The 72,089-nt window shown below is 31.4% G+C and overlaps 4 protein-coding genes and 1 long non-coding RNA gene across 6 annotated transcripts in view; 1 reads left to right on the top strand and 4 right to left on the bottom strand.

Annotated features, from left to right (window-relative positions):
• Positions 1 to 17,174: 17,174 nt before the first annotated feature.
• LOC122601074 lies at positions 17,175 to 18,042 on the bottom strand. Its single transcript, XM_043773848.1, has 2 exons — positions 17,858 to 18,042; positions 17,175 to 17,595 (listed from the first exon to the last, which is right to left on the bottom strand). Exons 1-2 carry the CDS (start codon positions 18,040 to 18,042, stop codon positions 17,175 to 17,177), a joined length of 606 nt encoding a protein of 201 aa, XP_043629783.1.
• Positions 18,043 to 19,336: 1,294 nt separating this feature from the next.
• LOC122601075 (glutamate receptor 2.8-like) lies at positions 19,337 to 22,970 on the bottom strand. The gene is made up of 5 exons (XM_043773849.1): positions 22,783 to 22,970; positions 22,291 to 22,562; positions 21,858 to 22,173; positions 21,361 to 21,737; positions 19,337 to 19,630 (listed from the first exon to the last, which is right to left on the bottom strand). Exons 1-5 carry the CDS (start codon positions 22,934 to 22,936, stop codon positions 19,337 to 19,339), a joined length of 1,413 nt encoding a protein of 470 aa, XP_043629784.1. The 5' UTR covers positions 22,937 to 22,970.
• Positions 22,971 to 38,237: 15,267 nt separating this feature from the next.
• Positions 38,238 to 42,854, top strand: LOC122598915. Of its 2 annotated transcripts, none has more exons than XR_006323778.1 (6): positions 38,238 to 38,483; positions 39,471 to 39,617; positions 40,111 to 40,551; positions 40,629 to 40,698; positions 41,382 to 41,482; positions 42,644 to 42,854. It is a non-coding gene; the product is annotated as an uncharacterized LOC122598915 (long non-coding RNA). The 2 variants fall into 2 exon arrangements; XR_006323779.1 differs by lacking the exon at positions 42,644 to 42,854 and adding an exon at positions 41,904 to 42,237.
• On the bottom strand, positions 41,773 to 45,328 carry LOC122598914 (glutamate receptor 2.8-like). Its single transcript, XM_043771393.1, has 5 exons — positions 44,933 to 45,328; positions 44,242 to 44,510; positions 43,092 to 43,407; positions 42,598 to 42,968; positions 41,773 to 42,137 (listed from the first exon to the last, which is right to left on the bottom strand). Exons 1-5 carry the CDS (start codon positions 45,078 to 45,080, stop codon positions 41,844 to 41,846), a joined length of 1,398 nt encoding a protein of 465 aa, XP_043627328.1. The 5' UTR covers positions 45,081 to 45,328; the 3' UTR covers positions 41,773 to 41,843.
• A 25,718-nt stretch (positions 45,329 to 71,046) lies between these two features.
• Positions 71,047 to 72,089, bottom strand: part of LOC122601076 (glutamate receptor 2.8-like) — a 3,883-nt gene continuing 2,840 nt past the window's right edge. The window contains exon 6 of the mRNA XM_043773850.1: positions 71,047 to 71,113. Coding sequence (XP_043629785.1) covers positions 71,047 to 71,113 — 67 coding nt within the window. The remainder of the gene's footprint in view (positions 71,114 to 72,089) is intronic.

The following is a 72,089-nucleotide window of genomic DNA, read 5'->3' on the forward strand; positions in this document are numbered from 1 at the left end:
GAGAAGCAGCAACGAAGTTTTTTTTAAGGTTTAGTCAACCATGTACAAATTTAAAAAGTTTGTTGGTAATACACATCAAAATTCGAGCTTAATGGACAACCATGTACAAAAGTAAAAGTAAGTTAGTCATTTAATGATTAATCCCTATAAAAATGTATTTTCTTTTACCACCCTTGATTTCATTCTTTGCAAATCTTGCTTCAACCTCCTGTACTTCCCGTTTATCCATAAGCATTCCCTCAAGTATTTTTCAACCTCAATATACGAAGCCTACAAAATTAAACACATTGAGTTAGTTCGACATAATATTTAACAAAGGATTAAACTTGCACATTATATTTAACAAATACTAGTTCGACATGATATAGTAATGGGAAATAACCATTAGCACGTATACTTTGTATGTTAGACAGTCGAAATGTTTATGCATGCTAATCAAGGATTTACTTGTTCACATGTAGCTTAGCTAGTTCTTTCGGCTCCGCTGCTTCTTCATCTTGTTCTTGGACTTTCTTATTTCCTTTAAAGTGGGAATTTCTGATGCGATAATAGCAACTATCATCACAATCCCAATGAATATTAATAATCCGAGAAAACTTTGAACATCAAGACTTTGTGGAAGATCACTATTAGGTTGTGATTCATCAGGAGTGGATATTCCAAGATACTTTTTCTTCATATCTATCATAATATCACTTTCGGTGACATTGATGACTGCCTCGGAAAAGATTTTTAATAGAGGTGATTCATGGGCGAATGCCTGACATCGATATGTAACACATGAAGTTAGTTAAGGTTGTTATTTCATGATGGTGTGCGTAAGAGTGGAAATCAATTTAAAGTAAAATTATCTATCTAATCATTGTAGAAAAAAAAAATTTTTGTCCCTAAAGCCACTAAAAGTTGCCAAATGTGTAAATTAACTGCTCAATAACTTTCTTTTTGATAAAAGCCATTGAACTCATTTCTATCGAATTGACATGGTGTTTGTTTTAAATCTTAATTATCTTGATGAGAAAATATCCCAATGTAAAAAGTTATTAAGGTCGATCTATTTGTTTTAGGCTTTTTTTTAGAACGACAAAATATCATATTTTTATTCTTGGCTTACTCAAATGCCTGAGATGAAACTGCTACTCTTTAGCCTGCATGTGATTTACTTTTGACTAAGCATGAATTCCTCTATTAAGTGTCATAAAACCACTACATATACCAGCCACATAGGTATAAACTGGAAATGGCGATTCCGCTTTGGCTTCATGTCATAGTCTAGATTTGACAATCTTGAGTATACTAAGTTTACAAATTATTATATTGACCATACCAAAATTACAAACACTATTAAAGTGTAAGGCTAAACCCAAAAAATTCCAGATTATGAAAGTACTTAACATCATCTCTCAAAGCATAAAAAAATGAGATAAAGATGAAAAAACTTTGAAAGAGATAAAAGAATGGACTTACAAATGCAATTCCGGATTCCTGATTAATAGGTCCATATTTCGTGTAGCCAGACCCATACTTGGAAAGGAAGAGATCAATGTAAGGGAGCTCATCATATACAACATTTACGCTATGATTGGATAGTGCAATTTTGTACTCTTTATAACCATTGAGCGATCGTAGCTTGTTTTGATTAATATTGTGTCGTTCAATAATAAGATCTTTAATAAATGACCCGTCTGGATATCCTACATTTTCAACGCTTGTAGGTAATTTGGGACGCAATTGATTAAGTGTCAACCATGAGGATAAAGTGGCTGTAAAAACTTGAAATACTATGAATATCATACAAAACCACATAACTAGAACCACTTTCGAGCATTTGTTAAATATCTTTCCTGCAAAATGAATGAAAAAAATTAACTTTCTTAGTGCTTTCCAGTATGTCTCCTTAAATTCAAATGTATTGTTTAAGCAAGAACTAATATAATAAAAAACTATATTACCTAAACTAGAAGATGGTTACATGAATTTTACGCTAAATTGAAACAAAATTACACACTAATTAACCTTTGTGATTCCTTCAAATCAGGGGTTTAATGATATTCCAGTTGTGATACTTTTAAACATAAATACCGATTAACCTTTGATCGTCTTTAATATTTGGAACTTTAAGAATTTGGTATCTAGGGTTACGGGTGAAAAGGGAATGGGTGGAATACTCCCCACGTCTCTCTGCTCTTAATTATATTCCTAGCTATTATCTTCAAAAAGATGGAAATCTATGGAAAAAATTATATAGATAAAGCAATTATTTGGAAAGATTTTATTTAAATTTAGTAACTATAAGATTGATAAAACTTTTGGAATCTATGGAATAAGAACATTGAAAAGAAGCATTCAACTATTAATGTATCTTGATCTTAATATGAGTAGTACCTTCTTCGAAGAAGAATGTCGAAATAGGAAACCACATGATCATGATGAGGTGCCTATAGAACGGGCTAGCAAATTTAGGGTTCCCAGCTCGGTATTCTAAAATGGCAAGCGTGATTCCGAATAAGATAAACGCACAAGCTAGTGTGATCCATAGTCTGTTGGTAAATGGTCTTAAGAAGGTCTTGAACGTTTGGTGTGATTCTTGTGTAGCATCCACCAGCATATAAACTTCAGAGCTTAGATAGGGAGGTGTAAATGAAACATATTGAGCTCTATTTCCCCGTATAGTGGAATCACCTCCTACGGCCTCGCAAGGCTATAACATATAAAACTAATCATTAGATATTTGAGCTTATAAACTTCTATCATATCACATGGTGCTACAACAAAATCATTATTTTCCGCATTTATATATGCGGACAATGCAGTTCACCCTTTCAGGTATATAAAAAAAAACATCAATTGTGCATTTAAGAGCTATTTGGTTCATAGATCTCAATAATCTAAGGCTATGGTATATATTATATGTGAATTTAAACCGTTTTCTTACTCATACTTGGGTATTGGTTCTCTTAGAAAACCAAATGCACAAATTATCTACGGTGTTTCCTATCAACCGGCACATCGATTATGCTCATATAATTTGGACCAACCTTATCAAACTTATCAACAAGAAACGCAATTACACCAAATACATCCCTTATGCTCATTTTCTTTCCATCCTCATTAATCAATATCTTACTAACCAATCCACGTATCCACCAAATTAATCAATTACACTTGCAAATGAACCACTGTGATTCTAAGCACAATAAAAATATGGGCATTCATATCACGCTAACTTCAATACTACTTAACCAACACAAATTCAATTCCACCAAAACGACTTCGATCGATCCACAGTGACCTTGCGCAATCGAGAATTGGTTACTTGTATGGATCCTGAATAATCACAACCCCTTCCCCCACGAGCGCATAACATATCTAGTGAGAGGTCTCGTATGCAAGAGTCTAAACAAAAATCTACGTCAATTCACACTAAAAGGGGAGATTGTTAAGAAATATTGATGTGTTGAATTGTAAGTTATGTAGATTCTAGAGGGATTATTATTTAAACCCAATTCTTGGGTTTGTAAATCCCAAAGATTGGCTGTGATGTAATCTTTGCAATCATTTATAAAAAAAATATTCTTTTTCCTGATATTCTATTTTCAATTCCTTAGACTATTAGGAATGAGGCATTATTTGCCAATTGGACGCCGAAAAAATGATGTGAAACGCAGGCCACATCACCCCGTGAGGCATTCCGGCCAATAAAAAAGCCTCCCCCGCATCATATATTAGACGCACGTCTAGTGTTTCTTTTTTGGAGCCAAACGGGTATTTCAAGGGGGTAACGGCTAGCAGTGATACAAATACATACATGTATACATACCTGATAATGCTCCAACGAGATAAATAGAAGAAGACGAAGGAAATTAGACAATTGAGTAAATTGAATGTTTAGTGTTCACGTGATTCACTTATTACTTATAACTAGTTATGTTCGTTGTTCTAGGAAATATAATGTTGTTTTTAAAAATCGTATACATAAGATACATTCGTTTCTTGATTAAACGTGTTTCTGAAAGTATATTGTCGTGTACAAATATATGATATAATAAACATTTACGTTATCAAATCTATGAATAGTTGAAGAAAAAACCGAATGTTAATTATATATGAACTATATATGACTAATTGAAAAAAGTGACAAAACAGGATAAACATATATGAAAACACATTAAAATTATAGTATTATATGTGAAATATAAAAAGAAATAAAAAGTACAATATAAATCATTATAAAAATAAAAGACAAATAAACCCGAATACCATTATATATATATATATATATATTAGAAAAGAATAAACGAATTTTTTTACTGGAAACAATAATATTTATTGAAAAAGGAGAAAGTCAAAGCCATTACACCCGTCTTATGGTATCTGCCCAACCTTCAATCTGCCTAAGGGGTGGTGTAGCCGGCGGCATGCCAACTTCATTGGCTGATGTTGACACCCACCCTACCTTATCCCCTTAAGCCTAATGAGAGTTTAAAAAGTGATTTTGGTTGAGTTAATTAAGTATAAGAGAGATAAATCAGTTTTTTTAATTAATAGTGTTAGTGAGTTGAGTTTTGAATGAGAATGATCTTAAGATATCAAGTTTGAAAAATCTCAACTCTTAGGGCGCAATTTGTTCACAGATTCTGATGGAATCTGTTGGAATTGAAATTGAATTCCATTCCATAATATGTTTGGTTGTCAAAAGAGGATGGAATTTTATTCCATTGGAATGTAAACATTACAACAATTGACAAAATCTCCATTCCTTGGGGTTATTGGATGAAATTTGATTTTTTCATTCTCTTAAATTTTAAGAAAACAAAAAACATTATATCAAATTCCATTTCTTCGGAATCTAATTCTGATGACAAACTTCATTCCTTACAAAAACATTTTGTGAACCAAACGCGCTCTTAGATTATTCATTACCGAGGGTAATGATCCAAAGACAATCATTGAATTTTCCAACTTAAGTACTTGAGGGATCTAATCCCACATAAATACCCATTTAAATTTGTTTATAATATTTTGTTGTTATGTCCTTTTATACCATTTTACCCTTTTAAGCTCCAATTTAACTACTTTGTTTAACCCATCTAAGATAATATAAGTTTCAATTACCTACTATATGCTCGAGCTTTTAATTAGTTTTATGAAACATATCCTTAGTTAACAAGAATAATCTTATGTTATGTTGGTTTGTGTGAGTTTGCACGTTTGCTTGTACACATATTAGACCATCTCTAATGATTTAAAATAAACAAATCATTGAAAATCCTTATAAATTGTTAGATATCCAATATCCTTACCACTAAAATAAATTCTTAACCAAAGATTTTTATGAAGAATTCCTTAGCCAGGAATGTGATCCTTAGAAATCCTTACCCTTTTTTCTTTTGTATATGAATTATACGTGGTGATGTGAAAAATATAAATATGTTTGTATGAATGTAGGTAAAATAAAGAATTTAAAAATTTATAAGGATATGACATCAAAAGATGGTGTGACGTACATCTAAAGATTACAAAGGATGTACCTACGATTAGAAATAGTCTAAGAGAATTATACCTTGTCTTTGATATGCTTTAGAAGATCATTATAGGTGCCATTCATCTGCCCTTTGTCATTGGTAAAGGGTTCGAAAATAGTTTGGATATTGAAGGGTAATTTCTGCAGTGCATAACAAAATATCGCTATCGAGAATCCTCCTTCGACTTCATTATCATCATTGACGTTAACAAACTCGCTCCAACCTGTCCTTTTTGGAACCCACACAACTAATGTTTCACATGGGCTTTTCCCTCGCTTTGTAATGTTCCAGTTTGGCCCTATGATATCTTCAATATGCAATCATATATCAACACTTATTATAGTTAGTATTGAACTAGAAATAAACACCCGCGCGTTGCCGCGGAGCTTTTATAGTAACGTCGTGGACAATGATTCATTAAGCTTAAACACGTTGCCGCAAATCGATTATATTATACACACCTGGCGGCGAAACTCAAGTAGATTATCTTTTAAGATGACAATGTTTTGGTACAAATTTAATAAAGTCACCAACAAACATTTGTTTGACATTGTAACAATAAAACATTTTATTGATAGGCTAAAATGTAAAAGATAAAAACTTTAGGAGGTTAAAAGGTAAAGACGTAAAAGTTGATGGGCTAAACTGTAAAAGGAAAAAAAATTGGGGGTTAAAAAGTAAAAAGAAAACTTTAGGAAGTTAAAATGTAAAGTAGTAAAAGGTGATGGGCTTATAAATGGGGGTTAAAAAGTAAAGAGAAAACTTTAGGGAGTTAAAATGTAAAATAGTAAAAGGTGATGGGCTTAAATGTAAAAGGTAAAATCTTTAGGGGGTTAAAAGGTAAAGAGTTCACAGTTGCATGCATATATAGTTGTACCATGTGCATAGAAACTTGTAAAAAACTAGTTGGTTTTTAGTATATATATAAATACGTAATAAAAGAATTAAAGAAAGGGTTTTCGTTAAGGTGCATTAATTAGTTGTACACTTATCATAAAATTCAGGGGTGGACTTTTAATATGAAAATGTACAATCTTTTTATGCACGTTATGTAAAGCTCTAAGGGTTTTGTTTATCATTTTCCTTAAAGAAATAGTAACAGAGGAAAATCTCAATCAGTTGGTCTCAATTGAACAATTATATAGCTTTCAATATTTCTAAATTAATTAAGAGGGTGTTTAGGATTGTTTTTTAAAGTAATTATCTGATTATTACGTTTGTAAAACGCAAATAATCATAAAAATATTTTGTATAAAAAAGTGATTATTTGCTATAAAAACGCAGTTTTAGATAAACATGTAGATGCTTGCTTTTTCAAAACGTAATTTTAAAAACGCATAATCTATTTTTAAAACGCAAAATTTGTTTTGCAATCACATTACCAAACACCCCCTAAATCAGCACATGTCATTATTGAAAAACGGGTAAATCGGCGGGAATCCCTTAGTCCTGTGTACCAAATTTGATACCAACACTATCCCGTTAGTTCTATTAGGTGAAGAAATCCACCACATATGATCGGGTTTTTTGGACCAAGGCCATTATTGATTAGCACCTCTGAGGACCCACCATAAAACAGGCAGGTAACCAACTTCTTAAAGAAAACTTGGTTAATAAATCCACCGCCACAAATGTGGGAAGTAGGATGTGATCTCAGGTGTATCCTCCCAAGGTCAAAAACTTTACCAATGAGTCACTTACATATCATTATTGCATTTACAATTTTGTTTTTTTTGTTTTCTATCTTCAATTTATAATTTTTAATATTTTTAAAAATAACATATATAAAAAGTTCCAATAATTTACGCTTTTAGCTTTTATGCCATTGATGGATAATAAAGAAGTTGTAAAAAAAAATCCCTTAAGAAGTAGAGTTCAAATCATGACAATGTATGTATTATGGAGTATGTAGTTCTTTTGTTAAAAAAAAAAGAAATTAACTAATTAACACAATCTATCGTACAAAGATAATTAAATACAAAATATAAATATAAATAGATCGATAAGTTATCAAAATCGACAATGTTATCAATTTCTTTAATAAGTTTATTATTAACTGAATATCTACCGTAGTTTGCAAAAAATAAACATATACTAAGTTAGATAAAGTGGTCTGTTCATAATATTATAAGTTAGAGGTCACGTGTTCTAATCTTGTCTTTGTGTTTTTAATTTACTAGTTAAAATTGATAAAAACTTAAATGACAGCAAATGAAGTGACACAAAAATTAAAAGATATAGATAGTCTTTGTGTTTTTAACTTACTAGTTAAAATTGATAAAAACTTAATGATGACATTAAAAACTTAAATGATGACATGGCAAATGAAGTGACACAAAAGTTAAAAGATATAGATTTAATTGTCAATATATTTTAAAAAACTAATTGATAAAAACTGACATGGCAAATGAAGTGTCACAAACACTAAAAGATATAGATTTAATTGTCAATATATTTTTAAAAACTACCAAATTTACCACAAAATGACACATAAGCGAAAGGCTGAATTGACAAGCAAACAAAATAACTATTTTAACCTTAATTTATTACTCCCTCCGTCCTATTTTAAATGTCATAATTTGACTTTTCAGGTCTTTTTTCTCAAATTTTGACCGTAAATATCTTTGTTTGTGTTATATATTAGTTGATGTAATTTATATCAATGAAAATATGTTTAAAACTCAATCCATCCATATAGTTTTTATCAAGTGTTATAAAATACAAACAAAAATATTTACGGTCAAAATTGAAAGCAGAAGACTTGACAAGTTAAATTTGAATAATTAAAATGGGACGGAGGAAATATCATTTAGTTATATCATGAAATACAATATTAATTAGATCTTTGACAAATATTTTTATGATACATATACATCAATACTAGGCTATTATCTTGGGACAATATACATAAATTGTATAAAGTTTTAGGTATGAAAATGATAATAACAACATTAGGAGTTGTAACATACAACTTACTACATGCTTAAAATTTTATACATTATATATATTAAAAACTACCTTATGAATTTTCTAACACCAAAATATAAATTTAGTAATGTATCAAATTAGTTTTTATATAACAACTAACAAAACCCTTAAATCCATAGCTACGATTTTCTTTTCTCAACCTTAAAAATCAATAACTAAGATTGGTTCTCACATTCCTTAAAAAATTGGGGTTCTCAAAGTTACTCACCTGCACAAACATCTGCACGACCGTTGATATTAACTCGTTCTTGGATAGAGCGTCTTCTATGGCTGAATTTATATGGGGTGGAGGCCTTTACAAACACACAAAGAAAGAAAACAAAGAACACCAGGAGATAGAAACGACCTTGGTACTTCATTGTTAACATCTGCAAGAATATCCTTATTGAGAATGAGTGGGATATACAAGGCGAAATAGGTTGACTTGGTACAAAGTGATTGTATAACTTTCAAGCGAGATATTTCCTTGAGGTTTCCCCAATGTTAGATATTTGAATTTTTCAAATTAAAAGAAAATTATACGGATGTTCCCTATGGTTTAATCTAATATTACTATTTTGTCCATAATGTTTAAAAATCGTACCGAACGTTTATAAGTTATGCATTTTCCACTCGAACCGTCCCTCACCCAAAAATCCCTTTACAACACATAGGGATGAAAGTGCATACGGCTCGAGGGGAAAAGCCTATCTTGAGAACAGTCAGAGTGAAAGATAGATGAGGGGCGATCCTAGCTAGTAAAAAAGTGCATACTTTTGGGAGGTTTGGTGTAGTTTGCTAACAGTAGGACGAAACTATTAATATTGAACAAACCACGTACAGAGGCTATCTGCGTAATTTGCTCTTAGCTAGATAGTTAGATTACTATGAGATATTTCCTATAAATTTCCACAACGTTGACATTTGAAATGCGAAAATTAATATATCTTTTATATCTTAACTTCTGTCTAGTTTTGTCACTTAATTTTCTAAGCCGTCCAGGAAAAATCAATATTTTCAAAATTGTCTTGAAGCAAATGTCATGTTTGGATTGGTGGCAAATACTTCCGGATTGTGATGTCTGGCGTCGTAACTAAGAAGCCAGAACATACAAAGCAAGCAATAAAGAAATAATAAGGAATGATTCCATGGTGATATCAAGTTATCAACTCTGTCGTTGTTATCATATTTGTCAAACTCATATAAGTCACAAGTCAAGTCTAACAAAATGAAAATGAAGCGATTCACCTAACACTCGACTTTGCTCCAGACTCGTCCGATTCAGTGTGAATCCGACTCAGTGGGTCGCATTCCGACTCGCAAATTAAAAATTTATTTCTTTTCATTTTTAAACATAATTTTTTATATGCCTATAAATTTAATTTTATGTCAATAGTATCGTTTTATTTTTAACTTAATATATAATTACTATATAATGTTTGTACCATAAAAATTTAGAAGTTGTCATGAAAATATATGTTATCTGATATTTAGACTCTTAAGATTTGATTTTGAGTGACGAGTCAAAAAAAAAGTATTCAAATCGAGTCGAGGACTATGAGTCGATAGCTATAGTCGTCGTTAACTATGGTTGTTATCGATGTAAATAGCATAAACCATCATTTGATCCTCTCTGCTTATGTATTTCGAAATCACCTAACTTCTTCCCTGATGAAATCACTACAAGAAAATTGAGCAAATATAACAAAGAAAAAATGTCACAAATGGTCCCTGTGGTTTGTCATATTCGCATTTTGTCCATTCTGTTTTTTTTTCGTTGCAAACGGTCCTTGTATTTTCTTTTTTCATTGTCAGGAGTCCCTGACACTAACTTCTGTTAATTTAAACCGTTATCGAAGGGCATTTTTGTCTTTTTATATATATAACACCTTACCCTTATCTTCTTCTTCCTTCGTCTAACAGCCATCAACAACAATTGAATAAACGTAATCAACCAAGCAATAATAGTAAATTTCTATTTATAAAAATTCTATAAATAATCATAAAATCAAAATCACCAACATGTTGTTAGTTGGGTTCATGCCCCCACCGAAGCAAAAATAAAAATAAACTATTGGAGGTATATTTGTTTTTGGTGTTGCACAGCTCAAACGAAAATATAGAGGAAATAATGAATATGTACACACGCGCACATACCATGAAAACCACCACCGAGTTTATCACTCTTCACAAACAATCCATCGCCGCCATCATGTCTACCAACACTACCCACCACCACGACCTCTACCTCTTCATTCTCCTATCCTATTTTCCTTAGCCACAAGTGAGATCAAAAACCCCCCAAAGTTTATTCACTATATACTAATACTATATGATCACATATTTGATTTCTTAATGTTTTGATCTAGACTTGAGTTTGTTGTTATTGTTGTTGAAAAATAATTCTTGATTTGATTTAATTTGAGTTTTATTTTTGGAGGTTGTGAGGATAAATTTTGTGGGTTTTTTTAGATTGCAGGGATAGATTTGATTGGGTTTCTTTGATTTCAATTTTAATGAGTTTGTTGCCAGCTAGTGTATGATTGTGGGGATAGATTTGTATGCATGTATATAAGTGAGCATAGAGAGATATAGATACATATGCTATGTATATATTTATAAATTGATTATTGATTATTATTACAAATAGTCCCTACAATTGGTAAATAGACGATTATGCCCTCAAGTTATATGCACGTGATGAGTTTAAACGTTCAAAACTAACAGAAGTTAGTGTTAGGGACTGTTGGCAATGAAAATAGAAAATACAAGGATCATTTGCAATGGAAAAAAAACACAGGGGGTAAAATGCGAATATAACAAACTACAGGGACTATTTGTGACATGTTTTTAGGGAGGACATAACGTCCTTGCTAAAAACCTCCAAAAGACAAAAAATCTAGTATGTATTGAATTTTTAGTTTGACCAACTCTTTTACGAGGACCGTCCTCGCTAGATGTAAATTTTATTAAAGTGTCAACCATCCAATAACATAGATATTTTGACCATATAAGCTGTTACGTATAAGTTATTGATTTGACACGTATAAGTTATTGATTTGTAAATCCCGGTTACATCCAATAAACAAGATTTGAAAGCTCATTACATTACATAGACAAAAAATATCTATATTTGACCAACTCTTTTACTTGACAAATCTATGTAAATTTTTAGTTTGACCAACTTTCAAAACTTTATATTGATCCATACTCCATAAACTAACATAATGTAACTAATTATGATTATTTAAGTGTTTAACAACACACCGATCCTCTAACATTTGTGAATTTTGACCTATTTGACTATGTTTGACTTTTGTTGACTATGTGATTAATTGTAACACTCGTGGTGTTGGACCCATTGACTTTCGTTATTTATTTATGTAACATTTGCTTTCCTTTTCGAATTCATCTTTCATGTGTATAACTCGTGTTATTAATAGTAGTCTAAAGTTGACAAAAATGGACATAATAAGGCTACATATTTGGGGTAATAGTCTATAAGTGACGAAAGTGAGAAATGGACAGAATAAGAGTACATACCTAGAGTAGTAGTCTAAAAACGAAGAAAGTGGGGAAATAGACAGAAATAGACTACTTACATGGGTAATAGTCTAAAACAGTCAAAAAAGAAAAAGTGGACAAAAAGAGACTACTTACCTAGTGTAATAGTCTAAAAGTGTTAGAATCGAAAATAGACTCGTTGGAGACAAAAAGAGATTATTTACATAAGGTAATAGTGTAGCATTTGTCATTTTGACCCGCTTACTTATCGTGATTATGTTGTTAGACTTGGATGAATTTATGTCCCGAAAATGAATATTTTATGAATTTAGGACGTGTTTTATGCTAGTTGACGTTTTATTACGGTGTTAAGTCGGTAAATGACGTAAAGTGACGTTTAAATCAACTAGAATTGTAATCGGGTGATCCATGGGTCAACCCATGACCCATGAACCATCACATTTGACCCAACCCTATCCAAACCCCACCCAATCCAACTCTTCCCTCATCTCATCCACTCCTTTCATTTCATCCCTCTCTCTCACACATTGAATGCAAGACCCAACATACTATCTCACTCTCTCTCTAACAAGTCATCATCAATAAATGTTATTCAAGCTAGATTAGTCTTAATTTCATCATCATTATCATCATTTAATCATTATACCAAGTATTTGAAGGTCAAAGTCCAACAAATCCTTCCATATAGCTCAAATTCGGGTTTGACTCTTTGAAGGTAACTTTGGTAAGTAAAACTCATCTCAAATCCACCATTTTATGTTTATAATCATGTTTCAAGTCTAACCTAAACAACCCTTAGTCAATTTTCGGTTTAAAAGCTTAACAGGTCGATTTTAAGGTTTACAACTTGGATAATTTAGGTCAAAATCGGATTTGAGGCGTAATTGAAGTTATGGAATGATTTTAAAGTATGGGTTAGTTTCATATACATTACTTATGTCAAATTATGCTTAAAACATGTCTTAACACTCTTCAAATCGATTTCTTGGTCGAATTAGGGTTTTGTGAGGTCAAAATGGGTCAAGAATGATTCTTGAGTTTAAAGTGATCTTATGGAACGAAATTATGAAAGGGGTTATGTTTGTTATGTTCAATCATGTTGATTATATGTCGAATTGAGTCTTGAATCTCACAAAATAGGATTTCAAGTGTCAAATTAAGGTTTGGATGTTCTTGGTCAATTTTAACTTTTTAGTCAAACCATTCATGTTGTTGTATGTAAGAAAAGAGGTGATCCACGGGCGAATGCCTGAGATCAATATTTGACACAAAATGTTAGATAGGGCTTTAATTTAAGTGTGAGAATTTACTAAGAGTAGAATTATCGATTTAACCATATAGAATTTTTGTTTACCCTTATTCTTTTTTTTTTTAAATCCACCGTAGCAAGTTGATCAAACGAGTCTCGAATCATGAACGTATGAACGTATATTAATATGTACGTATGTATAACTATAGGATGTGAACGTGTGACGAATATATTACGCTTGTAGCTCAATCTTAACTTGTCATAGCCGCTCAAGGTGAGTTTCGTAGCCCCTACATTTACTTTATTTGGTGTGAAAAGTGTACTCGTTGTTAAACGGTTGTCGGTTGATACAACTTGTTGTGATATGAATTGAGACGTTAGATACCTAGTTGTTTGATTTTGATACGTGTTATGTGACGCTTACTTGTGACGTTTATAGTTGTGATGTATGACATATGATATACTATTATGTATTGACGTGATGGTGCATTGACGAATCCACACCCAGTATGATCATGGCCACTTTATTATGATGTTATACTTGTGACGTATAACGTATATTATATATTATTATGTATTGACGTGACGGTGGATTGACGTATGAATCCACACCCGACATGATCATACTCGGGAAAGGGTCTTTGAGCCCATATTATGACGTTTATTGTATTGTCTTGTATTGACGTGACGTGATTAGGTATTCTAATCCTCATCTATCGATGACGGTTGATATCCCGACACTTGATTTTCATTACTCAAACCTACGAATTCACCAACTTTATGTTGACACATTTTAGTACACTTTTCAAGTGAACAGGTTAACCAAAGACGTGTTGGATGATTTGATTGCTTTGATGCATGCTAGGTTTGGACTTGGACTATTCTTGGATCCGTGATTCATAGTTCCCGCTTATGGGTTATGCTTAGGATCATTTACCATCTTTTGAACTATTGTTTTGTAAACGTTTGATGGGCGTGCTCCTTATGCATTATTCTTGATCCGGTACTTGTATTTGAATGATTGTGTGGATTGTCGAATCCTTTTATGCATTTAGACTTGTCTCTACTTAATTTTCATGTCGTGTTGTGCTTAGTATGTAACCCTCGTGTTTCCGCCTTGACGGGGTGTTATAGATTCGTTCTTATTTTAAAAGTGTTCTCACCGGAGTTTTACCCTATATATAGGGTGATCATCAAATGAGAACTAGATTAAAATAAGAACACTTAAAAACTGCATTTTGATGCATTAAGAGTCCATAAAACTAACATAGTGTACAACTAATTATCATTATTTAAGTGTTTAACAACACATTGGCATGTCAAAATCAAGAAAATCATGCTTTTTTTTTGTGCATCAATTTTGGATGCATATTCTTCAAAATGATGCATCCAACAAAAAACTTGATTTTTTCGATTTTGACGGCTCAATGTGTTGTTAAACAATTAAGTAATAATAATTAGTTCTGGATTATGTTAGTTTTATGGACTTTTAATGCATCAAAATGATGTTTTTAAGTGTTCTCACCGGAGTGTTACCCTATATATATGCATTATATATATAGGAAAAGTGAGTAAGAGATCACTACAAAAAATAGGCCTTCAGCGACTGAAAAATAGAGACTGTTTTTCCTGTTTTTTAGAGGCTGATACTTTCTACGACTAAGCTGTAGTAACTGAATAATCAACAACGACTGATTTTTCAGTCTTTGAAGGCCTGCTTTTTTGTAGTGCGATTCTTACACACTAAAACACCCAATTTGGGTGAAAGACCCATCACATGCTAATTATTTAAATAAATAATTGGGCCCCAATGTTTTTTTATGTATTAAAAAAATAATATGTAAAGAGTTTTTCCACCCAAGGATGCGTAACAACCACAAATTGGTTTTTCAGCGACAAATTTGGGTTCACCCTCATTACTTATTTATACACTCAAATTTCAATTTTAGAAAACTTATTCTCAAAAACTCATATTTCTACTCCAGAAAGTATTTTGCTTATATTATGATTTGAACCAAATGCCTTTAAATTTCAAGTCACTTTAAATACCAATCTATTAATGGTTGTTAAGATTGTCACTACTTACTATGGACTACGGAGTATATTAATTCACTACTTGTAGCCCAGCAACCATAAGCTCATTTCTTTATTTCGTTTCAATATTTTTGTTTGTTAAATTGTTATGCATGCCAGTTTGCCGCACATCACATAAAAAATAAAATTAAAAAAAAAAAAAAAAAAACCACACCTTTTGATGATTTTTGTTTCCTTTTGGGCTTTTGGCTACACACCATAAGAACCCTTAATTTCATATTTTCATAGTGACCGGCCAAGAGTAGCAAATAAGGAAATCACAGACTAACGTTATCGTATCTAACAGCAATACTTTTTTAACGAGAAAATCTGCATTAACTCTATCCTAAATTCAAAACCAACCATTTTCTTTAACTTAAAATTAGGATTTAATCTTTGATTTAAAGATATGTTGGGGTTGAGGATTGAAAGAAGACAGTTCCATTACCCATTCATTATTCTTGCTTACTGGGTAATATCTTCTACTGTATTTACATTTTTCATCTTTATAAACATTATTTGTGACAACTATATTATTGTTGTTCTTAAGGATTGTGAGAAGCCGATTTATGGTTGCTTAGGTTTGTTTATTTTGTGTGAAGCATTAGGTTTATTTTAACTTAACTTTTTTACTAGATTTTAGACCCGTAAACGAGTTTTACAATATTATCAATATAATCATTAGCAATGGTTGTTAAGAACAATAAAAATAGTAGTTGATTCGTGAAATTTTTTAATGGTTTTGTGTGCTGTGATTTTATTTGTCGAGTTCGGTTTATATAAAAAGAATATGTATCCTTAGTGTAGTCTAATTATAATTACTAATAACAACAATAATTACAATTAATAATACAAAATAAAATATTGATATAAAAATTATTTGTATTAACTTAAATGTTATAATCTCTCTAATTTTTAGCTATATTTTGTTATTAGATAGACATTATGCAATAAAATATTAATTATTTTTAGATTGGCTTAAAGTGTAAATTGGTGATGGAAAACAAAAGGTGTAAATTAATTTAGACATGTGTTGATTTAATTATTTTGGAGAAATTGAGGGTTGTGATTGGTCAATTGAGGTTAGGTCAGTTGCCTTTTAGTATTTATAGAGATTGAGATAGGTGTGGATCGACTATTATAATGGATTTATGTTATTTTAATTATAGAGCTCTCTAATCTAATATCTAATAGGAGGAAAAACTCCTAATAATCTGCCTAAAGGCGCGATAACATATTAGTAGAAATCTGTCCCATGTTTCCCGAACCTGAGTTTTCTAAATCTAAATTGTCACAGAAAAACTTACTTAATATTAAGCATCAATATGTGGTAGGGTGATGGATTAGTTAATTTTAGTTGATTGATTGATGGATTATAATAGGGAAGTGATAAACGTACCACCGTTTTTGATTCATCTGCCACAATGTACAAGTTTTATAACTGATTGTATAAGTCAGTAATGCATACTAATGGTAAATATATTAAATTTTGTGGTACAAATATCAACTCCCTTACACATAGTTTTTGACTTTTTAAGTCAATGTTTGGTTAGTCATTATTAGGGTACTAGGAGTGGTTGGAAAGATTTTATCAACCCTCTTAAATCTAATCAATAATATCCATCCACCTCACTTTACCTTTTCAACCCTCTCACTCAACCCTTTCAACATTTTTTAGTGGCATTCCATAAAATGTTCAACCCTCCCAACTTTTTTTTTCTTTTTTAAATATATCAAATATATAACATTTTATTATTAAAACACAACATATTAATAATAAAAACACAATACTACATTTAAACAACTAAAAAAAAAACACTTCAACATACTAAAACATACTAAATTAAACTTTCAATCGGTGTTGGTTGAAAAGCCGGGTTATCGAGGTATGCCAAATCTAGACCCGATACATGCTCTGTAAGATCATACCGGAGACGATGATAGACGTTTTCGTCATGCAACTCCAGTAAAACACTAGGATCATACACTATCGGTGTCGGTTGGTCCATTATATGAACCGGTGAAATTGCCCTCCCGTCATCCTTAATGATCATGTTGTGCAATATACAACACGCTTCGACGACTTTGCCAATCTTGTCTAAATCGTAAAAACGAATCGGACCCTCCAAAATCTTCCATTTTCCCTTAAGAACACCAAAAACACTTTCAATATCTTTTGTTGCCGCTTTTTGTACTCTCTTGAACTTCTTTTCTTTTGGATCGACAGGGTGTAGATAAGCTTTAACAAACGTAGACCACCTAGGATAAATCCCATCAGTTAGCAAATAGTCACGTTTGTAATAGCGACCGCGAACAATGAATGATGAGTTTGGAGTCGTCCCATTTCGAACCGTGTCATACAAAGGCGACTAATTACACATTAATATTGTTATTTGACTCGGGAGGACCAAAAAACGAATGCCATATCCATTAATCTTGTGAAGCGACAGCCTCAATCATGATCGTATGGACTTTATGATCCCCACGTGTGTATTGCCCTTTCAAACTCCTTGGACAATACCTCCATTCGACATGCGTACAATCAAGACTACCAAGCATCCCGGGAAGATGATGTCGCGCTTCATGCGCCTGTTGGATCATAGCTATGTCATGGGACGTCGGCCTACGTAAAAACTCGCGCCCATATATATTAATGACCGCATCACAAAAGTTGATAAGACATTCGCGTGACGTGCGATCGGCCATACGTAAATACTCATCGAAGTTATCCGATGGTTCACCGGTCGAGAGTTGCTTGATTGCCGACGTGCATTTCTATATCGGCGAGAAACCTTGTCTATTCCTTGCGTCCGTATGTTGTTGAAAATACGGGTATTGAGCTTCAATGTCACCAACAATCTTTAAAAACAACCGTTTACTCATGCGATAACGATGACGAAAGAAGCGTTCGCCGAATTTTGGCGGTTCCGCGAAATAATCACGCATTAACTTTTCATGGGCTTTTTCTCGATGTCGCTCGATGTATGCGCGGGTGTCATTAGAGGAACCCGAGCCTTCTAGCTCTTCCACCGCCGCTAACGCGTCTTTAAAATATAAAAACGAACTACCCGTTGATAAGTCGGGTAGCATAGGCGGGAGGATGATTTCGTTGGATGAAGATGAAGTAGACATTTTTATTATGTGAAAGTGTATGTGTTTTTGTTGAATATATTGTTGTTGTGTTTGAAATGGAAGAAGAATTGGTTAAATAAAGCTAAAAGGGGGAAAAAAAAATTTGTTTAATCAAAGCTTCAAACGGCTATATTGTTTGACCAAATACCCCACCCCAACGTTCCAATTTGCACGCTCCTTCCCATTTTCAATTTTATGAAGCCCGGTTTGTGAAACCTTCTTCCAGCCCTCCAGCCCAGCCCGCTAACACATGGATTGGTGAAACCGGCGGTTTGGGCCCAAGCTGCTTCAACCCGTTCTCTCACTCCGTATGCCCTTAGGATCAACATTGTGGGTAGATGTACGTCATTTGCAATTCCCTCATTGATTTGAACTTAAATTATTGATGAATTTGGCAATCGTTTACGAAAATAATGAATACGAAATTGAATGCTAATTGTGACTATGATTTGTCAAACCCATGTTTTATTACCAATAGGAAGTGATATACTGATATTACTAAAAATGGAACCATCAAGTGTGTACTGTGTACACATTTCATTAAACTTAATTACGATAATGCCACACAATTTCATTAAACTTAATTATGTAAATGCACTCGCTTCGTGATTAAGTTAACCAACATGAGTGACTCGTGAACTCCAATATGCGCGCATACATGTCATAATGATTGTAATCCAACCTTCATTTAAAAAAACAAAAAAGTCATTGAATCTAAAAAAAAGTCATGTACCTTTAAAATATCTAGCGTGTTGAAATGATATCTGTAATCTTTCAGAAAACAAATACCCGTTAGATGCTCTTGTATTAAGAACTTTGTGATCAACACAAAGGTTATAGATTACATGTTAATCATGAATTTACTTGGTCACATTTTCGGCTTTTCTTCTTCATCATCTTGGTCATGGACTTTATTATCTTTTATACAAAGGGAAATTTCTGATGCAATAATAGCAACTATCATCACAATCACCATAAATATATATAATCCGATAAAACTTTCAATATCAAGACTTTGTGGAAGAGCACGATTGGGTTGTGATTTATCAAGAGTGGATAATCCAAGATAAATTTTCTTCAAATCCAGCATAATTTTACTTTCAATGACATTAATAACAGCCTCAGAAAACTTCTGTAACAGAGGTGATCCACGGGCGAATGCCTAAGATCAATAGTTGACACAAAAAGTTAGCTAGGGCCTTAATTTAATTGTGAGAATTTATTAAGAGTGGAATTATCGATTTAACCATATAGAATTTTTGTTTACCCTAAACCCAGTACTAGATTTTAGACCCGTGTCCAACATTGGACACGAGGCTTACAATATTATCAATATTTAAGTCATAAAAGTTTATAATTTAGAAAATATACGGTTCTAACTGTTATACTTTATGAGTTGTAGTACATTAATCACAGGCTCGTCACTGTCATTATTAGCTAAGACATATTAATGAAATTATTTGTTGAAGTCAATTCACAAGGCACATGGAATTGTTTATTTTTAATCACTTGTCCCTTGATAATTTGATAACAATTAAAATTGCTTTTATATTCTGTGATAACAATAAAAAACACTTCAATAGAAAATAATAGTACAATTACTCTTAAAATATGAAAATATTTACATTAAATTTTATTTATTTTTATTCATTAATTATATACTTACATGATAAAACATATTATTAGATATATATTGTTTATTATTATTCTATTGGATATATAGCGGTCATTATTCTATTGGATAAATATTAGCTATTATTTTATTGGATATATATTAGTTATGATTATTTATTTATTATATTAAAATTATTGGGTAAAAAGTGTAAATTGGTGATGAAAAACCAAAAAGCGTAAATTAAAGTCAAAATTAAAAATAATATTCAAAATTTAAGAAATTTAGAGTTGTGATTGGTCGGATATATATCAGTCATTATTCTATTGGATAAATATTAGCTATTATTTTATCGGATATATATTAGTTATGATTATTTATTTATTATATTAAAATTATTGGGTAAAAAGTATAAATTGGTGATGGAAAACAAAAAAATGTAAATTAAAGTCAAAATTGAAAATAAAAGTCAACTTTAAAAATTGAGAGATATGATTGGTCGATAAGTTAACTGTGTTTTAGTATAATAAAATCCATAGAATTTATACTGTGTTTGTTTTAAATCTCATTTGAGTTGATGGAAAAAAAAACTTAAAATATCTTAATTTACGTAAGGGTTGCTATCGTATATACAAAGATATACAAAGTTAACACAGACACATCTAGACTATCATTACATCACTAACTTTTATGCACAAGTGGCATTAAAACTCTTTTTATACGTTAAAATGAAACTTGAGTCCGTTCAGTAACAAAAGAAATTCTATAATGGCTAAATCCATGGTTTTGAAAATTAGACCGAACTGCTATTCGACAGAACCGTGGATCGGAAACGGTTTGTTTTGATTAAATGAAAAATAATCTAAATTAAGGAGAAGCCAAGGTTCAAGTTAAATCCGGACAATTTCGAAAAGTCAAAAGTCGCATTTCTCAAAATGAATATACTCGTATGATTTACTATTATTATATTATTGTTCAAGCCCAGCATATATATGTGACTTTTGTCTAAGCCTGGAATTCTCAATTTCAGTTTTTGCTTTTTGGCATAGTCTAGATTTGATACTCCGGGTATACTATGTTTACGACATAATCTCTTGACTAATACTATATATACGCGAGCTAAAAACACTTTGGATGTATATATGGTACATCCATAAAACTTCCATATGTTGAAATTGAAACTGATTAACATCAGTCCTCAAAGCACAAATGAATGAACAAGATATAAAGAAGAAATACGCGATGCTTATCGTGAGAAAGAGAGAAGAGAAGGGACTTACAAATGCGATTCCAGATTCCTGATTTATGGGTCCATGTTTCATGTAGTCAGATCCATACTTGGAAAGGAAAAGATCAATATACGGGAGCACATCAAATACAGCATCGACACTACCATTGGATAGTGCATTTTGGAATTCTTCATAGCTGTTGAGTGTTCGTAGATTGCATCTAGAACAATGGTATTCCTCGATGATAAATTCTTTAATAAAGGATCCCTTTTGATATCCTACGTTTTGAAAGCTTGGAGGCAATTTGGGATGCAGTTGATCTAGTGTCAACCATGCGGATAGAGTAGCTGTAAAAATTTGGACTACTATGAATATCATACAAAGCCACATAACTAGAACCACTTTAGAGCATTTGTTAAGTATCTTTCCTGCAAAATGGATTCAAAAAATAACTTTCTTAGATACCATTTGCAATTTCTAGTATATAAAAAGGGGAACATTGGAAAGATGCATGAACTATTAATGTATTAGCTTGATATGATCAATACCTTCATGGAAGAAAAACGTCGATATAGGAAACCACATGATCATGATGAGTTGCCTATAGAACGGGCGAGCAAATTTAGGGTTCCCAGCCCGGTGTTCTAAAATGGCAAGTGTGATTCCAATCAAGATACATGCACAAATTAGTGATCTCCATAGTCTTTTGGTAAATAGTCTTAAGAAGGTCCACAAGGTTTGGTTCCATTCATGTGTTGCACGCACAAGCATATAAACTTCAGCGCTTAGATAAGGAGCGGTAAATGATACATATTGAGCTCTATTTCCCCGTATAGTGACATCACCTGCCACGGCCTCGCATTTCTACAAGATACAAAATGAACCATGACTTATTTGAGCTTACAAAGTTTAAGTTAGCAATTCTACAAATATGTTGGACTATAAAAATGAATTTGGTTGACTAAAATCAAAGAATTGTACCCGGTCTTCAATCTGCTTTAAAAGTTGATCATAGGTACCATTCATCTGCCCCATCTCATTGATGAAGGGTTTAAAAATCGGTTGAATGTTGAAGGGTAATTTCTGTAACGCATGACAAAATACCGCTATGGAGAATCCTCCTTCGACTTCATTTTGCTTGTTGACTTTAACAAACTCAGTGAATCCTGTCTTTTTTGGAACCCACACAACTAATGTTTTGCATGGACTTTTCCCTTTCTTTGTAATTTTGTTCCAGTTTGGTCCTATAATGTCTTCATTCAACATGCAATTGTGTATCAAAACCGCCTAAAATCAGTACTGATCGAATACAAAAATAAAGCAAATAAAGGAAACATGGTAAAGGATTGATTCTCGCATTATCAAGGTTAGTAAGTCACAGCTATAAATATATGTATGTATATATATATGTAAGTTACTAAAACAGTTATTGACACTACTCAAAAAGTCTGCTGAAATGTAACACATATATACCTGCACACACATCTCTATGTCCGTTAACATTAACTACTCGCTCCTGGACAGAGCGTCTTCCATGGCTGAATTTATGGCGGGCGGAGGCTTTCATCGACACACAAAGCAAGACTAAAAAGAGCAACAGAAAATTGAAACGACTTTGGTGCTGCATATTTTTGGGTATCAGCAAACAGTAATGTCAGTATAGAGACTTAATTCAGCGGTATATATATAGTGGGAAATAGGTTGATTGGGTACAAGTGATTATATGGTTAGTTAGAGTCATATTGGAGATAAATATACTTATTAATATTCGACATTATTATTGCTTTGTTAATGTTTGCTTTGCTACCTTGTAAGTTAATAACTAATTTAGTCAAGGGAGACATCGACCGTTTCAAGTGAGATATTTCCTAGAAATCTCCTAAAGGTTAGCATACACATTAGACTAAAGGGAGTGGGGCGAACCCACCCCTTAGTCACCCAATATATCACCTCTCACACTATCCTATTGAGACGCATCCAAAAAAATGAATTCGCCGGACGGATGTATATCGCCCAAGTCTCTCTATCAACTCCCTCTCTCTCTCTCTCTCTCTCTCACTTTATCAACCTCAACCAATCACCTAATACCATTCACTACAAGAAATCCGGTTTTTTGCGACGACCAGCTTTTCGTCGCAAAAACCCTGCTAAACGACAAAAAAAGTTTACTTTTTGACTTTCGTAGTCAAACTAATAGATTTTTCTTAAAAAGAATATTTTTTTATTTTTCTTAAAAAAATAATCATATTGCGACGAAATAATTGTTTTAGTGATTCCAATTATTACGACGAAATAGTTATATTTTAGATTTTTCTTAAAAAATGTTTATTGCGACGAAAATATTTTGTCGCAATTTATTTTTCTAGACAATTTTGTACTTGTATTTTTCCCGCCGGGCCAAAAAAATTTTCCACCATGTTTTTTGCGACGAAATTGTTTATTGCGACGAAATAAAATTTTCCCCCATTGCAATTTAAATTTTTTAAACAATTTTTAATTTTTATTTTTCCTGCCAGCAATAAAATTTTCCCATCATCTTTTTTGCGACGAAATAAAGTTTCCCCTGTCACAGTTTAATTTTTTTAAACAAGTTTTTATTTTTATTTTTCCCGACAGCAATAAAATTTTCCCTCCATCCTTTTTGCGACAATATTTATTATTTTAGATTTTTCAAACTTCCCTCCTTGAATTTGACATTCCCTCCACATATTTTACCGTTATTTAAAATTATATATAATAATTAAAGTACTAATACTTATCTAATTAATTAATTATAACAAATAATTATTATAATTTAAATAATTAATAATTTATTATAAAAAATAATCTAATATTTATGTAAGACCCAACTCAAGAGATTGTACTAACTGAAGACACCTCTATGTCAATAGTGAGAATTCTTTGCAATATAAACACTGAACTGGAGACGACCAGTTACAGTTAATGTATACCAAGTCCTTGGTTAGATTACTTAAATCACTACTACACAAATGTGTTTTTTAGAACTATCAAAATAGTTGTTTTTGAGTTATTTGAGAGTGATCTAAAAGCTAGTGTTCCAAAAAATAATTCATTTTTTAGAACAGTTATAAACTTTTATGGATCAGTTTTTTTCATGTTTTTTGGAACAATTATTCATGAATTTTAGATCGATTTATCTAAATCTTTTAGATCGGTTTGTTCATATTTATTGGATCATTTTTTATATCATTATCAGATAGTTTTTGGCAATGTTGAGGACCGGTTTCTTTTGTTTTATGGATCGACTATTAAAAGTTTTTGATCGGTTTAGAGATTGTGGATCATTTTTAAAAATCTCCGTATCGATTTTATATTTCAATTTTTTCTCTTTGCACCACGTATAACACACCAAAACACTACCAAATCAATGCACCGAACCCAAATTGACATTATATATATACAGTCAACATGGTTTACACTTTACACTACAAGTTAAATCTATACATTATGCACCCATCTACACATTATAACTAAATACATCGTTAAATAAAAAAACCCCTCTTATTGATTGTCTTGACGGGTCCAACGAGAGAACGATAAATTGATAAACTTTAATGCCAAAATTGGGTATGAAATCTTTGAGTTCCTTGGCCATTGGAGAGCTTTTATTATTCCAATCTGTAAGCAAATGAAAAATAAAATGATAGGTTTAATGACTTCACAAAAAATATAGATACGTATCAATAAACAAAAACAATTCAGTTCATAAAAACCAAGCGTTGATCAGATTTCATATTTATCGAAATTGAAAAATAAATTCTAAAAAAAATGTCGAAAGAAGCTGATGGGGAATAATAAGTAACTTACAAAGGGACAAAGCTGAAGAGGTCTTGTAAAGATTGCTACTAGAAGAATCATGCACAAAAAACTCTATTTAATAAGTTATTTATGCCTGTTATCTAAAAAGAGCAATAAAAATTAAAACTGATAAACTGCTAAAAGATGTGAATACAATTTCAACAGCAAAAAATTATCCAAGTTTATCATTACTATCAAACTTACTACCCAAAAGACACATTCTAACTATATACAATCTGTCCCAAGATTATCATTAAATTTTAACAATTAAAATTCATATGAAAGATAGAAAATTTCATAAGATATTAAAATGTGTTTCATACCGCATGTAACGTCTGCACATAATGCATTAATGCACATCGACGATGTCGTTATGCTGCCTTTTGAAGTTCCTACACCATAAAAAAGCTTATGAAAAACAAAATTGAGATATAGACCAAGCATTAGTCCTGATATTGGGCATTGAGCAACAAGGATGGCATATAAGATTCTGCTTTCCTTTACTAAAATATAATGGTGGATGTCTCTGCAAACCATTGAATTAATGGGGTTAGTAACAAAACACTAACAACACACCTAGAATCGTTTTCATAATAACTTGAAACATGTACTGTAATATAAAACATCATTTATATCAAATATTTTAAAATAAAAACCTAACTACTAATCCGAAAGATACTAACTTTAATATGAATGACAAGAAATTAAGCAAATCCAACACCAACCCATTACATTAAACAAAAAACCAGAAATTTTTTCACAAAAACTTCTCAAATATTTACCTGGGATTTTTGTAATTGAGAGGATATTACAATCAAATAATCAAACATGCTTTCAAAACTTAAAAATTAGATCCACCTGCACAAATATTTATATAATACAAAAATTAGTATAGATTTTGGGTGGTGGTATAGATCCGGGCATCCGGCGGAATATAACCGGATAAAAAACCACCAAAAATTATAAAACTAACAGATAACAAAACGATTAAAACAAAAGCAATAGATGGTGTCAGTTTAATACGTTAATCATGACATAAATGAAACGACGGTGGAGAATTGTTGTGGATGGTATTATATTTCAAATTGAGTGAACAAAAGACCAATGATGTGCAGCGGCTAAGAGCCTAAAACCAGTTGAAAAGTGAAAACAAAAGTAATTTTGAAAAGGTTTTATTTGAAAATTTCAAAATCAAACTTGGCGGTGGATTGTAAAGATAAAAGCGGGAGATGAAAAACACCAAAGTTAAGGGGGATTAGCAAAATAAAAGTTTAAAATTTTGTAAAAAAAACTTCATACTTGAAACGACTCAACTCAATTTTAAAAAAATACGATTTTTTTTTTCTAATAATTTTTTTACTGGCCGTAAATTTATGGTTGATGGCCGTAAATTTACGGCTTAATTACAACTGACAGTAAAAACCTAACCGGAAAATTATGGCTTAAATTATAACTAGCTGTAAAAATGGGCCGTAATTCGCTCCTATATTTTTTTTTCTTCTCTGTTTGAAAACAACTCAAAATTACAAGGGCCGTAAATTTACGGTCCCACCTAAATCAGTAGACACCTAAACTATACGTGATGTGAAATCGAGCTCGTAAATTAGATGTGAAAGTGTTAAGCTTAACCCATGCTTGCCCTTGCCCGGCGGGTGCGTAGATGTGGTTGCTTGGGTGGCTCCTTGCAACATGGTCAAATATGTGAAGAGTAATACGGGAGGTCTAACCTGCCCCTTTTGTCTTGAGCATATGGATTACTCTAGGATTGGCTTGTCATTCCTTAACGACATTGTGGTACAACCGTAAGGTTTGTCCATCTAGTCGGGTGTGACTTATGTCACACTTATAAAGATGTTAAGATGTTATAGGTGATGATGCAAAAGATGATTAGGCACATTAGGATGAATTATCCTATATGAAAGATGTTTAATGCTATGTGAGATGAATTGTGCCTTAATGATGAAATATTACTTTTTATAAAGTTTTAATTGGACAAATGCTTTATAAATCATGTGTCATCTAACTAAGCTAATTCGTTAACTAACACTTGTTTTCTTGAAATGTGTTGTTCCTTCAGGTTTAGCAAGTTTATGATGGATGATGAATACAGAGCGAGGCATGGGTAGATTGCTTGATGATGACCATAGTTTACCCATAGAGGCTGCTCGTTTTAGACTTTTGATTTATGTTAAGGATTTTATGATCTGTTAAGACTTGTGATCGGTTTTTTTATGTTGAGCAACCAATGGATTTCTATTTAGACTTATTTCAATGATATAGCAAGTAACACCATTTGATGAATAAACCAAACTAAATTTATTGGTTTGGACTTTTAGATGTTTGTTCCGGTTTCTTTGACACCGTTAGGTGAAAATTTTTGGAAATCTTTGTTTTTAAATCATGGGTGTTACAATATATATCAGATTTGTAAATGTTTTTCAGATTTATTAATTATCGAATATTTTAAATTTATTGGAGGAGCAAAAATGTGTGGATTTCATATATATTTCATTGTTGTACAATCCATCACATATGTAATATGTTCTTAAGTTATTATTCATGTGTTTAGGGTATTATGAACGTTTGATTTGATGTAAAGTATTTGATTGTTTGATTGAAAGATATGTTAGATCTTTGTGGAATTGTTCATGATTGAAATAAATAAATATATTTTTTTAATAAAGATTCTTATTTTTTGATATTTTCATTATTCTGGTATTATGATTTAACTTTTTCATTTTTCCTCCATTGTATTTGTTTTCCCTCTAATTTTTTAGATTAAAATACAAACAAAAATTTTGCAAAAAAAAGAAAAAATAATATAATATTCAGTTCTGGACTTAGTTTTTGTGACAAAAATCGTCGCAAAAAAGAATATGCGAAGAAAAATTTTCGTCGCCGCGACGAAAATGGTAGATTTCGTTGCAAAAAATCGAAATTCTTGTAGTGATTTATCAGAAGTCCCCTTACCGAACCAATCACCCTCAACAAGTTTAATTACGTACATATGTTTCAAATTGTTACAATAACCAAGGATCTACTAATATATATATATATAACAATATCCTAAATTAATTCTTAAACAAATAGGAACCCTTGGATGAATTTCAACTTTGATTTAAAATCATTAGATCAAATTTAATTATTTCATCTTTATAAAATGACAATATTAATACTTTTACCTTATATAATTAGACAAAAACCCCCCTTAAAATCATTACCATAAACCGTAACTATAAATATATAAATAAAAAATAAAACTATATGTAAAGGTGTACGCAACTTTCTTTCCTTCCTTTGTATCATATGTAGTTATGTACGTAAAAAATAAATTATAATAAATGTTGTTCCTCATAAAAAACATCGATCAACTTCCACCTATATAGATCAAATACACAAGTTTACAACAATATAAGAATTAGTATATGGAACAAAAAAAATACTTATACGTAAAAAAAATAAATAAATAAATAAAAAGGAATTAAGATATTCAATGTAAATATCGCATGCTAAATATCATCAAGGTTGAATGGTGTAGCAGGGTTTTTTTTACACAAACTCTTCCACGAAAGCAATATCATAACTTTGATTATACAATTAACTGAGTTCCTATTGATGTTTTGCAAAAAAATACTTTTATTTTCGTTAGTCATGCTGGTTGTTAAAAACAATAAAAGTAGCCGCTGGTTCTTGGGGTTATGAATGGTTTCATGTAATGTGATTTTACTTTTAAGGTTCAATTTATATAAAAAAAATTAATACTTTAATATTAACAAAATTAATGAATAATATATTCTAAAGTTATAGATAAATAAGGTAAGTATGTTGTTATTAATATTAGTAATAATTAATGGTTGAAATAAATAAATATAAATATTTCAAATATATGATAAGCTTCAAAAATACGTAGTGTGTATATCTAAAACAATGGAGTAATTTGAAACATATGATAAGCATTATAAATTACGTATTCTTTATTTTATTCTTATTAAAAAAATATTATTTAAAAATTAGTTGTTTTAATATATAATAATTTATATGTCAGTCCACAATTTATATTTTAATTAAGAATTATGGCATCATCAAATCTTAATTTTATCAAATTAAGATTTGTCATTGGTTAATAAGCTATTAGGTCTGTATTTTAGTATATATAAAGATAAAGATAAAGATATTATATATTCAATAGATTAATAACTAATATATATCCTAATAATAATAATATCTATCTTATATTTTATCCAATATATTAAAATTAATAAGTTTAAAATATGCATGACTATTGTGATTACTTTACAAAAGAATTTGAAAAAAATATAACGTATTTACATACAAATATATTATCAATGTACTATGCATTTACCCAAACAAAGAAAAACCCTTTTTGGCAACCTTTTTTTTTTTTTATCTATTTTATTAAAATCAAAACAACTCAAAATTTTTACTCTATCAATAGAGAGGTTTATCTCAAAAGTAATGTTTACAACACGAGTGTTATACTTTCAAAGAAGAGGCTATATGTATTCTTTATTTATTAATATTTTATAGAAACAAAATTACAAATATACCCTTAGAAAAGTGTACATTGTACCAAAATTGGAGTAGGGACTCCATCCATATTTATATTTCATAAATTTTGCAGAGTTATTATAAAATAAAATCTAATGCGTTGCCTATGGTGGTATCTAAGTCTGCAATTCAAAGTATTTAAGATATATTATTTTTCTCTATTTCAATTGATAAAGATCACAATTTTATTTTTTTGGTGTAAGGGGTAAGGGAAGAGGAGGGGGGTCGAACTCAACAAATGAAATGTAATAGATCGACTAAAAGACAATTGTCAAACAAGTGAGTGGTTCAGGTTTTGGTGGTCTAGATGCTCTTAATTTAGCATTGATATGTACAAATGGATATGACATGTGATTCAAAATTTGGATGTTATTAAGGTTAAAATCATCCATGTGATTCATGTTTTTGAGTCTGCGTTCTTGTGTAAAACAAATGATAATAATATATGAGCAAGTATATCTTCCACATTCTTTGAGACACAATCGATTGCTAGCCCCCCTAAGATGTTATTAAAGAACAGTTGGGAGTGAAAATAATACAAGATTCTGGAATGATCATTGACTTGATGGTGGCAATCTTGCAACTCAGTTTAAAAGGTTGTATGTATTGGCACCATCTAAAGAATGTGTCATGTCTAATATTTTTTATGATATGACATGGAAATCTGAATGACACCAAGATAGTTGTGATGACATGAATAAGTAATAATTTTTAGCATGAATAATTTATTGAATCAGTAACACTTAATGAACAACAAAATAAGTGTTTGTGTAATTATCAATGTCAAAAGAGCAAATATTAATAAAATGAAATTGAATATTTTAATTTGTTAAAAAAAATTTTATTTTTAATATATATAAATATAAAAATATATTTGCTCCTCGTATGACGCGGGATATGTTTCAAATTGATACAATAACCAAGGATTTACAAATATAACAAAACGAGAAAAAAAATCATGACATAAAATATAAATAACGTCATTAATTAATCAATTGATTCCCATTTATAGGTATTCGTTTTAAGCATCAAAATAATTTGAACCGATATTGAAATAGATTGACTTGGTACGAGTGATTGTATAACATAAGCTTTAAGAGAATTAACATAATAACATGCTACATGTAATTAGTACGCAATAATGGTCAGTTAGAGTGATATTACAATAAAATATACATACTAATTATATCTACATTACCGTCGCTAATTGCAAGTTATCTTATTTTGGCAAAGAGAGGCATCGGCAGTTTCAAGTGAGATATTTCCTTTATATTTCCTTAATGTTGACATTTGAAATAGATTGATATAACTCAAAGTGGCAAAGAGAGGCATCGTCAAGGAACAATTGTCAGTATCTATAACGGCTCCATATACGGATATTCGTGGTAAATGCTTCCCGATTGCGATAGAATCCAACGAGTAATATTGTATAGCGTAAGAAGCCTAAACAAAGCATCTTTTATTTATTATGCTAAAGTATAGTTGATCCAACAACTTATCGACCAATCACAACTCTTGATTTCTTAAAATTAATTTTTGATTTAAATTTTGACTTTAATTTACATTTTTTCTATTTTTCATTACAAATTTACACTTTTACCCAAACAATTTAATATAATAAATAAATAATAATAGTTAAAATATATCCAATTGAATGTCGAAGCTCACGAAAAACTAATGCGTGACTATTTTGTTGAAGACCCAAAGTTTGACGAGGCTCTTTTCTGTCATCGTTTTCGGGGATGTAACTAACAACAAACTAGGTGTTTGTACAACTAATCCGGTAACCTAGAACGGGGAAATGAGGGTCAATGGTTGTTATTTGGCGGTTCCCTTCCAGTAAGGCAAAGCCTCTTGTACGCCGAGTATATGTGTGTGTGTGATTACGAGTCGATCCAGCCATTCTTCCCCCTATTTATAGGGGGTTCGTGACTTAGTCCCCAAGTAGGGTTTTTTGGTGTAGAGCATATCACTTTCGGGAATAAAGGATTTGATATTATCTTCTTTCCTAAAATATAAGATTCTTAATAAACATATATCATTTCCTTGTTTACCGAAAGTGAAGCTTATCTTTTGGGCGTACCATGCGTGCTAATGTCTGGGTGGGTAGTTTGCACCTATTCTACTAATATTCTGGAGGTGGCATGTAAACCACAAAAATGAACAAATCTCAAGGATGAATGTCACGATTCACTTTTTTTTTTCCCTAAAGAGTAAAAATAAAAAGAGTAAAATTCTAGCTTACAACACTTACATAACTAGATACAATCCGTAACTTAAACTATTAACACTACAAAATGGTTGAAAAAGATTTGTGTCAATTACAGTTTTTGTATCTTAGGTATCGTACTAGTACTAGGGTTCAAATTTACTTTTCACATTTGTGGTAGTAGAGTAAAACAAAAGGAATATATGAGGTATTTTTTAGAAATTTTAGGTTTCATGTTGAGCATTAATTAATTAATATGGTTTAAATATAGGAGTAACATATATAGTATATGTTTGCTATCGAAAAGCTATTAAAATAAAAAAAGTTTGTTAAATACAGTTCTTAGGGCTGTGTTTAAGGTGTATAAATTATTTTTATATTTACCATAAAAATTAGGGAGTAAACTTGTAACAGTATCTAGATATATTCCTTGACTTTTGAACAAATCAATCTAGATATATTCCTTGACTTTTGAACAAATCAAGAATAAATATTAACTTGTCAATAAAATTACTATGCTTCGTCATTCAATAACTGATATAATTCTATAATTTGTATAAACTGCCGGTCAATCCAAACAAGCTGATAAAGGAGTAAAATATAATCTTCTAAAATTATTTTCAATTTTATCAATAACTTTGTAAACCTTTTGACCATTAGATTACAAATCAATAGTCAAGATTTAAAAATTATCTTTAAATCTTGATTTTTGATTTTATTTTAATGGTAAAGATCTCTAACTTTACTAATAAACTTGTTGATAACTTTTGAGATCTCAATCACAAGTATACCTAACAATTTCGTGTAATAACGACAGACGTAATAAGTCATTCAAATATTAATTAACAAAACTTTCAAAGTAAACAATGTAACGTTTCAATACCTCGACCAAATTATTATGATTAAATTTTAACCAAATTTTCTATGAAAACCTTCCCCAATTTGTGGCAGAAAAATAAATATTAGTATCAATAATAATCTTATCTTAAATGTATAATAATATATGGAGTATATATAGAGACACTGACACATATTAAAAAATAAAAAAACAAAATTGAAAATTCTCATCAAGTCATCATCGTAATTATATCTGCTTTCCTTATAGAAGCCCATCAATCTTATTCAAGTAAGGTTTTCATATGTAATTGCCTCATATTTAGTTCTTTTATATTTTATTCAAATTTTCTTTTTTGTTTACTGGGATTTGGTCATTTTGTTTTCCCATATATGGCTTGTTCTAAAATTATATAATAATTCAATTACTTAATGAGTTAGTGGCAAATATGAAACAACTAACATTAGCACTTAATAGTAGATTTGTAGTATGAATATATCGATTAATGAAAAGATGACACTACTAGAAAAACAGTCTTTAATGACACCTAAATTATAACACACGTATTTTAAACGTATGTCATAAAAATACTGTCATAATTTGTAAAATTTAAAAGGTTTATAGTGTACCACGGGATACAATTTCCTTAGTCTTATTATTTTGTTTCTCCGTGACAAAAGCTTATTTCCAGCATGAAAAAAAGGGCTTGTTATTGATACCATTTTAGACACCGGCAAATCATATGTGATAAAAAAAATTTTGTTCATTTTTAATTGAATGTCTGACAATTGAGATAGGTTTTATTTTTCTTTTCACTTTATTCCTTTCATTTTAGAATACTTTACATTTTATGACCCACTAAATTCAAAATTTGGCTTGCAAAGACCATAATCGACATTACCATTTATCATCCTTAAACAAAAAGAAATTATAGTCCATAATTTTAATATTAAAATTAACATAGTATTTGAATCTTTACATATATTAGAAGATAATTGGTTGAATATTTTATTAAGCAATGATACGGTTGGATTTCATTAAAAATTTTTATTAATGTCATATTTTATAATTAAAACTAAAAGTTATGAACCTACATATAATTTTAATTTATATATATATACCAATAAACTAAAACAGGATTGTAACATTTATTGACCGACATATGGTAGTTATATTAAAGTGACAAGTTTTTTTTTTTTTTTATCATATTCGTTAAAAGAAACCCTTTAAATAATAATGTAATTATTAAAAGATATATGAGTTAAATAATACGTTAGATATGGAATCCGTATACTAATACATTAAGATAAATGAATTCTTTATAATAACATACTATATTTGTAATTAAATAGATTAAACTAATAATAATACTTTCCCATGTAAATTACAGAGTATACTAATACTAACTCAATATTGCGTACAATTATATCATTCTTTGTATCCAACTATTTTTTTCTCATGCCTATATATACTTTCAAGTTTCAAGAAGTTTCAAATTTGAATATCGATTAAAAAATCACTGCTTTTCCGTTTCTATTTTCTTAAATATTAGTTGATGTTTGAGACATTAGTTTGTTTAGTAATATCATAATTGTAGGTTATTATTTACTAGAGTTTAGATGTGACAAGTGGGTTTATATCTAATTTTCAACAGTGCTTAAGGTTTAATCTGATAATAATCTTCATGTTTGTTTTTGATTGTATTATAATTTTTTATAGCGTTAGAGGTTTAATATGATACAATTGATGACACATTGGTTGTTATCGACCTTTTGGTAAAGGATCACTTTCAAAGCAATTGATTATTTTATTTGTTTGCGCATAATTTGAAAGTGAGAAACACCTTCTTTTTCAATCTATTTTTGCCTCATACAATTGAGTTTATCTTTATTGATAAAAAAGGTTTAACATATTTTCTAAAACTATATATTTTATTTTATAACTTTTTTAATTACTTATATTAAGCTGTGTTATTAGTCACATAATAAAAGGATACTATTAGGAAATATAAATATTTATGAGTCAAACCGTGCATCACGCACGGGTATTAGTACTAGTGTATATATATATACTAGGTCTTTTACCCCGGGCGATGCGCAAAATATTATAAGTTTTTGTTAGATTAGTGTTAATTTAAACCATTTGACGTAAACACACACAATAACTAATATTTTGTTTAATTAGTTCAATGCGATTATTATCTATTTTGCAAACACATTAATAAAAACAAAAACAATGTTAAATATGAATATAATAAATATATCAAATTATCAAAATGTTTTGGAGATACATACGAAGATGAGAAATAATGTTTACACATAAATATAATTTAGATAAAAACGGAAAAAAGAAAATTAGATGATGCAAAATATACATAATTTAATAGAAGCAAATAATAAAGCTACATATATTTAAGAATGACTTTTTACTGAAACAAAAATATCCATAAATATTTTTGTAGCAAAAACACAATTGCATATCAACGAAAAACCCATTTACACCAGATATTAAATAACATTTACGTTCTTCAATGTTTATGAAGCTAAATATGATATGAGGGGTCATCTTACAACTTATCAAACAAACAACCACCCCCATAAAAACCTTCAAACTAAAATACTAAATCCACAGGAATTTGAAATAGTAAACCTTCTTTTCTTGTAGTTGTACAACCCGAATTTACTCAAAATTCACTTAGAGGAAAATAAATAAATTATGAATCACGTAACAAAAGAGTTGTATATATGATATTAAAATATTAATATTATTAAAAGTGCTCACATAAACATCAAAACATTAAATAGTCCTGTATGAAATTTTCGTTAGAAACTTTGGTAAACATTTTATTAAAGGAAATGATGATAAAATTTATTGTTTTATGCATTATTATACAAAATAAACTTTGTGCTAGTTGATCGATGGAAAACAATAATGTGCATGACAAATCTTTTTTTAATATAATGAAAGATTATACTTGCCTTATAAAATTGAATCTAAATAATGAAATAAATATAGTTTCTTCTTTTTCACATATAAATATTGTGGAAAATTTATGGAGACGCCACGTAACATAAATCTTACGTGACAACTTTTTAGAATAACTTTGGGTTTGAAGAATGCTTTAGAAGGCTTGGTTTCCTACTGTTTTAATAATTATTTAGATATATTGAAAAATGTAGGATTTGTAATCATTTAATTTTGTTTTTTGACATCTTCTTATGAATTAACTATTATAAGTCTGTTAATCTTAATAAGGACCTGATTAAAAATAAAGTAATATGAAAACATGTCTCACACATATTAATTTTACTTGAGTAAAATAATGAATATACATAGTTAAAATTTTTGTATATGTTGATTGTCTAGTCTATTCATTCAACCCGAATTATCTTTTTAAATTTATCGACCAGTTTGATACGCCATCAACAAATTAGAGGTTATTAACCAGATTTAGAGCCAATTTTTTTTTTTTGGTAATATTGGTTGTTTTTAATATTTACAAGAGTCGTATCCAATAATGTAAAAATAATTGGGCTCTAGCTCAAGATTATATAAAATGGACTCTCAAAAGAATTTGGTTCCCCACCCCGGGTACATCACTCATATTTAAAAATATTAACTTTTCTAAAAAATAAAAACCACTCGTGTCGGACAAAGGTTTTATTAAATGAAAACGTATTCATTCATAATGCAAAAAAACGAAAAATATATTATTTTTATAAAATAATTAGCTTGTATATATATCTTTGCTACATAAGTATTATGATTATTATAATTACTTGTTTGTGATAAATATATATATATATATATATATATATTAATTTGAACGAAAATAAATTTTCACAAACAACTACAATAATAATGTATTCTTTAGATACTCAAACAAAGAAAATTTTCTTTAACCTTTCTTCATACATCCTACTAATATTCAAAAGTGACGGGATGCGGTGGTGTGGCGATGGTGACAACGAGTGGTGACGGGATAGGTAGTAGTGGCGACGACGGTGGTGGCGGTAGCGTGGTAGGTATTAATGTTAAAGTGTTTGATGTAAAATGAAGTGGTATAGTTATTTTCAACGTTAAGAGATATATTTCTTTAATTTCATTAGAAACTTAGGTGAAGATGTTTAATTAGTGAACAAAAAGAATGGTATTTTGGGTTATAACTACTTAGTTGAAAAATTAAAGAAAATAAAACTTTATAATGAGGTATGAAATATATATATATATATATATATATATATAATATATAATATATATATATATGAGGAAGGGTTATTTGAGAACTCACAAATAAAAAAGAACGCGAGAACAATTCTGGACCACTCATTTTCTTATATTTTATCTCTCTTCCATTAAATTAGAAAATTCACCCAAATCATTTAAAATGTTTTATCTCACAAACCGTAAATCGTTAGACGAAACAAAAAGCATGGGTAGTCTTAAAATTTCGTCATCTTCCATTAGAGATCCAATTCAATATAATTTTGACGACTTTTTAATTTTCGTTTTTTTTCCCATCGCGTTCATCCTACACATGTGTAAGATCATTGTTTTCACATGTAAATTAGTAAATGAACATATGTACACAATAATGAAGGTTAAGGGTGGAGCTTGTCAATCTATGGCAGAGCCATGGTAGCCAAGGACGAAGTCCGTCAGTCCATGACGGAGGAATAGCGGCTAAGGGCGGAGCCCGTTAGGTAGATCACCCCTCTCTGGTCACCCCCTATGACCTATCACCCTCTATGACCTATCACCCTATGACCTATCACCCTTTATGACCTATCACCCCCACTAGTTTTGGTTTATGAATATCCTTAAGGGCGAAGCCTGTTCTGAATCATAATTTTTGTTCAACCTACACATGTGTAAGTTCAACCTACACATATGTAAGTTATGTGTAACTACCAAAAAGAAAACAAAAATTAAAAAGTCGTTAAAAGTATATCGAATTGGATCTCTAATGAAAGATGACGAAATTTTAAGACTACCCATGCCTTTTGTTTTGTCTCACGATTTATGGTTTGTGAGTTAGAATATTTTGAATGATTTGGGTAAATTTTATTATTTCATTGAAGAGAGAAAAAAAAAAAAGAATGTTTGATCTAGAATAGTTCTTGAGTTTTTTTAGGAGATTTCAAAATAACTCACCCTATATATATATATATACATATATATGTCTACGTTTTAGTAAACAATCAGAAGTTTCTTTATTGTATTTTGTATTATACATTTTTTAACATGTCTTTTTATAATTAATTAACTTCGTAAAATAAAAAGTTATGTAATATTATTGGACACACTATACCGAGGTAAACTTTTTTAAAAAGAAATACTTATAGTTAGTGAAAATAGGGGATAAAGTATCAATTATGTAATATATATAGTGATAACATAAAATTTTAAAAAGTTAAAGGCTCTTTATGAAAATTAGTAATAAGATGTCAATTAACTCTTCTGCCATGTCTTTTGCCTGCCAGAGTCCGTAAACAACATTGAAAAGTCAAATCACTTGTTTGCAGAAGGGGCGATTCTTGTATAGGAGAAGTTGGGGTCAGGTGTGAATAACAAAATCGAAATATATTGATAGATATATACATTTTCACGCTGCTAGTCAAACCGATATATAGATACTGTTCAAATCGAAGATAAGGAGTTGAGTAACAACAAAATCGAAGCCCTAAAAAAACCCACAAATCGTACTGTTCAAATCGAAGCCAAATCCAGATTGTTCAGTTGGTAATTTTAATTTCACCCTCTTTTTGTTTAAATTATATACACTATCTACATATATATGTATCTATGTCTATATATCTATATTGAATGCAAAAATATATCTATATGTATCTATATATCTACATATATATGTGTGTCTATAGAGCTATATATATATATACACACTATATTATAAAGCAGATTCTCCCATTCTAACATTTTAAGTTTCTAACATTTATTTCTCTCTTTTATCAATTCTATATTTATCAAACACCATTTCTCTCCACTCAAATCTCAACCAAACATCTTTTTTCTCTCTTATGCTTAAATTATTTATTCCTCCGATTCATTCAAAACTTTTATCTCACACCGTACATCGATAAATTATAAAAATTATAAAAATTATATGGGTGTTCTTAAAATTTCATGCTTTTTCATTAGAGATGTCATTCGATATATTTTCGACGAATTTTTAAATCCGATGACGGAACCGTACGCTCTATGACTTATCACACTTTATGACCTATCCACCCCACCATCTCACCGCCGCAGCGCGCGGATACTTACTCTCGTATATATGTATCCGTGTCTATATTGAATGCAAAAAGGTTTAAATTTTTGTATTTCAGTTTCTTTTTTTAATGAAAAGGTCATGGATAAATGATGGATTACGTCTGATAGATTATCAACGGCCTATGACGAAGGTGTGAAAGCCTTTTTAAAGTAATGATACAAATTTAGATGTTATTCCATGTCCTTGTGTAAATTGTATCAATTTTATTAACCACTCGATTGGAAGATGGAGGAGTAGATAGCTCTAAGAAAGCGTAAATTATTTGTCCTGATGATTGTATTATTTTTTTTTTCGTAACACATGTTTCACATGAGACCAGAACTTAAATACTGCTAGGACCACGTTCCTTTAATTAGTAATCTGATTGATTGTGTTACGGTTAATTAATTATCCATTACTGATTGCTTTGCTTTTTCTTGAAATAACGAATGGTATAGGAATAAGCAGTAGAAGAAGAAAGAAGAAAAAAAGCAAAGGGAACCGCAGTTTGCCTTTATGACAAAGAGTGATATTGATCATGTTGAAGATGGATATTGATGGAGGAAATATGGACAGAAAGCCGTCAAGAATAGCCCCTATACCAGGTACATACATACACACGCATATACACAATAATTACATATCACAAATACGAGTATTAACTAGTAATATTTTACATATGAGTGTACAAATATATACATAATATATAATATTGCTTTGATCACTAAAGTCTACTTAGTTTCTTGGATTCTGAATATCAATATAATTTGGTATTAAACTAATTTGACTGGTAAATCTTGAATACATATATATGTATAATTTAAAATCATGAAGCCCTATATTCACTGCAACTACTAACTTGTATTCTATCTGCAAAGTCATTGGTTTAAGTTTGTTTCAGATTCTTGATCAACTTATTTTATACAACTAACACAAATTAATTATTTAATATGAAACTCTCTTTCCCATGTTAATGTGTGATGTGAAGTTCTTTTTAATATCATTTTACCATAGATATATATCTACTACAGTATTAATCAATTAGGAATTCTTGTAAGAATTAATCAAGTAGTTTACTAATTTTGATATGAAATACAGAAGTTACTACAGATGCACAACTCAAAAGTGCACGGTGAAAAAGTGGGTGGAAAGATCGTATCAAGATCCGTCGAGTAATCACTACATATGAAGGACAGAATAATCATCACTTGCCTGCAATGCTGAGAGGGAATGTTGGTAGCGGAATGTTGTATCCGCCATCTATGACTATGATGGCAGCACAAAGTGCCATGATGTTGGGGGTTGCAGCCGCTTCGTCAAGCTTCCCTCATCGTGAGTTTCTAGCTCATCATCATCATGCTGGGTTCTACAATAATTCTAGTGTTGGAGCTAGTAGTGAACCGATGATTAACTACCAGCAGCAGCAAACTCCATCATCAGTAGTAGTTCAGCAAATTCAGATGCATCATCTACTTGCTATTATCTTGATTCCCTAAAGATTAGCTGTGTCAACTAACAGTTTAAGCAAATAGTTGATGCGTAAGTAATAAATTATCTTATCTTTAAGCATGTTATATCCGTAAGTAATACTTGCTATCATCTTTTTTTTTTTATAGGGCAATTGGATTGTATGATGTACAAAGTGGATTCAAGAAGAAGACTAAACTCAATTGGGTCAACTCTAAGGTAAGCACCAAATACAAACTGATATGTTATCTTTTATTCCCTTAATAGCACCAAATACAAACTGCCTAACAGTCAAGGTCGGAGAAGTTTAGCATAATTGTCTGCTCCACCTGATATGCTACGGAGATATTTTACTTGCCAAGTTAGTTTGACTTGTTGGACACACCCAAAACTAGAGGCATGGTATTAGGATAGGCAATCTTGATTGATAATGCCAGAATGTCACAACTCACAAGTAACAGCAGTTTGATAATATCATGCTTTGAAAAAGAGACTTAATGCACTTGGAATAATATGTTGCTTAACCTAAACCTGTACTTATAATCGGGTTAGCCTTAAGATGGTTTAGTTTTAATTCAGGTGACCCAAATAGGCATTTGAAATTTAAACGCCATCTAATCTAACTATATTATAGCAGGTCATGCCCATTATGTTTCAGTCCACTTCACGTTTGGAATTGAATGGTATTATGTTTTGACTTTTGATCTTGGGTAATGGGTTATACGGTTAGTGCCAGGATGTACTCAGATATGAGCATTGCTTGTTTCTGTTAAGATAAGAAATGATAAAACATTCAGAAGATTCTACAATTTCTGAGTCGTGTGAACAAGCATTCTCTGATATTCTAAACTCGGACAAATTCTCTTAGCTACGTGGTTTGATTCTCGATACTTTTGGTGTAGTTGATATTATCCAAATTTTGGGAGTTAATGCTATAAGTTTGAAGATAAAAGATGGTGCTTATAAAACTGCACCAATGCTTTACCTTAAAGATGTCCAGCAGGTATTTCTTTTTTTCAAACTTTGACTGTCTATTTAATTATCTGATGTATTGGTCATAGTTTCTGTGATCTATGTTGATGACATTTCATCATCTAACAAGCACTGTAGTTGATACTCAGTTCGTTATTTTGAGTGTTAAGTGCTGGTTCGCTTGCTAATTTCCCTGGTTACTTTGTTGAACTCACTAGTTTGGTATCGAATTCTTTGTTTAAAAGCTTGTTAGTTTTCGCTGGTATGACTCATCTTAATTACATTTCAATTTTCAAAAAAAAATATACTTAACATGTCAAATAATCAGATGATTACAGTCCCTATATATGCATGCTAATCTGGAATTTCTTTGTTAACATATATTAATGTAGCTAGTCTTCTCGCCCTTCTTCTTCATCATCTTGGTCTTGGACTTTATTATTTCTTTCTAGGAGGAAGATTTCTGATGCTATAATAGAACCTATCATCACAATACCCATGAATATGAACAATCCGATAAAACTTTGAACATCAAGACTTTGTGGAAGAGCACGATTAGGTTGTGATTTATCAAGAGCGGATAATCCAAGATACTTTCTCTTCATTTCCATCACAGTTTCACTTTCAGTGACATTGATAACTGCCTCAGAAAAGATCTGTAACAAAGGTGATCCACGAGCGAACGCCTGAGATCCATATTTAACACATGAAGTTAGCTATAACTCAATAACCATTGTAAAAAAAGTTTTTGTTTCTAAATCCACTTAAATTTGTCTCAATTGTCAATTTGACTGCTCAATATTTTGTCTTGCTCTCTGCCATACTCCAATGTTTACATACTATTCTCTTGAGCATTTATACCAAAAGTAAAAATACTAGTTTTACAAATAAATGTTGCTAACTTAACATTATTTACAAACATATGTGAGACAATAAAATAAGAACTGAAAATGAAGAAAGTGAAAAACTAAAATAATTCTATTTGTTTATATTGATCGATGCCATATACGGAGTATAAGTGTAAACATTGTTAGTAGATATTTGTAATCCAAAGAATTCCCGATTTTGAAAGTACTCAATTTCATTTCTCAAAGCCCAAAAAAGCTAGATGAAGATAGAGATAAGAGAGTGGAGTAATGGACTCACAAATGCAATTCCGGATTCCTGATTTATGGGTCCTTGTTTCATGTAGTTATCAGACCCATATTTGGAAAGAAAGAGATCAATGTACGGGAGCTCATCAAATACGGCATTTACGCTACCATCGGATAGTGCATTTTTGTAATCTTCATAACCATTGAGAGCTTGTACTTTACAATGGTATTGATCAGTAATAAGATCTTTAATAAAGGATCCGCCTTGATAACCTACGTTTTGAAAGCTTGAAGGCAATTTTGGACGCAGTTGATCTAGAGTCAACCATGAGGACAAAGTAGCTGTAAAAATTTGTACTACTACGAATATCATACAAAGCCACATAACTAGAACCACCTTAGAGCATCTGTTGAGTATCTTTCCTGCAAAATGGATTCAAAAAATAACATTCTTAGAGACCATTTGGTTTCTTAGTATGTTCCCTAAAACTCAAGGGGAACATTTAATATAAACATTCAAATATTCATGTATTATGATAAGAGTACCTTCATGGAAGAAGAATGTCGATATAGGAAACCACATGACCATGATAAGTTGCCTATAGAACGGGATAGCAAATTTTGGGTTCCCAGCACGGTATTCTAATATGGCAAGTGTGATTCCAATTAAGACGCATGCACACACTAGTGTGATCCATAGTCTGTTGGTAAATGGTCTTAAAAATGTCCCCAAGGTTTGGTTCCATTCATGTGCAGCATCCACAAGCATATAAACTTCAGAGCTTAAATAAGGAGCTGTAAAGGAAACATACTGAGTTCTCTTTCCCCTTATGGTGACATCACCCGCCACGGCCTCGCATTTCTACAAGATACAAAATCAACCATGAAATAGTTGATAGGAATCAAGTTTATTATATCATATTTTTACTTTGTTGGAATTTACCTACGTTTTCAAATTTCAAATAACTAATGTGGACTTTAGAAATGAATTCAATTGATTAAAACCGACCCATTACTATTACTCAGGTCCAAATTTGAGGATTATGTTCATTTGAATAACAATGCATGTGGCATACGTAAGATTAAACAGAAAATATGTTATTAAGAATAACATAGTTAAGAGTATCCAAAAATATTTGTAGAACCTAGCTGGAGGGAGCAATATAAATAGATGTCAGTGTTTATTGTTATAACTACTTTCACGATGCCCGTACAATGCAGCGGTGGTAATGTTAAAGACATTGTGGTAGTGGGGGCGACTGTTGGTGGTAGATGCAACGTCGAGTGGTGTAGATAATTGATGTAAAAGTAATTGATGTAAATGATTAATAGATATGTTTTAAAAAATTAAGGACTGATAGTGTAATTTAATCATTAAGAGTATTTTAGACGATTTTCTTCATGTAACTTTCTACAAAGGAGTGTAGAAAACTCTTACTTTTAGGCTTTCAAAAACTCTTAATTTTATAAAAAATATTTCATTAAGTTATTATAGTAATTACATTATTATTCAATCGATTCATTCAACGCAGATAACAAAAAAAAAACTATTCATTTACTAACGTACCCGAAATAGACACTCTAAATCACTTGCTTTGTCAAATAGTTCTACAAATATATATACGAGATAAATATAGCATGAACAAATATAATCTAATATTGTGTGTACGTACGTGTTTAAGAGAAATATATATACCTGGCCTTCAATGTGCTTTAGAAGGTCATCGTAGGTGCCATTCATCTGCCCCGTCACATTGATGAAGGGTTTGAAAATAGGTTGAACGTTGAAGGGTAACTTTTGTAATGCATAACAAAATATCGCTATGGAGAATCCTCCTTCAACTTCATTATGCTCGTTGACTTTAACGAACTCAGTAAAACCTATCTTTTTTGGAACCCACACTACTAGTGTTGTGCACGGACTTTTCCCTTTCTTTGTAATGTTCCATTTCGGCCCTATTATGTCTTCAATACGCAATATAATCTATCATATATCAAATGCTTTAAATCGGTATTAAATACTTAATACGAGTAAAACAAATAAAGAAATACTCCCTCCGTCCCATTTTAATTAACTTATTTTGACTGTTCAAGTCTTTTTCTCCCGACTTTGACCGTAAATATCTTTGTTTGTGTTATATACTAGTTATTGAAAGTTATATTAATGAAAAGTACATTAAAACTCAATCAATTCATATATGTTATATCGAGTATATATAATACAAATAAAAATATTTACGGTCAAAATTGAAAAAAAAGACTAAAAAAGTTAAAAGATGACACTTAATATGAGACGGAGGGAGTAGTTTGAATCATAACAAATATCATGTTAAAAAAAAAAAATTTAACTCAGTACTTCAAAATTTTGGTGTAAAAAAGTTACTCACCTGCACACACATCCGCACGCCCGTTGATATTAAACTCCTGGACAGAGCGTCTTCTATGGCTGAATTTATATCCGGCGGAGGCCTTTTCCGACACACAAAGCAAGACGAAAAAGAACACCAGGAAATGGAAAAGACCTTGGTGCTTCATATATATTTTTTGGTGTTAATATAAACAAGAATTAATGTCAGTATAGAGCAGAATGAGTGGTAAATACTATACAGACATATAGTCAGAAAGTAATAGGTTGACTTGGTACAAATTGATCCTATAACGACATAAGCCCCGAGGAAGTGGTGTATATATATAGTGCCGGTGCGAAATACTACTGTAGTTGACTTGGTACAAAGTGATTTTATTACAAGCTTTGGAGAGTGTAACATAAATACATATATAATAAGTTGGTTGCAAGTTTTAATATATAGTTCTATCGCTTGCAAGTTATCTTATTTCAGCAAGTATCGACAAAGTCAAGCGAGATATTTCCTAGAGTTTTCCCAGCCCAATGTTGATATTTGAAATTTTCAAATTAGTTGTATATTACTAAATTATACGGTTCTTTATGGTTTGTCTCTTCTTACCTTTTAAAATTACATTGACTTTCAAGGTATGCATTTTTCTACTTGGATTGTCCTTCGCCCAAAACTCGTTAGCAAAAAGTCGGGACGACATACATTTGAGGACAGTCCGAAAGAAAAAGTACATATCTTGAAAACGGTCTAAGTGGAAAAGTGCATAAGAGGGTGCCTAATGGGTTTGTCCCCCACTCGTTCGCAAGTGACGGAGGAGTCCACACCATTGGGTGGGACTCGTTCCAGACACTCGTCCGTTCCATTAGTTCCTGCTGGGACGAAAGCATGAGCTACTTTTGTTTTTGTATTTTTTTAATCCTAACGGCTTGTAGACCAAGGAAGGTGACAAAACACAAGTTTCAGATTTTGGTACAACAGGCCCATGTAACGACTGTTTTGACCAAAATCAGTTCAAAATAGTGACACTTTTAGTCTCTAACGGCTAGTTTTTGTAAAATCCTATATATACACTTCCATTTAAGCATAACTCACACTACTCTTTCATATATTCAGATATATTATAGCAATGCACACTTTTATATACACAAATTATAATGAACAACATGTTTCCCAACTCGCTTAACGAGTATCTACATATGGGTGAAAAAACAAGCAGATGTTACCTAGACTATTATTGCAAATGTGTGTTTGAACTTTATAGGGGTGAGTACTTGCGCAGACCAACACCAGAGGACATACAACACTTGTATGCTCGATAAGAGGAGCTTCATGGTTTCCCTGACATGCTTGGTTGCATTGATAGGGGGGTTTAGGCATAGGGCAAAGTGGACGACCAACCGAGGTGCGATTTTTTAGGGGGCCCGACTTTATATTTTTTTTAACGTATATATATAAAAAAATATATGTTATTAACTAAGCTCGTTACAAATTTTAACAAATATCCAATAATTAAACAATAGCACTTAACAAAAAAAGGTTTACTATAACATTTATCATTGTTTTTATATCTTAGTTTATTAAAATTATAATTGTTGCATCTATCACCCAGACCTTTTTTTTTCTCTGCCGAGGTTCATAAATCTTCAGAGACGGCAATGTGCATTGATTGCATGCATTGGCCTTGGAGAAATTTTCCCAAAGCATGACAAGGAGCTTCGAGATCGACCTGTGCATCATGTTTTTCGTCATAATCTTACGAAGCATATATGGCGCTTCCCGTGAATGGTTTTAATAACCTTGCTTTATAATTTGTGCTTTTTTTAATCAACGATTGTAATGATTTTTTTTTTATAAATAATGTAATATTTTTATTTTTTATGAAATAATGTAATGTTACTATTTTTAAAGAAGTGTTTTTAATTTTAGAGGGTTAAAAGTGTAAATTTTAGATAAAATGGTAGAATTAAATAATTGGTGGGTCCAAGACCAGTCCTTGTATTGAGTATGTTTTGGGGGGATTAGTCGTTAGAATGTTTTTTCTGATGTGACACTGACTGTGACTAGTCCTTCAGGGATGAGTGTGTATCACTGGGCACCCTCTAACTTGGCACCCTCTAATCGCATATATTGGGTATGTTTGGTGTAAAAAGTAGTAGTAATCTCTATCTGTATTTTTACTACATTATAACATATTTTTTTTGGTCAAATTTTTTCAACTTTTCAACTAGGTTTTTGAAAACCCTATAATGCCCTATTATTTAAATATATTTACCTAAAATAACTATAATAACTTTAGAAAAAATCTCAGTTACTCATTTTCATATGTCTCCTCAAATCTCAACCATTCATTTGTTCTCTCTCATCCATAAATCATTTTATTTCTCTAATTCATTCAAAATCTTTTATCTCAAAAACCGTACATCGATAAACTATAAAAGTTATATGGGTGTTCTTAAATTATAATGCTCTTTCATTAGAGAGGTCATTCGATATACTTTCGAAGAATTTTTAAATCCAATAACGGAGCCAGTACAACTAAGGCATTTGGCTATCACAATCTATTGACATATCACCTCATATGACTTATAATACTTTATTACCTATCACTCCCACTATCTCACCGTCATAATGCGCTGATACCTTCTCTAGTATTATTAGACAAACCACATGGATTATCCGTTTAAGTTACTCTCAATTTTATATTTTTTTAATGCCAATTTACTCTCACATTAATATAGTAGTACTATATGAGTATATAAGATACTTCCTAGAAATTTCCTCAATGTTGACATTTGAAATGTGAAAATTAATATATCTTCATATCTTAACTTCGGACTATTTTTTCACCCAATTTTCTAAACCGTCCAAGGAAAATCAATATTTTCAAAATTCTGTTGGAACAATTGTCATGTATCGATTGGTGGCAGATGGTTCCCGATTGCGATGTTTGACGTAATTAAGAAGCCAGAACGTACAAAGCAAGCAAGCAAATTCCAAGATGATATCAACATTATCGTTGTTATCAATTAATTAAATTAGCATAAACCATCATTTGCAACTCGCATTTGTAACATCTTTAAAATTAGAGGCGATACTAGGAAAAAATTCTAAAGGGGGCAAACTTAGAAAACTTATGAAAAATAAATCTAAAAGGAGGCAAAATGTTAAAAACCTATAGAAATTTTTAAATTTTTAAAAAAAATTTAAAAATACATGACAAAATTTAAATTTAGAGGGGGCATTGGACCCCCTTGCCCCCCTTTAGTACCGCCAGGTGAAATTAACAAACCAAATGGTAATGTTTCATGCCATAAACTAACAACTGTTTCATTTTTTTTTTATATTTTTTTTGCCGGATGTTATTATACTACTCTTCCTATGTCACTCCAAATATTACTCTGGAGCAATGTTTTAAAAACCGGTATTTTAGTTATACCGGCGTGGAAAAATTTTCCGGTATTACCGGTATTATCGGTAATACCGGAAATACCGGCCGGTATGACTATTTTTAATTTATTATATTTTTTTGTGTAAAAATCTTACAAAACTTGTTACAATTTAACAAAAATAGTCAAACTGCAATTATAATTACTCAAAAATAACACCAAATATGTATTTCATAACAAAATATAGGTTTTAAAGTTCACAAATAACAAAAAATAACATTAAAGTACCATAAAAATAATTTTTTTAAAAAATAAAAATTTATTTTTTGAAAATACCGGAAATACCGGTATGGTAATACCAGAAAATACCGGGAATACCGAAAATGCCGGCCGGTATTGAATAATAAAAATACCGAAAAAATACCGGACTTAAAATACCGGCATGGTCTCCGATACCAGTAATTCCGGTAATTACCGGTATTTAAAACATTGCTCTGGAGTTCCTAAGTTTGAACTTCAAACCTCCCATCAAAACAAAGTGTCTTACTTTATCCTAACTAATTGAGCTATGAATAATTGGGCCATAAACTCATACTTGTAAGTTGTAATTGTAAATATGGGCTCAAATTAAGCGGGCCACTTTTTTATATTTCTATATCTAATCCAATATAATATTACAAAGTATGTACTTGCCTTATATTTATTTGAACTCGAGTATAGGTTTCTTATGCTCATTGGCCAGGGCAGGCCTTTACCTAATGATTTTATAACTGATATCTTTTATTCAGATGTATTTTAGTATTCGCATAAGCTATTATTTGAATTCATGGCGATTTGGAGCTAAAATACTGCTTTGGTTATCAAACGTGATTATAGGCATATACGAACGTAGTGGTTCAAAACTTTGATAAGTTGAATGCTGAATGCTCAGATTACCGCCCAGCACCCACCAATTTGAACTCCAATTGTGTAGTTATATTCTGACTTTGACCAGCCAACAATCTTGCCAACTATAACTCCCGGCCCACTATCTAGCTCATATTAATTTATGACTTTTTGTATTGGTTTATTAATCCAACCACAAGCCCAACTATCACAAGCCCATTTATCCTATTTTATTTCATTTATATCCTAGGGATAAAGGCATGAGAATGTACCCAACTATGACAAAAAGGTTATGTAATGTACCCTACTACTCGACTTGCTATTCAGTGTAACCAACTACGTTTTTTTGTTTATTCAACGCAAGCAACCTGCTACAATAGGTTGCCATCCGGTTTCCATCATCACCATCATCTTCACTAGTCTAATACTCACAGGAATAATTAAAATCGCGATAACTTTATTGTTTCTTCGAATTAAGACTTGAAACTACCACCAATCGACTCAAAATTTGATCCCGCACAATCTTTGACCAAAATGCAAGTTTCGATCAACTCGGCAAATGGATAATTTCTGGAGAAAATATGAAGAACACGGCTACCGGAATCTGCACAAAAGCTTGCCAGAAAACTTCAAACGCCGATAAACCTTCGTTTCTTCGAATTTGACCACGAAATTACCACCAAAATACTCAGAATCAAGCCACGAACAAACCTTGACTGGTAATTAATCCGATTGAGACTCGCCGGAAAATTCGATGTCGCCGGAAAAAATTTAACTGTCAACAAAAGTTCACAAATCGGACAAATGAAGGTATTACTGTGTTCGGAATCTTCTCGTGAACAAATCCTTATGTTTTTCAACTCGATTTGATCAACAACGAAGGCGAATCTGAAGAGAAAAGTTTTAAAGCTAACTTTGTTGATTTTTTTATAAAAAAATTAATGAAGTAAAAGAAAGGCAACAGAACCAAGTGTTGAATTCCAAGTGTTGACCCATCCAGATGATGATGATGTACTGGTACAAGTATTGGTGGAATTATTATTATAATTATTGTTGGTTGATGATAAAAAACAACGCACCAAACAGGACCAAGAGGAAGACGAAAAGTGTTTCTTTCTTGCCTTTCTTTTACTTCATTTTTGTTATTTTTCTTCAGTATTCATAGGTACTTTGGAGGCACTACCATTTGTTACTATAAAAAAAAAATAAAAAATGCAAGTGGTAACCTGCTACTTGTTGTGTATCTGGTTGCTTGCGTTAAATAGTCCAAAAAACGTAGTTGGTTACACTGAATAGCAAGTCGAGTAGTAGGGTACATTATATAGCCTTTTTGCCATAGTTGGGTACATTCAAATGCCTTTATCCCTATATCCTATAATGATCTAAATTTGAGCTACTATAAAAACTAAAAAACCGCATGTGACATAACTAGAACCACTTTAGTGTATCTATCTACCACCAACAAATAATAATAAGGATTGACATGTTTTTAAAACGATACGTGATGTAATTTTTGATCAATACTTGTCTTTTTAATTTATTTATTTTATTAAATTAGCTTTTATAGTTGTATATAGATTCAATTTTGTTATAAGACTTGTAATTAAACTCTAACTATTAACTTATAAATACAAAACACATTATAACCTTATTTGATTGATCAATTTTTCATTAATAAAATTATCTTTTTTACTTTCTCAATTCTTCAACACCTAGTACTCTAACTTCGATCATCGGTTTACCTTAACTATAATTTTTTATACTCACCAATCATATATGAGACATATTCGAATTTATTTATAATACATATTATATAGCTACTGTACATTGTACCGATATTAGGACTAGTCTCGGAATAAACGAAGATATAACTATCTTAAATTCGGTTTATTTTTCTAGTATGCTCACTAAAATTTGAAGTTAACTCTTAAGCAAAAGAAGGAATATTTTTGGAAAGCGCTGAGTTATGTATGGAATAAGAAGGCCCCACGTACATGACTATCATAGTGAGTTGCCTATACAATGACAAGCGTGATTCCAATTAAATTAATGATTCTCGTAGTCTACGGGTAAATGGTCTTAAGAAGGTACACAAGCGTTTTATGGACAACCCTCATTAGACTTCATTATTCTCGTTCTTTTTTTTTTCTTTTTTTTAACAACGGTCTATTCTACTCCTACGAATAAATTGCACGTATGTCTAAAAACCAAAACTCTAAAAAAACCACTTATCAATCCACCCCACAAATATGGGAAGTGAAACTCGAAGCCATCTAGATCATGCCAAAGTCAAAGAACTTACTAATAAATCTTGTTTTTTTGGAACCTAAACAACTAATGTTGTGCCTAGACTTTTCCATTACTTTGTAATGTTCCATTTTTGCCCTATAATGTCTCCAATATGCAATGATATAAAAAAGGGGGTTTGCTAAATACAGCTCTTAGGGTTGTATTTAAGATGCATAAATTGTTTGTACATTTATCATGAAAATCAAGGGACGGACTTTTAATATGGAATGTACAAGTTCTTTTATGCACGTTAAATACATTTCTCATAAAAAAAACACCAAAATCCAACCAAATTTTATCAATTATTACACAGTCAATTACTAAATTTGCTTCATCAATTGTTGTTTCGTTTGGATACATAGAAGCTCTCTAATTGACAAGTAGAATCTAAGTAGAATATAGAGAGTTAGAGAGTTAGAAAAAAAGAGAAAGAGATTGTTAGTTGTATCATGTCCAAAATGTACAACCATTTGTTCAAAGGCTACATTCAGATAACAAAGAGGGTATTTATACCGATATATACAAACTATTTTGAACCTTCTATGGTTTACAAGATTACAATCCATGCCATCAAATATTTTTCTAACACATCGAACATAAAAGTTCCTTTTAGAAAGAAAAAAAAAAGATACATGTTCCACGTTCCTGTAGATGAACCCTTGTTATTAACACACAATGATAATGGAAAGTGATTAACCATTAGTATGTATACTTTGTATTCCATAAAGTCAAAGATTTATGCATGCTAATTAATCAAGAAGTTTTACTTGAATTGTTCATATATATTGTAGTTAGTTCTTTCGGCTCTTCTTCTTCATTTTTTCTTCTTCTTCTTCTTCTTCTTCTTTTCTTCTTCTTCTTCTTCTTCTTCTTCTTCTTCTTCTTCTTCTTCTTCTTCTTCTTCTTCTTCATCTTGGACTTTATTATTTTTTTCAAAAAGCAAAATTTCTGATGCGATAATAGCAACCATCATCACAATACCCATGAATATGAATAATCCGATAAAACTTTGAACATCTAGACTCCAAGATACCTTCTCTTCATATCAATCATAGTTTTACTTTCAGTGACATTGATGATCGCCTCAGAGAAGATCTGTAACAGAGGTGATCCACGGGCGAATGCCTGAGATCGATATTTAACACATGAAGTTAGCCAGGGTCTTTATTCCATAACGTGTACAAGAGTGATAATCAATTAAGACTGGAATTTTCAACTGAACCATTCTATAGTTACTTTTGTCTCAAAAGCCATTTAAAATTTTGTCAATACAGTCAATGTAACCTCTCAATATCTTTAACGTTCAATAAAAAGCTTGCATGATTTTTCTATATTTGACTCGCATTTATGTTGTCAGATCTTGGAAATCTTTTGGACTAGTCTCTTTAGGGCGTTGTCAGGATTTGAACCCGTCATACGTGCACCAAAGTTAAGGGTGTTGGTCATTTATCCGCTCTACCTATAAAAAGAAAAAATTGAAAATTTTTTGGATTACTCCAGTATAACTTAATAGTGTTTGTTGTATCAAGAGTACTTTGTAAACACGATGAACCCGGAGGTGTCAAATTATGATTATTTCAAAAGGCCAAAGGCTGAATATCCCAATCTTGAATAATACCTATATGATTTACTCTTGTATAAGACAGACATGCCTCTTGTTCTAGGCCCAAAATTCCCAGTTCCACTTTTAACTTTTTAAGTGTCATAAACCCGGAAATGGGAATTCTGCATTGGCTTTTGGCATTGTCCGGATTTGGCACCACTGGGTATGTTCACAGATTATTCATTTATTCTCTTGACAATACCTAAACTACTAACACTATACATAAGGCTAATCCAAAAAGTTTTAGATTCAAAATACTCAACATCAATTCTCAAAGCATTAAAAAAAACAAAGATCTTGAATAGGAGAGAAGGGAAATGACTCACAAATGCAATTCCAGATTCTTGATTTATGGGTCCATGTTTCATCTAGTCAGACCCATACTTGGAAAGGAAAAGATCAATGTATGGGAGCTCATCAAACACAACATTTACACTACCATTGGTTAGTGCATTTTTGAAATCTTCATAGCTATTGAGCGATCGTAGATTGTATCCAGAACAATTGTATTGTTCTATAATAAGATCTTTAATAAAAGATCCGCCTTGATATCCTACGTTTTCAAAGCTTGAAGGTAATTTGGGACGTAGTTGATCTAGTGTCAACCATGAGGATAAAGTAGCTGTAAAAATTTGAACTACTAAAAACATCATACAAAGCATCATAACTAAAACCACCTTAGTGCATCTGTTGTGTATCTTTCCTGCAAAATTTTAAATGAAATTGTAACTCTCTCAAATATTGTTTGCTTTTCTAATATGTCCTCAAAATTCAAAGTAAATGCTTAAGCAAAAAGAAGAAAATCATTTGAAAGAATTATACTATTATACAATTTGGGACGCAGTTGATCTAGTGTCAACCATGAGGATAAAGTAGCTGTGAAAATTTGAACTACTATAAATATCATACAAAGCATCATAACTAAAACCACCTTAGAGCATCTGTTGAGTATCTTTATAGGTTTATGCAAAAGTTTAAATATTTAAGATATTATTTAGTTAATCGAGGATTACATTAAAATAGGGGAGGATTGTTGGATATTTATCATAATAATACATCATATGAGTTTGGTAGAGCAGAGTGCACGCTTATATAAATTTATTATGATCTTAGCCCTTAAGGAACGGGGGTCCGGGGGTAGCGCTCCCGGGAGCGGGGTCCAAGGGACAGCAGCCCCTGGCGTGGTCCAAGGGGCAGAGCCCTTGGCCGGGGTCGAGCTTGAGGGACTAGTTTTGCCAATTTTGCAAAGACGATTTTAACGGCCATAAAGGCAGTTTCGGCCCATTGATTCTGTAATTCTAAACATTTGAATTCTCTCTGAATTCTCTCCCGTTTTCACATACTTTCTTTCAAACACAAACATACACTAATCTCTGATTGTATCTGATTGAGTAATTTGGGGTGAACCGCCGAGTTGATTCAATCTGACAGTGTTACAAGCCTTCAGTGATTGAATTACAAATCCAGTTTTTGTTCGTTATTGACTGCGTATCCCCAACAGCAAATGCACCCGCTTTGTGGTTAAGTTAACCAACATGAGTGACTCGTAAACCCCAATATGCATACATGTCAAAACGATTGTAATCCAACCTTCATTTAAAAAAAAAAAAGTACGTCATTGAATCTCAAAAAAAGTCATGTACCTTTAAAATATCTAGCGTGTTGAAATGATATCTCTAATCTTTCAGAAAACATGTACAGTACCCGTTACATGCTCTTGTATTAAGAACTTTGTGATCAACACAAAGGTTATCGATTACATGTTAATCGTGAATTTACTTGTTCACATTTTCGGCTTGTCTTCTTTATCATATTGGTCATTGACTTTATTATCTTCTTTACATAGAGAAATTTCTGATGCTATAACAGCAGCTATCATCACAATCCCCATAAATATAAATAATCCGATAAAACTTTCAATATCAAGACTTTGTGGAAGAGCATGACTGGGTTGTGATTTATCAAGAGTGGATAATCCAAGATAGTTTCTCTTCAAATCCAGCATAGTTTTACTTTCAGTGACATTGATAACAGCCTCAGAAAAGATCTGTAAAAGAGGTGATCCACGGGCAAATGCCTGAGATTAATATTTGACACAAAAGGTTAGCTAGGGCCTTGATTTATTTCATGAGTGAGAATTTATCAAGAGTAGAACTATATATCGACTTACTTTATCCTGGGTAGTAGTGTATATCTCTATCAAATTTATAAGGTGTTTGTTTTAAAGCTCATTTGATTTGATGAAAAAAAAAACTTAATCGACCTAATGAAAAAAATCTTAATCTACGTAGTAAGTGATGATAAAGGTTGTATTTCTAAAAATGGATAATGCGTATCTTGATTTACTCTTGTTCAAGCCCAGCACATATATATGTGACTTTTGTCTAAGCCTATAATTCTCAATTCCAGTTTTTGCATTTTCCCATAGTCTAGATTTATACTCCGGGTGTACTATGTTTACAAATTAATCTCTTGATGATACGCGAGCAAAAAACACTTTGGATTTATAAATGGTACATCCAAAAAACTTCCATATGGTGAAACTGATTAACCTCAAAGGCTCAAAGCACAAAAGAATGAACAAGATATAGGAATTATATTCTCAACTCATCAAGCCCAATATAAGCCCAATGGGGTTCACCTCTAAAACCATATGGTGATAAAAGTAGTAGCCCACAACCTTATATACAGGCTTAGAGTTTATTCTTTTTCCAATGTGGGATATGGGTTTTACACCCAACAGAAGAAATACCCAGTGCTTACACAAATATCGTGAGAAAGAGAGAAGAGAAGGGACTTACAAATGCGATTCCAGATTCTTGATTTATGGGTCCATATTTCATGTAGTTGGATCCATACTTAAAAAGGAAAAGATCAATGTACGGGAGCTCATCAAATATAGCATCGACACTACCATCGGATAGTGCAATTTGAAATTCTTCATAGCTGTTGAGTGTTCGTAGATTGCATCTAGAACAATTGTATTGTTCAATAATAAGATCTTTAATAAAGGAACCACCTTGATATCCTACGTTGTCAAAGCTTGAAGGCAATTTGGGATGCAATTGATCTAGAGTCAACCATGAGGATAAAGTAGCTGTAAAAATTTGGACTACTATGAATATCATACAAAGCCACATAACTAGAACCACTTTAGAGCACTTGTTGAGTATCTTCCCTACAAATTAAAATGGATTCAAAAAATAACTTTCTTAGCTACCATTTGCAATTCTAGTATATATTGGATAAGGGGACATTAATTGGAAAGAGGCATTAACTGTTAATGTATCTTGATATGATCAATACCTTCATGGAAGAAAAACGTCGATATAGGAAACCAGGTGACCATGATGAGTTGCCTATGGAATGGGCCAGCAAATTTTGGGTTTCCAGCCCGGTATTCTAAAATGGCAAGCGTGATTCCAATTAAGATACATGCACAAATTAGTGATCTCCAAAGTCTTTTGGTAAATGGTCTTAAGAAGGTCCACAAGGTTTGGTTCCATTCATGTGTTGCACGCACAAGCATATAAACTTCAGCGCTTAGATAAGGAGCGGTAAATGATACATATTGAGCTCTATTTCCCCGTATAGTGACATCACCGGCCACGGCCTCGCATTTCTACAAGATACAAAAATGAACCATGAATTATTTGAGCTTATAAAGTTTAAGTTAGCAATTCTACAAATATGTTGTACTATAAAAATGAATTTGGTAGATAATTAATATCAGAGAATTATACCCGGCCTTCAATGTGCTTTAGGAGTTCATCATAGGTTCCATTCATCTGTCCTGTGTCATTGATGAAGGGTTTAAAAATTGGTTGAACGTTGAAGGGTAATATCTGCAATGCATAACAGAATACGGCTATGGAGATTCCTCCTTCGACTTCATTTTGCTTGTTGACTTTAACAAACTCAGTAAAGCCTGCCTTTTTTGGAACCCACACAACTAATGTTTTACATGGACTTTTCCTTGGCTTTGTAATGTTCCAGTTTGGTCCTATAATGTCTTCATTCAACATACAATTGTGTATCAAAACCGCCTAAAATCAGTATTGAATGCAAAAAATAAAGCAAATAATAAAGAAACACAGTAAGGCTTGGAACAGATATTATGATCAAATTATAATGAACCATACAATATGATTTATCATACGTGTTTTAGCTAACGTTTGCAATTAGGAATTTAAGATCAAGGAAAAGGATTGATTCTTTCATAAATTAAAAATTCGAGGTTCTCGATAAATATATATAATATATGGGGTTTGCTAAATACAGCCCTTAGGGTTGGATTTAAGGTGCATAAATTATTTGTAAATTTACCATGAATATCAGGGGTGGGCTTTTAATATGGAAGGTATAAGTTGTTTTATACACTGTATTTAACATTTCCCATAATATATATGTAAGTTATTGAACCAGTTAATGACACTCAAAAAGCACTTGCTGATATGTAACACATATATACCTGCACACACATCTCTGTGTCCGTTAATATTAACTCGCTCCTGGACAGAGCGTCTTCGATGGCTGAATTTATATCGGGCGGAGGCTTTCATCGACACACAAAGCAAGACTAGAAAGAGCAACATAAAATTGAAACGACTTTGCTGCTGCTGCTGCATATTTTTGGGTGGTATTATGATATCAGCAAACACTAATGTCAGCATAGATACTTAACTGAGCAGTATATATATATATATATATATATATAGTGGGAAATAGTTTGACTTGGTACAAATGATTATATATATATAGACGAGCATGATACCCGCGCAATGCGGCGGCGGTAGTGTAGAAGACGATCTAGTGGTGACGGTGATGGTACTGTTGGTAGTGGTGGCGGTGTCAAGTGGTGTAGGTTGATGTAATTGTGATAGTTAAAAGTTTTAGAAGATAAAGGGCTTAATGTGTCAAGTATTAAAATAAAGGGTTTATGGTGTAAATTAATTCTTTAAGGGCAAAGTTGGTAATTTATAAAACTCTTTCCATAGTCGGTTTTTATTAAGGGGCAATTTCGCATGTGACATATGAGTAACTATTTCTATTTTGAGGGGGTGCATAATCTTTAATAAGGAGTATAGATATAAGATTCGAGAAAAGTAACATAATTATCTGTTGCAGGTTTTATATGGTCAGTTAGAGTCATATTGCAAATATATAAAATTAAAAATATTCGACATTATTGATTTGAAAATGTTTGCTTTGCTAGCTTGTAAGTTAACTAATTTCGTCAAGGGAGACATCGACCGTTTCAAGTGAGATATTTCCTAGTAACTTCCTCAATATTAATTAACATATACATTAGAGATGAGTGGTAGGTCAGTAATGACTCAAAGGTAATTATATTTTTTTAATTTGAAATAAAAAGCTAAAGTTATTTAAAAACTTTTGAAAATTTTGTATCAAATATAGCCTTATTGTTAAAAACTACACAAATACATTTTGAAGTTACCGTTACAGCTACCAGCCAAACACCTTTAATTAAAAAAAAAAAACTCTAACACTTTGTTTATAAGCTAAGCTTACAACTACAACTAAAAGCTACATGTACAAGTTATAGTTACAAGTTGCAAATACTAGCTAGAACTATTTTTTATCAAATATACCCAAGGTAACCAAATAACATACTTTAATTTGGCGTCATATATATTTTTCAGATTTACACCGGCCCTGAAGCTTACATCTTTATATACGTATGATATATTGTTCACCCGAAAATCAAAGGAAACTCAAGAATAGATATAACCATCAACGTAATTATTGTTTTAAGTAATATGAGATTAAGTTTAATTAAGTACATATGAAAAATCAATCGGGAAGCAACAATCTGAGAAGGGATTATGTTTCAAACTGGTTACAATAACCAACGATTACAAATAAACAAAACAAGAAAAAAAAAATGACAAAAAATATAGATAACGTCATTAATTGATTAATCAATTGATTCCCCATTATAATATGTATTCGTTTTAAGCATCCAAATAATTTAGACCGGTCTTGAAATAGGTTGACTCGGTACAAGTGAATGTATAACATAAGCTTTTAGAGAAATAACATAATAATGTGCTACATGTAATTACAAGTACGCATTATTGATCAGTTAGAGTAGTCATATTACAATAAAATATCCTAATTATAATCTACATTACCGTCGCTTAATTGCAAGTTATCTTATTTTAGCAAAGAGAGGCACCGGCAGTAAGCTAGTGAGATATTTCCTTGAAATTTCCTCAATGTTGACAATTGAAATATGAAAATTGTTATCTCTATATATCTCAACTTCTGACTAGTTTTATCACTCAATTTTCTATGTCGTTCAATAAAAATCAATATGTTCAAAATTTTGTCATGGAACAATTGTCAGTAGTATCATTTAACGGCTTCATAAGTTCATATACGGATATTCGTGGTAAACGTTTCCCGATTGCGATAGAATCCAATGAGTTAAGAAAATTAAGGAACATGGTGATATTGATCATCTCGTAGTTAAAAGTTAAAACTCTCTTATATATGCACTTGTTCCCATGTCAAAATTAATACACCAGTTAGTTATGTTACATGTCATAATTAACTCATAATTGTATTTGTAAAGATTGGCTAAAAGTAATTAATTTCGAGTTAACAATGGCCACAATTTTATATCTAATTCATAATATGTAATGCAATACGCCATGTACATGACTTGTCATATGTATGTACCCCAACAAGCTAAAATGTTAGTGCATCTCGTTCATCATAACTGTTTGTATAATTGTATATATGCACCTAATTAAGGTTGAAGCCACGTGAAAATCCAAATGGGGGCTAAATCTAATAATATATGTTTATCACATCGACCTAGCGATGTGCAAATGGCCTGATCCGACCCGACCAGCGAAAACCTGGCCCGACCCGCAAGTACATGAAAATTGACCCGGTCCGTGATGGTTCGGTTCTGGTCGAGTCGCTGGCGGGTCACGGGTTTCATTCAACTTTTTTCGATTTTTGACTTGACCCGGCCGGCCCAGCCCGACCCACGCAACCCGTGACCCGAAAAAACAAAAGCTGGAACCGTGACCCGCCCCGTTATCCCTTCGGGCGGGTTAGTTTGGGACGGTTCCGGGTCAGGTCACTGGTTTCGGTTTTTTTTCTCATCCCTACATCGACCTTGTTATATACCAAGGATCAAATTTACGTTATTTTGTTATAAATAGTCTAATATTTCAGATTCCTAAATTTTTGTGGAAATTTATAGACGATATCTTCCTGTGTTATAAATTAAGTTCATTTACATATAATCATAGCCGTCAATTCGTAACTTTTGACTCGACGCGAAAACATGATTTTTGAATTTTAACTCGTGATTCAAAACGTGACTCAACTCGTAAAAGTCAAGACATTTTTAAATACTATATAATATATATATATATATATATATATATATATATATCACGTCTTTATAAACAAAAGATAAGTTTATTATCTTAATAGAATTACCAAAATATTGCCTATCGATAGTTTTGAGTCATAAATTTACAATTTATCTTCAAATTCGTAATAAAAAGATTAAAACTCTATAGATTACATGCAAACTAATGTATCAATAAATATAACATACATTATATATAACAATAGTATCAAACTACAATCATTATGAGTTTGCGACTCGTGATTCAGTCCAAGTTCTATAGTGACTAGTAAGAGTCTGGACAAAAACGAGTCACCTAGCGAGTCGATTCATTTTTGGTGTAAATCGACTTGACTCGTAACTGGTAAGAGTTTAACAACTATGCATATAATCATCATGCATTTCATCTAATGTCTTAACAGTTTAAATATGCCACTCATTAGTAAGACCTAGGTACCTTTGTACCTAGGTATCTTTTTTTTCTTGAGTAAGTTGCAAGATTCATCCTTGTGGTTTTTTCATTTTTGTAATTTACATCCCTACTTGAGAATTTTAGTGTAATCAGTCCAAATTATTCAATTTTATTGTGAATTACATCCATATGGTTTGTTTTTTTTTCATGGTTAGGGATGTAACTAACAACAAGCTTAGTAGTTTGGACCTATTTTACTAAATTTCATGAGTTGACATGTAAACCACAAATATAAACAAACCACGAGGACGAATGTCACGATTAACTTTTTTTTTTTAACAGTAGAAATAAATATTTACAAATCTAGCTTACAACACTTACATAACTAGATAACACGTAACTTTAAATGTTAAGACCACAAAATGATTGAAGAAAACATGTGTTAATTACAGTTTCTGTATCTTAGGTATCATACTAAGGTTCGAATTTACTTCTTACATTTATGTTACTAGAGTAAAAAAAAAAAAATAGGAATATATGAGGTATTTTCAGAAACCTTAGGTTTTATTTCGAGTATTATGATAGTTAAATATAGGAGTAGTGCCGTCTCGAAAAAGTATATAAGTTTTGAGGTCTAGCTCCAAAATAAAAAGTAGCCCCCTCTAAAAGTTATAGAATTTTATGAAACGATAAATGTTTTTGACATTATCTATATAATTATTAAAAAAGTAGTAATCCAAGCTTTTTAAAGACATCTTCAAAACTAAACCTATACTAAAAAGTTGTCACATAGGATTTAACCTAATTATTAAAAAAGTAGTAATACAAGCTTTTTAAAGACATCTTCAAAACTAAACCTATACTAAAAAGTTGCCACATAGGATTTTACCTACATGGCATCTCTATGATTTTTTTACAATATTTATATATCTTTAATCAAATTAAATATTAAATACAAGAGTAACTTATTACTTTAAAGTTAAATACAACAAATATTAAATAAATAAATGAAACTATATAATATAAAATTAACAATGGAAATCCTGTTAATTTAAAAAAAGAAAAAAAAAAGCATCGTACGTGTATGGGGAAAAAATGCAATCTTGGAAGTTATATCATGAAATCTCAAGATTATAGAGAATTATATATTTCAAGTTTTAGTAGTTGATATTGTTTACAAATTGCATTAATATAAAAACTATATATTTGTTTCTCAAATTTGTATATATTATTTTGAATGCTACAAGAACGAGCAACACCCCATGGAATTGTAGCTAAAGTATTTAAGATCAATCTAAACCAATAATTTGAAACTCTTTCGTGACATAGTTTTATTATACATTATAAATATAATTGTATAACCATAAAATATAATTGCATAACCATAAGTTTATTGAGTATGTTGCCTTTTGTTGATAATATTATTGATCTTTTATATTATGAGTAACGAGTGAGAATGACTTGATATGATTTGAAACTTCATGTTAACTAGCTTTATCACTATTTGTGATTTGCAAGTGATAGTTGTTTACCAATCCTAGGATGGAGCCACAAAGAAAAAAAATCGGAATACAAGTAATTGTCGTTAATTTTTTTTTTTTTTATCTTATGAATTGTGTATAGTTTAGAAATATCTACCAAATGGTTATGTATAATATGGTGATATAACAATAAAAACAACAAAACATCATGAACCAATCAAGAATGCATGTATATCTGAACTTTTATTTTTAAGTATTTTTGGACACTAATTATAACAGCTCGCGTATCGCGCGAGTAAAATACCTAGGGTTAAAACAGTAAGAATCCTGATCTTCTAAAGCCTTCTTTCAGCTTAATGCTAACTTTAAAAATTGCCACATAGGATTTTGTCTTACGTGGCATCTTCATAATTTTTTTACTATATTTATCTTAATCTAAATACATTACTAAATTTTAAATATATAGAAACTATATACATACAATATTTAAAAAATAAGTTACATACGTAAATAAAAAAAAAGAAGCACCCTTTGTATGAAAATTTAGATCTACTAGATCTAAATTTGGTAAACATATTTGACAAACTGTTTATGGATTGTGATCATTCACATACTTGCTATATACAACGTAAAATTGATTTCCACAAGATAAATCTGTAGATTAACTATTTACTAATGCATAAACTAACTTTTTTAACTAGCCGCGCATCGCGCGGGGTAAAATACCTAGTAATATATATATACATTTTAGGAGGCTCTCTTCTATAGTAAATTTTGAGGTTTTTAAATTTGGTCACCACTTTTTGATTTTCTATATTTTCAACCAGAAAATTATAGTTTTTTTTTATGTTTGTCATTTTATTTTTAACTATTAAGGTTTGTAATTTTAACCAACAAGTTTTTGGGTTTTTCAACTTGGCCACCAATTTTATTTTTTATTTTACTTTTTATTCTTGATATAAAGTTTTAGGTTTCTCAGTTTTACCATCAAACTCTTAGAACTTTTCAACTTTGGCCACATTTTTTTCTTTTACTTTCTACTGTTTATAGTTAATCGTAGGTGTTTTTAACTTTTACCACCAAGTTTTTAGGTAATGCTAGATATATGTTTGCACGATGCGGTGACGATAGTGGTAGTGGTGGTGGTGCAGTGATGGTAGCAACGACGACTGATGTAAGTTAATAATGTAAAGTTAATTGATGTTAAAGATTGATAATAGTGTAACTATTTAAGAGTAGATTTACACCTTTTAAATAGGCTTTTACCCTACTTTTTCTTTTATGTGTTGTACCTTTTTAGATTTATGATATGCTTTTGTAATAAACCTACAACGTTTATATGAATCAACCACCTTATACACATTACAAATTTTAAATAGAGTTAATTACTAAAATGGTACCTAACGTTTGCGCCATATTACTGGTTTCATACATTTCCTTTCGAAATTACGCTGATCATACCTAACGTACGTATGCGAATCTCCACTCAGACCATACTGGAGGCTAACGCCATCACGTAGCCGTTAAAAACCCCTCCATGTGACTTGCACGTGAGGGGCAAATATGTAATATCGCGATTCTTAATTGCTTAAATGGTACCTAACGTTTGCACAATACTCTAGCACTATTAATTGTTGATTGAACAAGATTTATATTAGCACCATCATCATTATCATCATCTTTAGCACATATCAAAAGTTTGGATCTTTAAAGTGCAAGAATATTCTTTTTTGCTCAAAAATTGGGTTTAGCACTTGGTAGAGGTTTTGGTAAGTAATTTCTAACTCAAAATCATCATTTAATGTTATTAATCTTGTTTTTGGTCAACCCTAAGTAGCTTTGAGATAAAAATGGATTCTTAGAGCCAAATTAGGGTTTCGGGTGGATTTGGGTATAAATTGGTCTTGGATTGTGAAATAAAAGAGTTTTTGATGATAGGTTTTGTCCAAAATGTGTTGATAACATGATTGGTGACTTCCATATGGTCCCAAAATGGCCAAAACGATTTTTGGGTCGAATTAGGGTTTCTTAGGGTTTTGATTTGGGTCAAAAACGAATTTAGACAAGTTTTGATGTTATATATCGAGTTTGTGTTGTGGGTTATGTTCATTTATGCTTAGAAATGAGTTTGGAAGTGTCTCCTAATTGATTTTGAGGTCAAAATGAAGCTTGAATGCATGTTGGGTCGAATTTGGTGCAGGTTTTAACGGTCGTTAGTTTTGAGGACTGATTCTGACAATAGTTCAGAACCAAGATGAACAAATTAGAACCAAGATCCGTTAGTTTTTAATGACCGTTAGTTACAATCTAGAACCAAGATGAATTAATACTAAACAAGATGAACTAGTCACAACTAAGATGAATTAATACTAAACAAGTTGAACTGATCATAACCAAACTGAACTAGTGACAACCAAGATGAACAAATCAGGACCAAGATTAACAAAATCAGAACCAAGATGAATAAAATCAGAACCAAGATGAACTAGTTAAAAACCATATGTAAAGTCTTGCCTTGGTCTAGGATGACTTGTAACGTAACGTAAGCTATAATGTGATGATTTAATGTTGATATAATAGGTTTGTGACTGTTGTGCTCCCCACTTACCCGCTTAATCACCTTCTACAAACGCTCAAGGCCAAGGTGAGTTCGTAGCCCCTTTTTCTTTATGTGATTTTGGGGTGAAAAGTGTACAACGTGTTTTCTTGGTTTGTTGATCGTTATGTGTTCGTTTGCTTTGTGAATCAAAGTTGTATGATTGTTTGGCTAGTTTATCAAGGTTATGTTTTTCGTTTGCTTTGTGAATCAAGGTTGTATGATTGTTTGGCTATGTTATCAAGGTTATGTGTTCGTTTTCTTTGTAAATCAAGGTTGTATGATTGTTTGGCTATGTTGTTAAGGTTATGTGTTCAATTGAATTGTAAATCAAGATTGTATGGTTGTTATGCGTTCGTATTAAAGTTATGGGGATCGTTTACCGGTCCAAATCAAGGTTTCATGATCATTTAATGATCTAATTATGTTCGTATCAAGGTTAAACGGATGTTATCCCGACACTTGTTTCTTATAGTCAAAACTTACGAACTCACCAACTTTATGTTGACGCATTTTAGTACACCTTTCAGGTAATCAAGTGAATCAAAGAAGTGATGGATGATTGCATTGCATGTGATAGGATTGAGCTTGGACTTTTGTGGATCCGTAATTCATTGCACCTGTTTATGGGTTCTGCCTAGGATCGTTAACCATCATTTGATCTATTTTTGTAAACTATTGTTGGTGTTGTGCTTCTTATGCATTATTTGATCCGAGATTTGTATTTGTACTTGAATTATGTATGGATTGTTCTAATCCTTGAATGCATTTAGTTTGACTCTACTTAATTTTCATGTCACGTTGAGCTTTTCTATTAATGCCCCATGTTTCCGTCTTGTTGGGGTGTTACAGTTGGCCTCCAGTATGGTCCGAGTGGAGATTTGCATATGTTGGGTATGATCAGCGTAATTTTGAAAAGAAAGGTGTGAAACCAGTAATATGGCGCAAACGTTAGGTACCATTTCAGTAATTAACTATTTTAAATATCATTAGATTTTATGGGGCAACGCCCGAATATATAATAACTAGTGAAAAACAAAGTATGACCAAAAAATATAACGATGGGGATGTTTCTAGATAAAGTTATCAAAAGATCCGGTTTGAAACCCTACGACATCTTTAAAACTATAGATAATATAATAATAATAATAATACTCAACTATTCAAGTATCAATCAACAAAGCTATTTTTTTCAACAATTATTAATCAATAAAGTATAAAATATATGTTTTCCCAAATTAATAACCATCTAATTGAAATAAAAAAATATATTTTGTTAAATATTTAAATCGAATCAAAATAGAAACAATAAAATGGACGTGTAAACAAACAGTATATAGTGTGTTGAAAAGCTAAAAAGTTATAAAACATGTCAGGTAACCAAAAGGTAATGCAATAATTTTGTAATGGTCTGTATAATATTATTTATTTAATTTGATATTGTATTTAGTCTTAATGGTTTTCCAATAAAGACTAAAGAGTATATCTAAACTACATTATAAAAGTTATATCATCTTGTTGAAATGCTAAAACAAAAAGGTTTAGAAATGACTAATGTAACCTTAATGAAACCCTCTAGTTTTACTACTTTTAAGAAATTACCTATTTGCCCTTAATAAAAGTTATATCATCTTGTTGAAATGCTAAAACAAAAAGGTTTAGAAATGACTAATGTAACCTTAATGAAACCCTCTAGTTTTACTACTTTTAAGAAATTACCTATTTGCCCTTAATAAACTAACTTTACTTCTTAAATTCTTACTTTCTAAAATATTTTTTGCTACCACCTTTCAACGTCGCCAACACTGTCGCCGCCATCACTACCAGTATCCGCAACCATCAAACCGTCGTTGCTGCCACTGTCACTGCTTTGTGGTGGTACCGTGCTAGTATATGTATAAGAGAATGATTAATGTGTTTAATATGTATACCTAAAGATAGACCTAAAAGAAAGATAAACTTATGTGACAAGATCAATGATAGAAATGATGAAAGAAAACTAGTAGAAAATATGTGTTTATGTAATGTATTGGGTAGGTCTACTTTTTGACATATGAAATTATAAATTTAATGCATATACCCAAGTTTAGGTATGGAACCCCTCACGTAACAATATTTTAATATTTGTTGTATAATTAATAAATCACATGCCCCCCATGTTTATGGTTTAAAAAAAATGTATGTGAAGGGTTCCATACCTAGCTAAGCTTGGGTATGAGACAATCTTATACTATCTTCTATTACTCTTTTGATACAAACTTTTGATATAAACTTTTGAATTTTAACGGATGGTACCTAAAGTAAAGGACACGGATGGTACATAAAGTATACCACAAATTACTCTTTTAATACAAACTTTTGAATTTTCACTCAGACCATACCTAAACTTGTAATTTTCAATAGTGATCATACCTAAAGTGTCACTTTTTCACTCGGGTTATACCTATCAATAACGGCCATCTATTTGGCCGTTAAGTCAAGCCACGTGTCGTGCACGTGAGGTATCAAACACGTAATTTTATGTATACTTCAAGTATATCCAAGTAATTAACCTTAAAAATAATTATTAAGAATTTTAAAGTTTTATTTATATTAATTTATTAACTTGGGTAGATTTGACATTTCGTATGAAAAAATTATTTATATATTTTTATATTTTTGTACTACTTTTTGAATAAATTTTCATTAAATATATACAAATAAGTTGTAGAAATGAAAAAACAAAAAAATAAAACATTCTCATTATTCTTGCTCTTGTTTCATCAATTTAATAAATAATAATAATAATTATAATAATAATAGTAATAATAACAATATATTACTATATTGATGAAACAAGAGTGATAATAATAAGGATGTTTTCATTTTATTTATTTTTTTCTTTTATTTTTACAACTTATTTGTATGTATTTAATGACAATTTATTCATAAAATAATACACAAATATAAAAAAGATATATAATTTTCCTATACGAAATGTCATATCATACCCAACTTGATAATTTTTTTATTTATGTTTTTTTGAGTGGCGGGTCAGAAGGTCGTTCCATCGAGCTGAGCAGTGACATCCAAATGGGCAGTGTGCTCAGGGTTCGAGGCGCCTTACACCGCTGGTACCCCCAAAGGGAGCCCATTTTACGTTAAAGACTTTATAATTTTTAGTGGTTAGTTTTAAAATAAATTACACCAATGATACCTGACATATAAATAAAATTACGTGTTTGATACCTCACGTGCAAGGCATGTTGCTTGACTTAACGACCAAATAGACGGTTGTTAATTATAGATATGATCTGAGTGGAAAAGTGGAACCTTGGTATAATCAGTGTGGAAAAGCACAAGTTTAGGTATAGTCTGAGTGAAAATTCAAAAGTTCGTATCAAAAGAGTAATTTGAGGTATACTTTATGTAGTTATGTAATTTACTCTATAAGATATGTGATAGGTCCTTAGAGGCTCCCTAATGGACACCACAAATCCACCTAAGACTAGTCCCTATCAGCGCCACATCAGCAAAAAACACTCCAAGGACTAATCCCCTCAAAATGCACCCAATGGACTCATCCACCAAAGACTAGTCTTGGACCCACCAATTATTTAATTCTACCCATTTATCCAAACTTTACACTTTTAACCCTCTAAACTATTAATAAAATACATTTTTAGTCCATTAACACAAATTATTAACAAAACACACAAGTTCATTAGAAATAAAAATACAAATACATTTAGAACATAAAAAAAAAACAAATTACAATAAAATAAAGCAAACAACCTAAAAATGAAAAAAAAACACAACAACATTTTTATTTTTTTAAATTAAACCTAAACTAATTGGGACCGAAAAGGAAGTCTTTGTACTCCGCCATGAGTTTCTTTTTGGCTTCCTTGATATAATTCTTCTCCTCATCATCACATTCTGTTTTGTCCATGAAAGAAAGAGCAGTATACATGGTGCGCTTCCTTTTTTCCTCACGAATGACAGCCAAAGACATTTGTTGTTCATCCAACACCGCCTCCTTTTTACACCCAAGTCGGTCGAGTCGGGCGGCTAGGTCGGAAGCTGAAGAACGAGCAGACCCCGCATCGGAAGAAGCAGATGTTCGTGATGCCTTTGACTTAGTAGGGGGGCGCGTATAAGTATCCTGGCCGAAGAAGTCATTATCACCAAGGTCCACCGGCGCGAATTGGGTCCCCTCCTCCTCCTCATCTTCACTATCAACAACATTAAGAACATTTTTCCTATTATGCAAGCTTCGGCCCAGAACATCATGACCGGATGGAGCGAAGAACTTTGGCTTATCTTTCACAAGCAACCAACAATCGTACATGGTAAACTGAGTTTTGGTTTGAGTAAAGTACTCTGATCGCGCTTCCTCCATTACTTGGGCATCGTTCTCACCACTGCATCGATGACCATCATAGCCTTTCCAGATTGCGTTGAACTTTGACACATTTGTTCTGATCTTTCTCCACTTGCCACTTATCTGATTGTGGTTTCTTGTGTTGTTGGGGAATCTTGCATTGTACTTATCTATGATTTTCCCCCAAAAAGAATCAACAGATTGGTCTTTGTCGACGTATGGATCTTCTGTAGCATCGATCCAACACTCAGTGAGAACTTTTATCTCAAGCTCGGTCCAATTTGACGAGTTTGCTGCAGGTTCTTTTGGTTGTTTGCTTTTCTTGGTGTGTTTGGACATGCTTTTGACCCGACCCTTTTTTAGTTGTGCTTCAGAAATGGATTGGGGGGTGGGAACAGATTCCGGCATGGGAGCAGATTCGTGTGTGGGGGTGGGGTTACATGGTGGTGTGGGAAACGAGTGTTGATCGGGTTGTTGAAATTGTGTAGCTGACGACGACCCCCCATGGTAGAAATTAGGGGGTTGTGCAGCGGCAAGTGAAGCATAATAAGCTGCCATGAATTGAGCATAACGGGGGTCATTTGGTGGGGGGATGAAGGGTGTTTGTGGTGGCTGGTTAGAGTACGATTGATTAAAATCGTTCTCGGCGTTGCTCCAGAAGTCGTTTTCTTTTTGGTAGTTGAAGTTTGACATGATTTTCTGCTTAAAATGGTTTTATATGTGTGACTATATCTAAATAATGCAAGTGTGGTGTGTTCTAGTGCTTATGGAGGTGTACATATAGGCTTTTTCAAAAACTAGTCGTTAAAGGACTAAAAGTGTAAAGTTTTTGAACTGCAGGTGGTCAAAGAAAACGCTACAGGGACCTGTTTTGCCAACTTTTGAAAGTTCAAATTTTTTGTCTTCTTCCTTAATTTAGCCGTTGCATTAAAAAAAAAAAAGGATTAAACAAGCCGTTGCATTCGTCCCTGCAGGAACGAAACACCCGGATTAGTCCCCCGAACAAACCAGGGACAAGTCCCACCGTCGTCCAAGGATGTCGAACGAGCGAAAGAACGAGTCCATCAGGGAGCCTCTTAAGATGATTTGGCTTTTTTGTAAAGTTTGCCAATAAAAAGATTATTAAAATAAGAATAACCGTATCTAGAATCTAGATATATTCCTTGACTTTCGAACAAATCAAGAATAGATATCAAACTTGTCAATCAAAATATTATGCTTCGTCATTCAATAATTGATATATTTCTATAATTTGTATATAATGCCGGCCAATCCAAACAAACTGATAAGGACAGACGTGGTAAGTCGTTCAAAACTTTGACACACAAGTAAATACCTAACGTCCTAACTGTTTCACGTAATAAGGACAGACGTGGTAAGTCGTTCAAATATTAATTAACAAAGACTTTCAAAGTAAATAATGTAACGTTTCAGTACCTCATCCAAATTAAAAATTTTAACCAGTACATCTATACCTACTTATAAAAATTATAGCCCTTTTAATTTTAAAAATGTTTAAGTTACATTAGACGATATGACAGAAATACCCCTCTTTTTATTTTAATTACCCTTTTTTATCCACTAATTTAAATATTTAATTATCACCATCAATATACCTAAAATACCTTTAATGAAATAAATTATACCACCAATCTTTAAATTTTTAAAATAACTACACTAAACATAATTATATCAATTAAATTTACATGAACAACCTATACTACTCGTCGTTACTATCACCAGTCGTCACCACCCATTACCACCGCATTGTCGTCGTCACCGTCGCATTGCGCGGACACCATACTGTTAACATCATTTTTGTTAGATAATGTTAGTCTCACAAACTATAAAATTCATGAGGGCTTTTTGGCATGTGTAAAAATTGATGTAAATGAGTTTGTGAGAGCAACATAATCTAACATAAATAATGTTAACATCATATAATATTTTCCCTATATATTATACTCATATTAAAGATAAAAGATGAACAATCATTAAGAATAATTTAGCTTTTGTAGACTGATTATAGATATTTAAGCAATATATCTATATTCTTTTGGAATGAAATCCTTTTTTTTTTTTTTACCAATTTATAGTGAATTAGTGAAATGAAGTGCGTGTGAGAGGTTCTAGAGCAGAAATATACATATTTAGTCAATTTATAGTTTTTTTTTTTTTATGTTGATTATTAGTTTAATTTAATGTGTAACGGAGAGATGTACGCTCTGTGTTAATTTATCTATATTGTTTTTTTTTTTGCATATAAACATGGTATCCAGCTTACCAAAATTTTTTGAAAATAGTGTGTAATTTTTTTATTTATTTTTTTTGGAAACATTTTCAGCATCAACAATTAAAACAACTAAAATAAATCTAGATTTAAAACAACATTAATGCAAATTTTCCATGATGACAAAGCCACGATTGGGTTTGATTACTTGTGATGCACTTGTATCAAATTGACCCTTTCTTTTTCAACATGGGCCGATCCTGCCACCAATCCTTGGGCCACATCTTGGACTGAGATATCTGGGCTGCCAGTGCAAGTACTTCTAACAAATATAATGTTTCCCTTTCAAACAATTTAATCATACTTCCTTATTTGACTTTTCTATCTCGTCTTCCAAGCTTCATGTCATTTCCAAAACTAGGGTTATTAATCGTTATTCTTGAACTACAATTGCAAATCTAGCGTGCGTACATGTGAAAAAATGATGATAATCCATAGCCTTCATGTAAAAGAATTTACTAAAATTCAAAAACTTTTTAGTTAATTAGC

This window comes from Erigeron canadensis, chromosome 5 (assembly GCF_010389155.1).
Source record: "Erigeron canadensis isolate Cc75 chromosome 5, C_canadensis_v1, whole genome shotgun sequence".
Taxonomy (NCBI): domain Eukaryota; kingdom Viridiplantae; phylum Streptophyta; class Magnoliopsida; order Asterales; family Asteraceae; genus Erigeron; species Erigeron canadensis.

Coding starts and splice junctions, on each gene's coding strand:
- LOC122601075 (XM_043773849.1), bottom strand. CDS start 22,936: ATGCAGCACCAAAGTCGTTTCAATTTTCTGTTGCTCTTTTTAGTCTTG. Junction 22,563..22,782: donor ACATAGAGATGTGTGTGCAG/GTATATATGTGT, acceptor TGTTGAATGAAG/ACATTATAGGACCAAACTGG. Junction 19,631..21,360: donor AGGAATCTGGAATCGCATTT/GTAAGTCCCTTC, acceptor TATTGATCTTAG/GCATTCGCCCGTGGATCACC.
- LOC122598914 (XM_043771393.1), bottom strand. CDS start 45,080: ATGAAGCACCAAGGTCTTTTCCATTTCCTGGTGTTCTTTTTCGTCTTG. Junction 44,511..44,932: donor GCGTGCGGATGTGTGTGCAG/GTGAGTAACTTT, acceptor TGCGTATTGAAG/ACATAATAGGGCCGAAATGG. Junction 43,408..44,241: donor TAAAGCACATTGAAGGCCAG/GTATATATATTT, acceptor TGTATCTTGTAG/AAATGCGAGGCCGTGGCGGG.
- LOC122601074 (XM_043773848.1), bottom strand. CDS start 18,042: ATGGCCGATCGCACGTCACGCGAATGTCTTATCAACTTTTGTGATGCG. Junction 17,596..17,857: donor TGTACGCATGTCGAATGGAG/GTATTGTCCAAG, acceptor GATTTATCCTAG/GTGGTCTACGTTTGTTAAAG.